This window comes from Otolemur garnettii, unplaced genomic scaffold, assembly GCF_000181295.1.
Source record: "Otolemur garnettii isolate 467f Iridium unplaced genomic scaffold, OtoGar3 scaffold00007, whole genome shotgun sequence".
NCBI lineage: Eukaryota > Metazoa > Chordata > Mammalia > Primates > Galagidae > Otolemur > Otolemur garnettii.
Window position 1 is genome coordinate 13,715,783 of NW_003852402.1, and position 71,723 is coordinate 13,787,505.

The window sequence follows — 71,723 nt, forward strand, 5'->3', positions numbered from 1 at the left end:
CATTTCAATGGCTAATGCTTTTATTTCCTAGAAGTTATATTTGTTGCTGCTTTAAAAAACAAACAAAACTCTAAGCAGCCTTTTTTAGTTTCCCCTTTATTAGAATTTCTATCTCTTATTACTTCATTCATTATAAATATTTGTGTAGCTCTTTTAGGTTTGTTGTATTAGTTCTAGCTTTATTCAGGTGGTAGGATTCTTCTTCTATCCCATCAGCTCAAGATGCTGAATTTCCTCATGTATTTTGTTATTTTGTAAAGTCATCTTTAGCAGAATTTATTCACAGTTCTTTTCTTTTTCTCTCTTTTTTTCGTTTTTGGATTGGGAGGAGAGGACTATGACCTCTGTGTGATGAAAATGTTCCTTCGGGTGGTTTTACATGTATTTCTCCTTGAACTCTGTGGTTTCAATCACGTTGGCCTGATTTTATTTTTAGATTTTCAACCTGCGTTTCTTACTATCCAGATAGTACAGTAGGTTTAATTCTTACATTCATGGGTGGCAAAGGTACGGGCTTTTGATATCTCCTGGATGACTTTATCCCCACCTCTTCTTGCCACTAAATTGCCTGGACAGATAGCAAGTTTCCTCACCAGTGACCTCTGAATTCTTAACACGCTCATGTAGTTGTGAGTTCTCCGTCAGTCGAGGGAGTTAGGCCAAGCTGCATAATCCCCATAAGGGTATGGTGGAAGGATTTGGTTAAGAGTTGGACTAGAAGACCATTATGATCCATCTTTAACCATCCATGAAGATCTCTGCCGTCTTATATTTGTAACATTTTCAAAGTTTGTCCACATCTGGTGTCTTACTTAACAATGAGATACCAGCGACACAACCGTCTTTAAGTTTCGAGCCTTACATCTCAGATTCCTGGTAAACAGTTAGAGAACATCTTCCTACAGCATGTTCAGAAGGCCCAGGGGACTTGCCTGAGTCTCTCTTTGCAATGCTTGGAACCGACTCCGTGTTTTCAGACCCCGGGTAACTGTCACATCTGCTTGATTTCCTTGGTCTCCCTGTAGCTTTGGGCTGAACTGGGCCTGGTGCTTTGGCACGGAGGAGCAGCAGCGTCACCAACACCTCAGTGAGTAATTATGATTCCTTGATCTCAACCACAGCGGGAGCTCAGAAATTGTCAAAGCTTGAGCTCAGTGTTTACAGCCTGCTGAGAAAATGTTTGAAATTCAGTCTGGCAGAAAGAACAGTGAAACTTGCAGGTTGAGGTGTAAGTTTTAGTAATAACCCAGGGGAAAATGTTGTTGGTTTGTTCACACTCCAACACTTTCCAAAGAAGATACTGAGAGGTTTTAGCAAGGAATACACCCTTCCCCCTACACACGAGTATGGGTCATAAGTAGAAATAGAACCTACAAATTCCTAAGGAAAAAGAAGCCTATGTGTCAGCGACTAAGGCAGTTATCACCTTTGGATGCAAAGAGTCGTAGCAGGTTGTCTTTTCAAAGGTGGTCCCAACATTGTCCCCCATCATTGTCCTGCGATGTGACCTCAACACATGCTCATCAAGAAGTGTATTTATGTCTCTACCATGTATTTGTTTTCCAAGGGCCACCGTAATAAATTACCACAAACTAGGAGACTTCAAACAAACAAACAAAGATTATTCTTTCACAGTTCTGGAGGCCAGAAATCAAGGTATTTGAGGGTTGGGTCCTCCTGGGGGATCTGAGGGAGGATCTGGTCCATGCCTCTCCCCGGCATCTGGTGGCTGCTGCCCATTCTTAAAATTCCTTGACTTACAGTTGCATCACTCTGATCTCTGCCTCTATCATCACACAGCTTTATTCCCTGAATTTCTCTCTGTGTATCTCCTCTGATATGTGGGTCATCATGAAAGTTTTGAGACATACAAGAATTAAGAAAGGTAAAATCGGGAAACAAATGAAGCCATCCCAACAACACTGGTAAGTGGATCAAGTTGAAACTTGCCTGGGTGGGTTAGAGAGGACACTGTGGACTGGGTTTCTTGGAAGTAAAATAGTGGAGCATAACACAGCCTGTCTTAAAGAACACCAGTCATTGGATTTAAGACCCATTCTAATTCACTATGACCACATCTTCATTTAAAGCAATTTCATCTTCAAAGGCTTTATTGACAGTGGTATTTGATGCACCACAGTCTCATTCTGCAAATATTCTCACTGTGCAAGCACCCATTACTGTGGAGGCTTCGTTAGCTGGGACCCTGAGTGACTACCATGAGTGGAGACTCCTGATAACACATACTAGACATGTATCATGAACAAGATTTTGTAGATTCATTTGCTGGACATGGGGGCTGCTCCTGCAACCTATCCTGAGTTGTTTACAATGGCCAAGGCTGGAGGCAATGTAATCCTGAATTATAAGGCAGAAATAATGTTCAAAATATTTAACAATCAGCATGACACAGGCACTCACCAACCTGAATGATGAAAGATGCAGCAAGGACACAGGCATTTACAGTCAAGGGGAGAAGTCTCAGAAGAAGACAACTTGCCAGCACCTTGAATTTGGACCTGTAGCTTCCAGAATTGTGAGATGATGAATACAGTTCTGTTAGTTCAGCCACCCAGTTTGTGGCACATTGTGACAGCAGCCCAAAGAAGCTAATACAATCATCGCTTAGGATGTCAAACTAATCAGGACCTCTTCTTAGGGACCCTTGCCAACATTCCAACTTGGGGTCCCCTCTCCCCTTACCCTGGTCTGGAAACTCTTCTCTCATCTTCCCAATCTTACCTCTAGCTCAGGAGACCTGAACGTGCATTCTCCATGGTCTGAAGCCAAAGACAGAGGATGGAGGAAGCTCAGTAAAAAGGAACAGGGTGGAGCCTTGAGGGAGGACCAGAGGAAGAACTTATAATGACACCTGTCACATATGGAGCCTTGGCAGGGAGTAAGTGTGCTGCAAGTGGTAGCTGCCATTATATTATCATCATCATCATCACTACCACCATGACGTATAGGCTGTTAACAACCTGGCTTAGACAGCTTCCTGACCTGAAGTTCCCCTTCCCACTCCATCATCCTAGTCTATCTCCTTAGCTCCTACTTGGAATTTCTCCTTGGTCCCTTGTATGCCTAAATGTCTGGACCTGCTTTAGAAAACAAGCTCTCAATAAGCCCTTAGAAAAATGAGAATTTGAATGAGCTGTAATAACTCAGAATTCGAAGCACATTCTACCTTTGAAGCTCTTTGGAGGTTTTGGGACCGTGAATCCCCCAGCCCAGATGATGAATGGTGCACAGAAATACCACAGGAGCCGCGAGTGCAGGCTGCTGCTCCCTGCTCCCAGAAAGGGAGTTATATTTGGTGTGCAGTCACTTTCTCATTTTTCTCCATCGTTTTGAAGCACAATCACCAAGTTCTAAAAGACTTAGGAGTGCATAAGTCAAGCGTCTTGCAAAAGGGCTGCTGTTACGGCCCCGTTTTTCACCCTGCCTTGGGACTAGGCTCCATTTATCTGAGGTTTCCCGTTCTGCGTGACTTTCTCCCCCCCCCCACCCCACTTTGCTGCTTTGCAGCTCTGTCAACCAGACTCCAGTGAGACCATTGATTAGGGATGCACTTCATCAAAATAATCAGGCCAAGAGCTGGAATGCTGGTGCCAAAGGGAGAGAGCTGAAGGTCAAGGCTTTCCCAGAAAGAGGAAGAAGGGACTTATCTTAAGCTAATCTCCAGTGCATCCTTTACCACATTCCATCCTTACGGAGGCTTTGTGTCTTTCATTCTTTTTGTTCCTTTTCTCCCAGCAGATGAGCAAGACAGAGCTCATTTTTGCCCTTAGTCCCCAGGCGACAGCCCTGGAGGTGTCGTTTGTGGGAACCATTATAAGTCAGTGGGTGCTCTCCACTCTGACGCCGATACAGTTCTGGGAACACAGGCATCTGCTGGGTGTAGAAAAAGCCATGGGCTTGTCCTTTTCTAAATCATTAAAACGCCACAGGCATTTTGACAAATTGGCACTGATCTTCAGGCTCAGCAACCGGGAGCAATCTGTTTTGTAGGCTGAGAGAAACAGCTGTAAAACTCTGGTGGAAATCTGTTCTGTGGTGTTTAAACATGAATCTGCAGAGAGGAAGCCTGGCAAAATGAGAAGACACAGTCTGGGGAACCAGGCTGGAATCCTGACTTTTCTGTGGTGACCAGATATATTCCCATCTGTAAAATGGGAACATAAATACAACTTGCAGGGTTATTGTAATGATAAGAGATAATAATTTTCAAGTGTCTGGCACGAGGCACCAAGCTGTAGCATCGTGCATGGTTCCTGTTAGTGAGGTTAGCACAGCAGCAGAATCTGTGGTGTGATTATAGCAATGGTATAAATAGCAATGATTATAGTATAGATAGTAACAGTAATCGTTTATAATAAAAGCAAACAACAAAGTGATGAAAGTGCTTCAGAGGAGCCAGGAGACTTGGATTATACCAGCGACAGATTAATGGTAGGCTGAAGATCAAGAGATGGAGTTTAGTCTTCCTTTTTTTTTTGTTTTGTAGAGACAAGGTCTCACTTTGTCGCCCTCGGTAGAGTGCCGTGGCATCAAACAGCTCACAGCAACCTCCAACTCCTGGGCTTAGGTGATTCTCTTGCCTCAGTCTCCTGAGTAGCTGGGACTACAGGCACTCGCCGCAATGCCCAGCTAAGAGTTTAGTCTTCTAACATTTTGTGAGACAGCATAGAATTATAGAAAATTGGAAGATTTTATGGTTTTCTCCAAATCTTCACTTAGATAACCTTCTGTTACATGGAAGTTGAATGGCAGATGTTTCTTCCTTGTTCTGTGTGATTTAAATTTATTAAATTAAAATATTAAATTTAATATTTTATTAAATATTGCTATTTAATGAACATAATAGCAATCCATGCTAACTTATGTTGAGCTTGTGCTAGATGGCAAACACATTTCAATTTTATACATATTGCTTCATTTAATTCTTACAAGTGCCCTGTGAATAATGTCATAATTTTATTTCTGCAGTTAGGTATTGAGGCACAAAGAAATGTAATATCACTCAAGATGATAGAGCTAGTTGTAGAATCAGAATTGGAACTCAGGAAACTTACGCCAGCTCCAAAGTTTGTGTCTAAACTCCTGCTCTGTGTTACACTATACTGCTCTAATGAGAGTTGTCATAACCTGGAGGTGAGGGCATATGGCTTGTGATAGGGAGGATTTTGGGTTTTTTTTGTTTGTTTTGTTTTTGGCTGGGGCTGGGTTTGTTTTTGGCCCACCACCCCCGTATATGGGGTCAGCACCCTACTCCTTGAGCCACAGGCACTGCCTGGATTTGTGTTTTTATATACAATCTGGTTTTGCGGAGTGGTTTAGCACTTTTGAGATGTCAAAATACAAGGAGATAAAGAGCTTTTGTTTATTAGAGCTGCCATCTAACCAACCAAAAACAGATGTATATCTAATATGCAGTTCTTAAGATGTTGCTTGTTTTCAAAGGGTGGTGAATACTCCAATTTTTTGAGGAGAGAGTTAATTTTGGGACTAGAGAAAGATTTTATTGGAGAAGTTATGACAGGGAATGATGGTGAAAGGCCTAGAATGTGAATCTAACCCTAAATTATAGACAATGAGGAATTAGGTGCCTTCTCTGGGGATGGGCATAGAAGTGTCTGTGGATGGTCTGGGTGCATCCACCCTTTATAGTGATTATGAACTTACCTGTTTCCTTCTGTGTCTTGTAAGCTCCTTGAGATCTGTGACAACTTCTAAATTCTCCTGACCATTGCAGACAACTGTGTGTCCTGTGTCAGGAACCCTAAGATCTGTCCGATCACCTGTTCATAATATGAGCTCAGCTTATCTCTAAGAAGGAATTTGCTCATAAAGGTTGGAGGTTAAGAATCTAAGATCAGTCCAAACTTATCTTTCATGGGCTTCCTTTCTTTTTCCAGGAAGAAAAAGACACTTTTATTTTCTTTATGGAAATTCTAGGTCCATAAGTACTGGATTTCACTCTCATGTTCAGGGTGCTTTTAATTGGCTGTTTCATGAAGGCAAACTTGGACCTAATCACTCTAGGAAGCTCAAAAATGCCGTGTTTCACTACTGCTCTTGAATATAAGAGAGCTGGCATCGGATCCCAAGGTTTGTTTGTTTGTTCATTTTGAGACAGAGTCTCACTCTGTGCCCTGGGTAGAGTGCTGTGGTGTCATAGCTCGCAGCAACCTCAAATTCTTGGACTCAAGAGATCCTCTCACTTCAGCCTCTGGAGTAGCTGGGACTATCTGTGCCCACCACAACACCTGGTTAGTTTTTTCCATTTTTAGTAGAGATGAGGTCTCACTCTTGCTCAGGCTGGTCTCTAACTGAACTCCTGAGCTCGGCCTCCCAGAGTGCTAGGATGACAGGTGTGAGTCACTGCAGTCAGCCTGACTCCAGTTATTTTACTGAAGAACTTCGAAGCTCTCACTCCATAATTCTCTGGACTCTATTGTTTATAAACTCTGCTGTCAATCTAATCATAATTATTTTATGGTAATCTTTTTTTCTCTTGTTGTTTTTAAGGTTTTATTCTGTGTGTGTCATGTTAAGAAGTTTTACTGTGATGTGTCGAGATACAGGTTTGTTTTTATTTATTATTCTCAGGACTCAGTGTACCTCTTCAAGCCATATTTTTTTCCACTCAGAAAAATTCTCAGAAGTATTATCTCTTCAAATACTGTCACTCTTCCATCCTTTCTATTCTCTCCTGCTGGATCTTTTTAGTCCCATTTTCTGAAATTCTATTAACTGTATCCTTGCACTTTTTTCTGATGTCTGAATTTTCAGAGTAGTTTCTACAGTATCACTCTGATTTTGAGACACTAGTCAATACATAGCTCTGTTTTCCTGTGACACATTCTACTTTCTTTTCTTTTCCCTTTTTTTTTTTTTTTTACAGTTTTTGGCTAGGGCTGGGTTTGAACCCACCACCTCCAGCATATGGGACTGGTGCCCTACTCTTTTGAGCCACAGGCACCACCCCTACTTTATTTCCTTATGTTTATCTTCCAGTTTACCGATTCTCTTTTTAGCTCTATCTAATCTACTTAAATCCTCCGTTGTGTTTTACATTTTAGCGACTATTTTTTAATCTCAAAGTATCATTTAAATTTTCAAAAATATGCATATTATTTTTAAACTCCTGCTATGACTCTGTTTTATTTATCTCTTTAATTATTTTATACATTATTATTTTATATACAGTAGGACCTCCATAGTTGACCACCTCCTTAAACTGACCTAATTTTCATAGTAAAGTCCATGTACATATTGGTACAATAGGCCCACTTCCTTATACTGACCACCTCTGCATTTTGACCCATTTGTCACTGTCTCTTGGGTGGTCAACTTACAGAGCTTCTACTATATTTCAGCTTCTTTTATTTTTTTTCCTAGTTTGTGAGAAGCTCATTCTCCTCTTTATTATTTGCTGAATTTCCTTCATGATAAATTTTAAGCGATATTTTCTAGTATATCATTTTAAATGGGAACTCATGTTTGGGTAATGCTGTCTCTTCCATGGAAGGGCCATATGTCTTAGAAATATCCTTACATCGTGGTTTTGAATGTGTATTTTCTAAGATTCTTGTGGCCACATGAATTCCAAAATAGATTCCGTCTTCATTTCCAATTTGAGATTTTCTGAATTATAGCAGTGATGTGAACTCATATCACCTACCATGCATACTTCAGGCTTGGCATTTCTCTTTCTAAGAGTGTCTTTATTTTATTACCCATAGTTAAAGAGAGACTTCCTTGAGCTGAAGAATAAAATTTTATTTTATTTTCACAGATGGAACAGCACTGGGAGGCTCCCAGCCTTATGCAAAGGAGTTTTGTTACCACTCATCTCCTCTCATTCTCTTTCCCCTTTACTTTCTCATTGCCACACCCATTGTGTGGGTGTAAAACTCCCAGTCACTGGTTCATAAAGACCCGGATAGATCGGTGAAGCACTCTCTGTTACTTGATGCTCTTGCCTTAATTTCCCATGTTGTTTCTAGCACTTAGGTATTTTTTTTTCCTTTTGAGCTCCGTATAAAAATCCAAGGACAAAGCTGGTATTACAGAGAAAGATATATATTTAGAAGTCTATATATTACATCCCCCACCCAGCTTTCATTTAGCCAGTATTGAGGATACTAAGGAAGCCCTACATCATGAGCTCAGCCCGATATTGTCAGAGATGGCCTTCACTTAGTACCATGGATGTTTAATTTTCAGAGAGAGTAAACGTTGAAAGAATTTGCAATGTTAGCTACAGAGTAGCTTCTACAGCATCACTCTGATTTTGAGACACCAGTCAAGAAACAGAATCATGGTGCTGGGTAAATCTTTACTCCCATATGTTTGCCTAACAATGTAGCAGTCCTGTGAAGGTTGCACTTCTGTTTCAGTCATAATGGTTTAATTTGAATTACAACTATGCAACAATTATCTCTTTTCTTCATTTTCACTTTCCCAAGGTCAATTTTATGTTTATTTAGTTTTTTTTTCTTATTTTGGGTTATTATGAGGGTACACGTGATAAGGTTACACTGTTTGCTTTCATAAGGTAACATCTGCATGGCCTTTGCCCATGGACTCAGGGCTAAGTTGAAACAATTGTCTTTTATCTGTGTCACTGGTCTCCATTGTTATGGATGGCAAATAGTAACAACTATAATATTTGTTGAGCTCATATTATATATATATATATGGAGGGAGAGCTATTATAAATAATAGCAATAACAACTATAATATTTATTGAGCTCTTACATATAAATATATATAGAGAGAGCTATTATAAATAATAATAACTATAACATTTATTGAGCTCTCACCTATGTGTCAGGCACTGCTCTAAAAACAATACATATATAAATCTGTTTTATTTTCACGACAAAGAACTGAGACACAGAGAGGTTACATAACTTGCCGATGGTCACACAGCAGTAGAGCCGGTCATCCTGGTGCTAGGGTGTCATAAGAGAACAGCTTATGTAAGAGAACAGTTAAATAGATAGATATCTGTGGAATGAGTGAATAGGAGTATGTTGAGGATTTTATCATTATCATTGTTGTCATGGTTGTTGGAGGAGAAGAATACATTTAAAAGAGATCCTTGCTGACTGAGCAAATGAATGATGGATGGGCCAGAGAACCTCAAAGACAAAGTTCCATTAAGGAAACTGCGCAGGAATGCACCCAGCCCGAAGGTTTACATTTTCAATTAGAACTGTGGCAATTTGTTATTTTCTTTTACGCGTGGCCCCAAGCATGCTATTTGTTCAGCTGATCATTATGGGAAGTTTTCCTTTTAAATCTGTCTTTACTTCTTCTAAAATCTCCTGTTCTTAGAACAGCCGATAAAGGATTTAAAATAAAGCAAATTTTAAGATTATCTTGGATGGCACCCTGTAGACCCAGTGCTCTGAGTAGTGGAAAGTAGTGGACTTTTGAAAGTCAGACAAGTTTGGGGTCAAATTTAACCCTCATTGCTTCCGGTGGCTCAGTTTCCTCATTTGAAGAGAGAATGGTGGAGAGGGAAACTGGCAGTTGTTCTGAAGATGAACTTAGATAATGTGATTGCAGGAGGGAATATTTCTGAACCCTTAATGGTGGGAAGAGGGTCACGTCTGGCGGGATTTCCTCTCTAAGACCCGACCTTAAGCTTGGCCTTGTCTTTGGGACTGGTACTCCCTCTGTGTAGAAGGGAACCACTGAAAGCCAGTGTGGTCTAGCAGTTATGAGCACTGACCACAGAGACAAATGACCCAGGTCAAATCTTACCCTGCTACTCACTGGCTATGTGACTTTGGGCAAAGCTTGCTGTGCCTCGATGTCCCACTGTCAATTGGGGGTGGAAGTAGATACTATCTCTTATGATTATCATAAGGATTAAATGAGCTAATATTTAGATGGTGGCTGGCACTGAGTATATGTTACATAAGGATTTTAAATTAAAAATAATGTTGCCACTCAGAGGTAAAGATGAACTGTGAGTTTCAAATGCATATGGCTTTGACCTCCATTCGACCCATCTGTTTCATCACTTATAAGCTGTCTTCAATTTTATTTTTGTTGTATCCTCTTATGAGACCCACAGAATGAGCAGGGGCTGGAATTATACCAGTAGGACTTTAAAAAGAAGGTCCTTGTCTGGGTGGATGCATGAGGCCCACATCACGGCCTAAGGTCAGTGGCTGTAGGTCACAGGAACAGGAGGAACCTCCTGGAAGGCGGACAGGGAAGATGCATCTTAGAAGCAGCAATACCTGACATCCAGTCACGTGTATCATCCTCATTTCATTCTTATGCTTTGGTAAGACACATTGACCATGCACACCTTGTGTTAGCTGTGTACTGAGACTTCAGGGAGGATCCTGTGTCCATTTTGGTGGAGAGCTGGGGGTGGCAATGTACAAAGCATCCGTGAGATGCTGGTGGCCATGTGGGGACATGATTTTGAGGCAACCATTGTGAATGGGCTTAGACTCAGAAAGGCAGCTCAACAGGAGAGGTGACAGACAATAAATGGGCATTTGGAACATAAAGAAGTCTTTAATAATTCTCAGAAAGGCTTGGAAAGCAGCTGAGGCTTCCAAATTCCTACAGTACACTTATATTATATTATGTATGTATGTATGTATATATTTTGAGGCAGAGTCTCACTCTGTCATTTTGGGTAGAGTGTGTGGCATCATAGCTCACAGCAACCTCAAACTCTTGAGTGCAAGTGATTCTCCTGCCTCAGCCTCCTGAGTAGCTGGGACTACAGACACCCACCATGATATCTGGCTAGTTTTTCTATTTTTAATAGAGGTGGGGTCTCACTCTTGCTCAGCTTGGTTTCAAACTCCAAAGCTCAAGTGATCCTCCGTTCTCAGCCTCCCACAGTGCTGGGATTACAGGTGTGAGTCACTGCACCTGACTTGTTTGATTATTTTAAAATGAAGACTTCTCTGGCAATTTTGTAAACGATGGCATCCAGTGTTATCCCTAAAGCATAGCGCCCGGCATGTTGCAGATGCTTACTGATCATTTTCTTCCTTCCTATTATATGTTTTGATCACTAGACATTCTTTAGAACCTTCCCTTAGTTTTTGATCCTTTGTGAACCAAGGCACTTCCACAGCACCAGGGAGCTTGCTGGATCTTGGTCCAGCTTGTGGTGGACCCAGGAGCTAGGCTGATGCTTTCCGAAGTGATGTGTGCACAGCAGATACTACGGGACACGGCTTTCCGTGGTGCATCCGCTGGACACTTTGCCGTAATAGAAAGATAACTGGTTTTCATTTAGAATGTAAATCTTACATTGAAATTAGATTTTAAGTGCAAAACATTTAAGAACAAAGGAGAGTCCATTTGAAGAATAACAAGTAGATAATAGTGCTGGAGAATATGTCCATGGGAAAAGTCAGGAAGGTGATAAATGTATGAATTCATTTCATGCGCATTTGACTCAGGGAGGAGAGAGGCTGCACTGTCTACACGTATCGGGCATTCGTTCATTCATTCATTCAACAACTTTCTGAGCACTTTTTAGGCTGTTGCAGAGACGGCAGGTGGTGGTGTGCTGGGGAGCACACAAGTTGTTTTGGGATCTGGTGAGTGGGATTTAGCAAAAACAAGCTTCAGAGCCGTAGCAGCTTCTGAGAGCTTCTTCATAGCTCTAGGAAGTGTCTGGTCCCAGACCGAACCTGAGATGAAGCTAGAGGCTAGTCTGTGCAGAACTTGGACATTTTTTAGATAGACAAAACAAGCATGGTTTCTTGAGTCCAGACTAAATCACAGACAGGGCAAGGCTGATTCAGGAGGTGGCCTTCGATGGGCTGAATTGTATGAGGGAGGGAGAAACTTGGTGTATGGGCGTCCCCCTTTCCCTCTTATGATGTAAGACATCATTACTGACTTACTGTAGGCAGGTTGGGTACCCGTCAACCCTGGAGGGCGCCTTCCTCATCTCAGGCATTGTGATTGCACCTGACTTGGGGTGACTACAGGCAGATGACAGTAAACTCTCTGATTTCATCCCACTCAGTGTATTATCCACATTTTCCAATGGGTCGAAGTAAAGTATCTTGGTGAAGGGGCACCTTTGGTAAATGCACAGGCCAACTCCTGAAAGGCCCACGTGGCACCACACTGGGCATCTCACTCCTTCTTGTTTGGATTTTGCCCACGACTGAATTCTTGTCCCATTTTCTACTCCAGGCTCTGCCTTGCCCCCTTGATTGATTTTGAGGTTTTAGGAAGTGGATAAATAACAGTCTTTCTCCACCTGAGAGTCGGCCAAAGAGTCAGGCAGATTGAGATCAAATTATCACCATTATTACTGATGAAACAGAGTAAATTGGATCTGCCTCCTGGAAAGTGGTCTTGCTAATTAACCCCGAATAAGTCATATTTATTCATCCAGACATGGCTGCAAGTTCTTCCCACTCACAAGCTCCTCCACAGGGCAAGCCTCTTACAAGATGCCAAAGAGCAGGTGAACAAAGGTGGGTGGCTAAGCAGAGACAGGGAGGGTTTGAGTCCTGTTGCTTTCTCGGAGGAAGAAGGCCAGAATGGCTCTCAAGTTCAAGTCCTAGTTGTGAATTAGGTTCCCAGGGCTACTATGCCAAATTACCACAAACCAGGTGGCTAAAACCAAGAGAAATTTATTCTATCATAGTTCTGGAGTCTCAAAGTCTCAAATCAAATTGCAGACAAGACCACGCTCCCCTCAGAGGCTCTTCTCCTTGCCTTTTCTGGGTTCTTGTGGCTCTCGGGCAGTGTTTTTCAGCCTTTTATCTCACAGCACACTTGACCTTCTAGTTGAACTTCCATGGCACACTTAAATTATGTTGATCAGAAAAGAAGAGTTAAAAAAAAAAAGAATATACCTCGAACTTTTTTTGAAAATAATTTAATTAATGATCTTTTAAAATTTTCCAGGCCCACTTAAGATCCACAGCACATCCATTGAAAATCACTGCTTTAGGGGTTCCTGAGCTTGAGGTTACATCGCTCCACAATCTCTGCCTTCATCTTCACGTGACCTCTTCATGTGTGTGTGCGTCTGTGTGTGTGTGTGTGTGTGTGTACATGCGTGTGCCTCACCTTCTGTCCCTTACGTGAACACTTGTTATTAGACTTCGGGCACACCTAGACAATCTAGGATAATGCCATCCTGAGAGCCTTACCTACTTTGTAAATACATTTTTCCTAAAGATGGTCATGTTCACATGTTTTGGGTGTTAGGACGTGGACATATGTTTTGGGGGGGCCACCATTCGACATGTTGCAATATGAAAACATGAAGAGAGGAGGTTAAATGCCTCTCCCCCAAGGCCCTTCTTTCTCAGAAGTGCAGACTCCAGGCTCATGTTGGTGACCCTCCTCCCTGGACCCCTCACACCTAACCCCAGCCATCCCCCTCTTGGCAGCCCCCAGATCCAGCACCCTGAAGTCGCAAAAGGGCCCCGCTCAGTCTTCCTACATAATCAGTAGTGATCACCAACTGCTCTCCTCTCTGCTTTTTGCTTTTCCTTAAATTTATTTTAAGTATAATGTTGGAAATGATCTCCTTCCTTGCTGCTCATCTCACATGCTGGCTGGAACCAAGACTTGAGTGAAAATGGAGAGCAGTTATATTTTAAGGTCCCAGAAAGGGGTGGGGAGGAAAAGAAAGGGAGAGTGGAGGGAAAAGGTAGCAAAGAGGGACAAATTGCAAGACCAGTGGACATGTCAGGTTGACAGGGAGCCCATGGAGATTTGAAGAAGGGTGAGGACTCTGGTGTCCTTATTACTGCCGTGTAAATCTCCCCTCCCTCTCGACATCTTTAGTGAAGTCATCATTGTTCATGAATGATTGGCGGGGTCGGTTTTTATTTAACAGATAGAAGCTATTTGGCAGAGGGCTGGCAACCCCAACCCGGTTGGGTTTCATATCTGGGTCAGCCCAGTGTCCAGGAAAAAGACACTCAGTCCAGAATGCAGAGAACGGTGTGGAAATGGAAGATTCCGAGGATTTGCAGAAATACAGAAAAAGAGTTTCAAACTTTTACAGGCCATGGATTAGAGAGAGGTGTAAGCTGATTAGGAGTTCATCCTTCAGGGTAAGGAGATACCCATCTGATTCTTTGGGTGACATTTTTCTCGTCTTTTCCCCATCCACTATTGAAGTAAATGCAAACTTTCTTTGATGAATCAACACTTGCTTGGTATTTTTCTTCCAAAATAGTGACAGTGACAATGAATTTCCATCTTTCAACTATTTGCTTCCTTTTAATACAAAGAAGCAGCAAAATTTCGACTTCAATACTATGTCCCCATCTTCCCCTGGCAGATGGCCCCCTGCAGAAAAATATCAGGACTGGTGAAGGAGAGAGACACAGGGAGACCACCCGACCATTCCCCCCGGAGGTTTGCAATTGTGCTTGTGGGTGAGATAAAGAGCACAATACCCAGAACCGAGCTGTACAGTGGAGGTAGCCTTTCACCGAATTCCTTTGTGTGAAGGAATTCATAGCTCTCCGTGTTTAATGAGGACAAGGTGTTAAGTAGAAGGTGGGTCTTTATAATTTTAGTAAGTTCCTTAATGCTAGGAGGATGTGTGGGAAGGGATAGGAGTGGGAATGGAGGGGTCCGGTTTTCTTAAATAATTTCTCAGGGCCATCTTCCTCTGGAGGGGAGAGAGATGAGAATGGGGGAGATCAAAGCCCAGGATCCTTGCTTTAACCATGCAAGGCCAACTCTCTATCCCCTGAATAGCAAGGGATTACATGTGGCTGTTTGTCTAAGAGAGGAAGCATGAAGGATTCAGCAGAAAGCTTTTCCAGGAGTTGGCAGGGGAGGGAGGTGGGAAGCCAGCACGGGCCGATGCAAGGTCCAAGATCCAGAGATTGATTCTTTCCCCGTGTCTGCATCCTCCACTGAGCAGCGCCAGACTCCCAGTGGTCTGTGGACGGCCTCGGTGCTGTGCTCAGGCAATTTAAAACTTTCTGAGATGATCCCTCAATGCCTGTTTCAGGCTCAGAGGGAAGAAGTAACAAGGTCGCTGACAATCTTTATGGGTCAGGAAAGTGAAAAGCCCATGCCCAAGCTTTCCGCAAATGAAAAAGAGAAGGAGGCAGGACCTGCATTTTCTTTGCCCTCTCTACCCAGTTCTTTCACCCGTCTGCATTTCCTCTGCTCTTTTTCTCCTGTGCTGACTCTCTCTTTCCCTCCCTTTGCTTTATCGAGTCTTCTGATTCGATGTTTCTCCTTTGTGAATTTTCCCCCACAGTTTAAGCAACCACCAAAATAAAACAGACGCCAACGTTGACAAAAACAGCAAATGGACATCTTTTTATAACCTAACCTCTGAGCTTCTAACAACATTAGCATAATATCTCTCCTGGGAGAGATGGTCATTTGGAGGAAATGGCTCGAGCTGGCAGCAAACTCAGTATATTTCGTGCTGCCTGAGCTATGCGTGACCTCACAAATCCAGAGGTGGCCTGTCTTTCTTCTCTTCCATTAAGCCAGGTTAGTAGTTCTCCCCAGAGCCCTCTGCAGCGGAATTCAGGATTGAATCACATTCACCACCGCTTGTATGATCCCAGCAGTTATCAGCCCTCGTGGAAAGCTACAACAAAAATTGAGGTTATAGTGGACTTTTATTAGAAAGTACTTTTAAAGTTTTTTTTTTTTTTTTCTCTTTTCAGGACTAAAGTGACGTGAGGGGAGGATTCCAGCTCCTTGATGAAAGTGATGGTTGGGAACAAACTGTCCCTTGTGACAGTAGGGGAGTTTGACCTTCACCGCTGTGCTAAGCTTCAGACTAATTACCTCCTCTGTGGGTAGGCTGGACAATAAGTCCACCAGGCATGCAGTCTGAGTCCTGGCAGCTTGAAAGTGAGCCTCCAGAATTAAGAACAGTGGAGGTCCGTTTCTGACAATGGTTTAATGCCTTCCTAACTCCAGAAGGAATCCTGAACAGTGCTCTCCAATGGGGTTCAAGGAAACAGCACTAAATTTAGATTCCACAAGGTATGGAGGGTTTGGAGTCCCTTTCCAGACAAATGACCTATTGGCTCACACTCTCATTCCTCGGCTGATACTAAGCTGCTGAATCCCCTAGCTGTAAGTAAACCTCTATTAGGAAAGAGACAGTCTAGTTTAGAGACAAGCTTCTCAACATTTTGCATACACCTGTTCTCCTGCGGTGAGTGTTAACAATACAGATTTTTGTTACAGGACTGAAGATTTTAATTCAGACACCCTGGGGTGAGGTCCTATGCTTACATCTTTTTACAGGCATTAAACGTGGCACTTTGCGAGTGTTATGAGAGACTCTGGTTTAGTGACGACCAGTGCAGGCTTCAGTTCTCACTGACAGAGGTTCATATTTCACATTATTCTTTTCATCAAGACCAGAGCCTCTCAAGTAAGCTTTCATGGGTCCGAATCCTAGCCCATCTCTTATAGTGGTTGAATTAGTTCAGATAGTATCAACTGATTTCAGTGATGTAGTAAATTTGTTGCTCATGTATATTGTGGTTCTAGGTGGGTATCCCTGGTTGGTGCGTGTAGTCAGAGAGACTCCAGAGTCTTCCTTGTCCCGGGGCCTCCTGAGAGTCCTTTGCATCAAGCTGACAGGTAAAGGCAGAGGAGGTGGAAGGCACACCTGGATATTTTGCCTGGAAGTGACACCATCACTTCCTCTTGGATTCTATTGATGAGAATTAGCCTCATGTCCCACATGGATGCAAGGGGCTGGGAACAGTCACATTGGGTGCCTGCTTCCAAGCAATGACTCTATGTTACGGCAATAGGAAGATGAACTTCTGCAGACAGTAGCTATCTCTGCCCCACTGTATGAACTTGACTGGGTATCTTAACTTTTCCAAATCTCACTGTCCTTACCCATGAAGTGAAGTTAATAGTGCCTCCTTTGTGGGAAGGATCACATAAGTAAATGTAATACTCTATAGACCGTGTCTGCTGTACTCAAGGCACACAATGCATTTTAGCTACGATGAATTCTGTTGCCAAGAACAGGCATGTACAGACAGCACAGTAGTTCGATGTCAGCACCCAAAGAAAGGAGAAGCTAGAGTGTTAGGGGTATGTGGAAGAGGATGAGACTCCTTGCAAATACTAGAATCAAGGAAGCCTTCAAAAAGTTGACCTGCGAACTGGGTCTTACAGGATGGATAGGATGTGTACGTGCAAAGGTGTAAGGTAAGGGCATTCCAGGCAGAAGGAAGAGTGTGCACGGAGGCGTGGCAGATAGAAAGACTAAAACAGGTGGCGCCAACATTTAATACTGCTAGAGTAGAGGTGAGTGATGGTGGCTGGACTGCCAGACAAATGAAGTATTCAAGAAGTTAATCAAGAAGTTATGATTCGGCTCGGCACCTGTGGCTCAAGTGGTTAAGGTGCCAGCCACATACACCTAAGGTGGCGGGTTCGAATCCAGCCTGGGCCTGCCAAACAACAATGATGGCTGCAACCAAAAAATAGCTGGGCATTGTGGTGAGTGCCTGTGGTCCCAGCTAGTTGGGAGGCTGAGGCAGGAGACTCTCTTGAGCCCAGGAGTTGGAGGTTGCTGTGAGCTGAGATGCCACAGCACTCTACCCAGGGGGACAGCTTGAGGCTCTGTCTCAAAAAAAAAAAAAAAAGAAGTTATGATTCAAAGGAGAGCTGTTAAGAATGTTATGATTCAAGATAACCATTGGAGATCTGAACACTCCACTTTCAGCACTGGACAGATCTTCCAGACAGAAAATTATCAAAGAAACATTGGATTTAATCTGCACTATAGACCAAATGGTTCTAATTGGTATTTTTAGAACCTTTTATCCAACAGCTACAGAACACACACCCTTCTCCTTAGCTCATGATCAACCTCAAGGACAGGCCATATGTGAGGCCCCAAGATGAGTCTTAAAAAATGCAAAAACAAAAATCTTGAAATCCTACCATGTATTTCCACTGACCACAATGGAATAAAACTAGAAATCAATAACAAGAGGCACAGAGGAAAATATACAAACATGTGGAAATTCAACAATATGCTTCTGAATGACCAGTGGATCAACGAAAAGATTAAGAAGGAAATTTAAACATTTCTCAGAAAAAATAAAAATAAAAATGCAACATATTAAAATCTATGGGATATGGAAAAAGCAGGAATAAGAGAAAAACTTATTCTATATCATAAAAGTAGAAAAGCTTCAATAAGCAACGTAATGAACTAGAAGAATAAGAGCAAACCAAACTCACAAGTAGTAGAAGGAAAAAATAATAAAGATCAGATCAGAGATAAATGAAATTGGAGCCAAAAAGACACAGAAAAGAGCAACAAAATGAAAATTGGTTTTTCAAAAAGATAAGCAAAATTGACTCAACTGGGAGCCAGAAAAACGAAAAGGAAAACAGAGAAGACCCAAATCCATGGAATCAGAGACATAGCAGCTGATATTGCAAAACCCAAAGAATCATTAGAGACTACCGTGAGCAACTATATGCCCATAAATCGGAAAAACTAGATGAAATGGATACATTCATGGACACATACAAATTACCATGATTGAACTAGAAAGAAATCCAAAGCCAATATCAAGTCAAGAGATTGTAACAGTAGTAAAATTTGCCATTAAAGAAAAGCCCGGGCCCCAGTGGCTTCTCATGAATTCCATCAAGCATCCAAAGAATTAATATTAAGGCTACTTGAACTAAATTCCAAAGAAGTGAGGCAGACAGAGTACTCCCACACTCATGTAAGAAACCTGTATCATCCTGATACCAAAAACAGACGAAAACACAACAACAACAGGAAAAGAAAACTGTCGGCCAAGATATTGGATGAACATAGATGCGAAATTTCACTAACAAAAGGACTAGCAAACTGAATTCAACAACTTATTTATCTTATTTTTTGAGCTCGAGTCTCACTCTGTCACACTGTGGCATCATCATAGCTGTGGCATCATCGTAGCTCACAGCAACCTCCAACTCTTGGGGTCAGGCGATCCTCTTGCTTCAGCCTCCTGAGTAGCCAGGACTATAGGTGCCATGATCATGACGCCTGGCTAATTTTTCTATTTTTAGTAGAGATGGGATCTCACTCTTGGTCAGGCTAGTCTTGAATTCCTGAGCTCAAGCAATCTACCTACCTCAGCCTCCCAAAGTGCTAGGATTACAGGTGCGAGCCACCCCACCTGACCTCAGTGACTCATTTAAAAGATTATTTATCATAATCAAGGGGTACAAGGATGGTTTGACATATACACATCAATCACAAGGACATGGAGACAACCCAACTGCCCATCAACACGTGAATGGATTAATAAAATGGGGTACATGTATACCCCAGAATACTACTCAGCTTTGAAAAAGTCATGACCAAGTATCTTGTGTAACAACCTGGATAGAATTGGAGACCGTTCTCCTAAGTTAAATATCATGAGAATAGAAAAACATATACTCAATATTAAATTAGATATTAGTAATTAATCAATAATAGTTGATCAACACCTATGTGCTTTAGGGAAGCAAAACTCAATGAAATTCAAGTGAGGGGGGAGGAGAGGATGGGTAATTCTCACCCAGTGGGTCCACTGCACAAGTCATTGTACACTCTCTGGTTAAAGGCTACACCCAAATGTATGTACCCCTGTAATATTCTGAAATTAAAAAAACAAAGGAAAGGAAAAATAAAATGAAATTAGGACACTCCTTTCACTTGAACACTTAGGGGCCATGGTACGGTTGCCTAATTCCAATACGGTTGTTTCTCAGGGAATAGGGAGGCTCGAGGAGACGGGAAGAGATGGGTAATGCCGGTCAGTGGAGCAGTCAGAACACGAAAGACATTCATGGGTTAAGCTTATTTTATATGGGCACAGTTTGTCGTGCCCCCAGACAATTACAATGGCAGTACTAAATATCACAAGTTACAGATCCCCATAACAACAAAAAAGTCCGAAATATTTGAGAATTACCAACATGTGACACCGACACACCAAGAGATGCTGTTGGAAAAAATGGCACCAACAGGGTTGCTCCCTGCAGGGTCGCCACCGACCTTCACTTTGTGAACAGCATAGCCTCTGCGAAGCCATGAAACTGGGCGTGCCTGTGCGTTGTCACGGCAGCCGGATCATAGGCTCCCGATGCTCATGGGCAACGCCTCTCTCACATTTTGCTGGAGCAGCAGAGGTCCCGCGGTGTGAGATGCACAGTAGGCACGCAAGGGCCTGGTGGCAGGTGCGCCCCTGGTAACCAGAGCCTGAGCGCACTAGTGCGCCGAGGTGGCGACGGGGCGGAGACAGCGTGGTGTGGGAGGCCAGGCTTGAGGCAACATGCTGTCAGGACATGTCTGCCAGGGACACGAGGACTGCAAACAGCCACCACCGCGGGTCTGTCGGCAGGGCAGGCAAAACACCCCCACGGAGGCCACGATCAAGTTCAGCGAGATCCAAAACCTCTCTGTGAAGCCTTTAAAAGTGTAGTTCCGGCCCACGGTTTTCTTGGAGTGTTGTCGGGATAGGAAACTGTGGCGGAACCAATCCTAGGAGGCACAGAGACCAAGCAAGTTCTTGGGTGACTTTCTCTTGTCATTTTTTAATGAACAGGATCTAAAAAAAAAAAAAAAGCAACAAAAATTCATATATTTTTTTACCACTAGATGTCATCCTCGTGCTTCCCTCTTCCCTCTTCACCAGGCTCTGTTTGTAGGGGGCAAAGAGGACAAGGACAGGGGTCCCCAGAGGCCTGCGGGGGCCGGGCGGGGCGGGGCGGGGGGGACAGCCATCAAGGTCCTCTGTTTGCAGAATCAAGGCTATGGGGAGGCGGAGGGAGAGGGGAGGGGGGTATGGGTGGAGGGAGGAGATTCAAGGGTTCACTTCTGAGGTTTATCTTACAAGGGTACAAGTGAATCTTTCTGAGTAGAATATGAACGTTTTAACACAATAACAAAGAAAATGACATGAAGGCTATGTTAACCAGTTTGATGGAAGTGTTTCAGATTGTGTGTGAAAACACCACACTGTACCCCAGAAGTGCATTAATGTACACAGTTACCATTCAATAAAAAAAAAAAAAAAGAATCAAGGCTGAGGAGTTGGATGAAAGCTAAAGCCTCTGGATCCGGAGCAGATGCCTCTGGCTCACTCTGCAACAGTCTCTCTCAACTTAGGCTGCTTTCCAGAAACTTCCAGAAAGCTTTAAAAACCCTGGTGCCTTGAAGCTAGTCTTGAATTCATTTCCTTCCAGAAAGCTTTAAAAAACCTGGTCTCACCTTCAAGAACTTTTATGTGAACTGTTTGGGTGTGTGGCATGAGCACGGCAAGTTTTGAAAACTCTCCGGGTGGAGGCCAATGGTAGTGGCTCAGGCCTTGTAATCCCAGCACTCTGGGAAGCTGAGGGGGGTGGATGGAGCTCAGGAATTTGAGACCAGCATGATCGAGAGCAAGACCCCCCTGTCTACTAAAAACAGAAAAAATCGCTGAGTGTGGTGGTGCACATCTATAATCCCAGCTACTTGGGAGGGTGAGACAAGAGGCTCTCTTGAGTCCAAGAGTTAGAGGTTGCTGTGAGCTATGGTGATGCCATAGCACTCTAGCCTGGGCAACAGAGTGAGACTCTGGCACACACAAAGAAAGAAAGAAAAGAAAGGAAGGCAGACAGACAGGAAGAAAGAAAAGGAAGAAAGACAGAAAGAAAGAAAAAAAGGCAAAGAAAGAAAGAAAGAAAAGGAAGGAAGAAAGGAAAAGAAAAGAAAGACGGACTCCCCAGGTGGTTTTGATGTAGAGCCAAGATTAAGATCGAGAACCACTGCTGTAAGGCTATGACTGTGAATTTAGATACAGGGATTGTGGATAAGCAAATGTTTATCAGTTGAATTACAGTGGGAATGCACTCTAAGAGTTTGCTGTTATGAGCAAAATAGGATGGGGCAAAGTCAGTGGATTTGGGGAAGAGTTAACCCCACCACATCCCATTTTCCTATGTTTGAATTCAGTTTATCTACCAAGCACCCCGTTTATGTGACATCCCATGTGAGTCTCTGGTACACTATCTCTCTGAAGAAATTTAGTGATGGGGGCAAATTACTGTATATTCCACCTGCTGCCTAGGTAGTTGTCAGCTGGTTCTGAAGGATTAAGGTGATGGTAAAAAAAAAACTATAGAAAGAAAGAAAATGGAAGCTATAAAGGAAAGAGATTTTCAGGTACATTGTGGTCCTTTATGCCATAAATTCTCTTGCTATTATTTTTCAGAAGGATGCTCATAGTCCCCCAATGGCCATTTCCCCAGGAAAGCTTAGAATACAGTGACTGCAATGAATAACAATGTTCCCGCTTTAGGACATTGTGGCCATGTATTTATCTTGTTGACTATCAAGAAATCCAAGCCTCTTTGAGAGCTTGGATTGCTTAAAATCTAAAATATCCATGCAAGGTAAAGGGGAAAGACATATGTCTATTTTCTTGGAAGAGACAATAGCGGGAGATATTTCAGCCCATTTTAGGTGGGTCTGTAAAATTTTCCTGGATGTCATTTCCTTGACCTTCCATTGCTGAGATGCTCATCTTTTTTCTAGAGTGCCTGCGTCTAAACAGGTCTGAGAGGATGGTAAATGGGCTTGCGGCTGAGACTGGAAGCTGATGCCCTACAAGTGAGCACATTGAGCGCTGAGCATGATACATTGTAAAGCAAAAGCACCATTTTCCCCTCTAGGCTTGTAATGATGAGGCCACTGCATCCCAGGGAGGAACATCCATCCATCCCCTCGCCAGTCTGTGTAAAGAAAAGACTAGAAATCTGAAAATGATTGGCTGAAAGAGAACTTGTAAAACCATGGCGTCACTGCCTTTAGGGGAGAAAAGCTGTATTTTTCCTCTCCCCTCCATTCTTAATGGGGCCCATTCCCCACCCAACTCAAATTAGGGGGTGCCCTGCAAGGACTGTGCATGCCTATGAGATGGGAGCCTGGCATCCCTTTTCCCCCTGGATATCTGCTGGAGCAGGGGGTTTTCCCATCTTCCCTCTGTTTCTGTTTGAATGAAGGCAACAGAAAGCAAGTGAAGAGAGGAGCTGGTGGGACAGCTTGCAAACTCCTGGGGTGGGCGGCGGACAAGCGTCATGAGTTTTCAGAGTACCACATGGGAACTGAGAGCCAGTTTTTCTTTAAGTGTCCCTTCCACTCTCCTCCAAGGAACCTGCCAGCAGGGGAGGAATGCCATGGTGATAAGGGGCACTGGAGAGTATTACCAGGGACAGAAGGGAGAGGGAGGTCAAGTTAAAAGGCTTCTCCCATATTAGGGAAGCCAGGGACCTCTGGGCGCACTGAGGAGCCCCACACAGCCAGGGGAGGAGCTATAGGAGCAACTATAGCTGCTAAATAAAAATTCCTCAATCCCCACTTTCAGTTCCTGATCTGGGAGATATCCAAACCCTTAGGAGGAAGGGGAAGAGGCATGAAGGAGAGAGAGTCAAGGGTGTCTGCTTCCCAGCATGCAAGGCAGGTCTGAGCTGGTGGAGAGGGGAAATGCTTTGGGTAAGAACGAATTTCAAGTTAGACCAATGGGGCTGGTCATTTTAACACTACCTGTGAGCTCCACCCAATATGCCACCAAGGGGCAGGAAAGGAAGAGGAGCCAACAGCACATGTGTGAAGTCTTACAGGAGAAAATGTAATCGTTTTGTCTTCACACCCACCAAGTACGTGATTGTTCAATAAACTATGAGTTGTGACCAGGCACAGAATCCAACTTTGCACAAAGGGAATTATTATGAGGCAGCAGAGACCCATTGGACTGTCCCATACTTTCCTGTGGTTTCTTCTTGGCCCCAGGCATGCTGGCCCACACATGTGTCCTTGGGTGACTGGTCGTTTGTTCAAGACTTTTAGTAAGTGATCTGTCCCCCCAAAACTTGTGATCTAAAGCTTCAGTCCTAATACAGAAGGTCATTGAAAGCATAAACTATATTGGGAAAAAAAATTCTGAATTTGTAGGTATTTAAGGAAGAAAGGGAGAAAAAACTTGCAGAAGAAAGTGGAAATTAAAAGTCATCCAATTTAATCAGATTTCAGTGAACGTTTCTGCCTCTCTCGGAGCTAAACCTCTTTCACTGACCCTCTGCGTGTATCTTATGCTAAAGGCGAATCTTTCGATATTTTGCTAGTGCACCCTGGTTCTGGGGTCAGATGCAATGGAAATAGGTTTTAATGAAATTACATTGACCATGTGGTTCTGAAATCAGCAGCAGTAGATCACTTATGAGGCGGTTTTTCAGTGTGACTCTGGGAGACATTTCCAGAGACTTGACAGAAACTGTTTCTTTAGTGTTTCTGCTAAGTTTTTGGATGAAAAATGCTTAATCAATTCCCCTTTTTATTTTTTTTGAGGCAGCGTCTCACTCAGTTATTCTGAGTACAGTGCTGTGGCCTCATAGCTCACAACAGCCTCAAACTCTTGGGCTCAAGTGCTCCTTTGGCCTCAGTCTTCTGAGTAGCTGAGACTACAGGCACCCACCACAATGGCTGGCTATTTTTTAGAGATGAGGTTTTGCTCTTGCTCAGGCTGGTCTTGAGCTCAGATCCACCCTCCTCAGCCTCTCAGAATGCTAGGATTACAGGTGTAAGCCACTGTGCCTGGCATCCCTTTTGTGAAATTTAATTCTGCTGGCTACGAATGAGGATGCTGGGAGATACGAGGACCATTACATCACCCAGTTTTAGCTTCCTTACAGCACTGAAACGCTCTCTCTTTCTTTCTTTCTTTCTTTTTTTTTTTGTTTGTTTGTTTATTGTTGGGGATTCAGTGAGGGTATAAGAAACCAGGTTATACTGATTGCATTTGTTAGGTAAAGTTCCTCTTACAACTGTGTCTTCCCCCCAAAAGGTGTGTCACATACTGAGACCCCGACCCCCTTCCCTCTCTCTGCTCTTCCTTTCCCCCACCCCCTTCCCCCCTCTCTCTCTCCTCTTCCCCCACCCCCCACCGTGTACTAGGTCATTAATTGTCCTCATATCAAATTTGACTACATAGGATTCCTGCTTCTCCATTCTTGTGATGCTTTACTAAGAATAATGTGTTCCACTTCCATCCAGGTTAATGCAAAGGATGTAAAGTCTCTACCTTTTTGCTGGCTGAATAGTATTCCGGGTATACATATATCACAGCTTGTTAATCCATTCCTGTGCTGGTGGGCATTTAGGCTGTTTCCACATTTTGGTGATTGTAAATTGAGCTGTGATAAACAGTCTAGTACAAGTGTCCTTATGATAAAATGACTTTTTTCCTTCTGGGTAGATGTCCAGTAATGGGACTGCAGGATCAAACGGGAGGTCTGGCTTGAGTTCTTTGAGGTTTCTCCAAACTTTCTTCCAAAAAGGTGGTATTAATTTGCAGTTCCACCAGCAGTGTAAAAGTTGTAGTTTTTTGTTTGTTTTTTTGAGACAGAGTCTCACTATGTTGCCCTCTGTAGAGTGCTAGGGTGTCACAGCTCATAGCAACCTCTAACTCTTCAGTTTAAGCAATCCTCTTGCCTCAGCCTCCCAAGTAGCTGGGACTATAGGTGCCTGGGCTATTTTTTGGTTGTAGTTGTCATTGTTGTTTAACAGGCCAGGGCTGGGTTTGAACCCACCAGCCCCAGTGTATGTGGCCAGGCCCTAACTACTGATCTCTTTTTATAAGTTGATATGCTATTTAGTATCTTTCTCCATCTGCTGAAATATCCACGTCAAAAGAACAGAGACCTTTCCACTTTGTTTAATTCCATGTGTTTGCGTTTGGAACCATTCCTGGCACACAGCAGCCCCTCTCTTTTATTTAAATAATGATTTTTCATAAAATGTAGTAAGGGATGAGTTGTCGGGGGTGTTTGCCTGCAAACCCCGACCTGATTTGAATGCCAGCTGAGAAAACAACGCTGAAGATACGTGAGTTACAGCGAGTTTAAAACAAAGTCTGTAAGTGCCCTGAGAAGGCTTACTCAGGCCACCCAGTAAGACCGAGAAAATGCAGCCTCCCTCTGGCCTGTTCAGAGGCTTTTATTGATTTTTAACAAAGGTGCATATGCAAGAGATAGGGTGGAAAGAATCCCATGTTCCCAGGAAGACTGGATAGAGAGAGACAAGGTAAATGGCACGGGCTTTGGTGAACAGCCCATGGTGTATTTAACTAAAGGGGGAGGGAGAACTTAGTTCTATTCACATGGGGAAAGTACACCAGGTCTCCTATCTGCCTACATAGTCAGTCTTTAATCCCTCCCATCTGTTGACTCTCTAATGCCTAGGCCTGGTCCAGCAAGTCTGGCTGCCTCCAGGTTCTTTTCATTTTCAATTCATCTGAGGGTGTTCCCCCGGATTCCCCAGGATTGAAAGGGGTGCCCTGTTGAGAAGTCAGCCTGGCTACCTCCTGCAGTGAGTGTCCCGTGAGCATTGCCCAGAAGCAAAGGGGTGCAGGTTGATTAATTATAGACCGGAGATTGAAGGAGTCAGCAGGAGGTAAAAGGAGACAGATTTTAAAGAACGAGTATTATTTTGGTTGGAAATAATGGGAAAGGGGGAGGGTTGTGTTGGGGAAGTGGCCCGTAGATCCTCTTCTGGCCATGAACAGATTGGTGACGCTGTCCCTGACCCCAATATTTCCTTCATGCTTGCCCATTGAGATTATTTATTCATTGATTTCATAAACATGTTTTGAGCATTCTGTGGGTGCACTGAACCTACCAGTGGTTAAGTATTAAACGTGTTGACAGCAGGTCAATCTTCGCAGAGGCAATTTTGTACTATTTATTTAAGGCCTTGATTGGGTCAATAGGGACAGAGGTCCAAACCTTAGATGCCACAGAGAGGCATTTCAGAAAGAAATCTGGGAGAAGCTCACCCACAAAAAGGAGAAAGACTTTTGTCTTGAGAATGGCTGGTAGGAGACTGACCCAGCTTGTGGGAGGGGTGGATTCCTGGTTCAAATATTTGCAAGAGGATGGGTGGAGGGCAGCATTTTGTGAATTGGGATGTGCAGATCCTAGTGCCAAATTTTTTCTTTCTGACATTGTCTCCTGAGGTGACTAGCTTTTTCTTTTTTTTTTTTTTTTTGAGACAGAGTCTCATTTATGTTGCCCTCGGTAGAGTACTATGGCATCAACAGCTCACAGAAACCTCAAACTCTTGGGCTTAAGTGAGTCTTGTGCCTCAGCCTCTGGAGTAACTGAACTACAGGTGCCTGCCGGAATGCCCGGCTTTTTTTTGTTGCAGTTGTCATTCTTGTTTAGCAGGCCCAGGCCGGGTTCAACTTTGGTGTTTGTGGCTGGCGCTGGACTCACTGAGCTATGGGTGCCGAGTCAATGAGGCAACTATTCTTGAGGGGAGAATGCCATCCAGGCCAAGGCTGCTTCTTGTGGGTTGCCCTTAGGGAATAAGTGAGCAGGAACACAGGATAACAATCAATTAACTTATTTGTAACATTTAAGATGGAGAACTCTGATTCCTAACTCAGGAGACCTGGGAACAGAATCCTATCTCAAGCTGTAGCGAGAAATCTGGCTGGAAATAAACAGGACTACTTCTTTGGATCTCAGATTACTCATCTGTAAAATGAAACATGAAACTTGGGGGGTGCCCATAGCTCAGTTAGCAGGGCGCCAGCCACATCCACCAAGGGTGGTGGGTTCAAACAGGGCCCAGGCCTGCTAAACAACAATGACAACTGCAACCGAAATATAGCCAGGTGTTGTGATGGGCGCCTGTACTCCCAGCTGCTTGGGAGGCGGAGACAGGAGAATCTCTTAAGCCCAAGAGTTTGAGGTTGCTGTGAGTTGTTGACACCACAGCACTCTACCCAGGGCGACAGCTTGAGACCCTATCTCAAGAAAAAAAAAAAAAGAAAGAAAGAAAAAGAAACATGAACCTTACCTTGTGTGGAAATAAGGAGCGTTAAGTGAGAGGGTGTGCCTAGTACAACGTATTTTGCATAATAAGCATCTATATGTACTAGGCCCTAGTAAGAATAGAGCCTTAAGTAATTCAAGAAATATTATCAAGTCCTTGTACTGGTACAAAGATGAATGAAAATGAAGGCTGACAGGTCAGGGTGCAGAAACGTATTTAATTAAGTCATTGCTGGATAATAAGTGACAATGTGAGAGAATTAACCAGCTGCTGCCTGCAGTTTAGAAACTTTAACCAGCTTTCTTTCCTAGTAAGGATAGGGATGGTATCTCAGTTCCTGTGTCTGATCTGGAGCCTATACCTTTCCTAGACCAGGCCATAATTCTACTTATTGAATCTTCACATAAAAACAAACAAACAACAACACTTCTCCCTTTTTTCCTTAATCAGGTGTCTGCTTATTAGTACACATCATTCTAATGGCAGCTACTGTGCTGGAGGAGGGAGGATGTATCGGACCTCCAGGACTCCCAGGCCCTCCTGGCTATGTGGGATATCCTGGTATTCCAGGGCCTCCGGGTTTTAGGGGTAAGAAATGTATTTCTGCTGCCTTGTATTTTCTCTTCTCCTTTTACAATTTTAGTCGGAAAGCCACTAATGTCCATGGGCCCAGCAGCATGAGGCATTCAGGATGAAAAGAATCTAAAGAAAATAATCAGCTGTAGGATTGGGTCCCAAGGCAGGGTGGCTGGTTACCCCAATTACAGTAGTTGGAGAGACTTCCCTAGTTGTAATACTGGGGGGTCTGAAATCCATACATGTAAGGGATGGTGGGAGCAGGTGATAATTAGAGACAGAACCACAGATCTACTGACTGTCCAGTAAACAGCAAGACAGTGAGTGGGATTGTTAAGTTAGTACCATCCAGTGAACTGGGCTTTGTGAACCATCTGAAGAACTGCCTTTCCCTGGGCAGCTAAGGCCCCAGAACTAGTTATTATGAAGACGAGTCCAGCTGATGAGCACCAGGGTCTGGCATCAAGATTCTTCATAGATCCTGGCTTGGTTGGACCAAAAGGGGACTCAGGAAATCTCATAATTCTATGTAGGCTCTCGTCATGATCAGTGGCCATACCCAAGAGGGTTAGATTTGGCAATCCAAAGGTTTTCTGGCCCCAAGAATTAGATATCCAGGCCTTTTTATTTCTCATTCTCAGCAAGACTCTCATTAACAAGAATTAGTTCCACCTAAATCAGTACTGCGAAATCATTTTGTTCTGCCTTTACTGTTACCTTTTCCCTGAAAGAGCCCAGGAAGTAAAGAATCTTCTCAAGACCTGGAGGCCAAAGGAATGAATAACAGCTGACGTATGTTAAGTCTTGATGTTCACTAGGCATGCTAAGTCCTATAGATAAATTGTCTCATTAAAACATCATACGAGTCGTGTAAGAGGTAACTAACTTTATCCTCCTAGTTTATAATGAAATCCAGCCCTAAAAAGGTTAGATGACAATAGCAAAATGACATAGCTGGTCAATTTCAGAGATGTGGCTCATAACCATTTAAAGCATACACCAAAGATCAGTCTGTTAGCCAGGATGTTATAAAAAAAAAAAAAAAAGAAGCGGGCAGTTGCCCAGATAAACCTTCCTGGCTGCTATCTGCGTCTCAGCGGTGCTTCTCCACTCTTTCCACGGCTACCAGGTATCCCAGGAAGACCAGGATTTGCAGGAGCAGCGGTACAATGTCCCTGCAACAAGAAATCAGCCTTCACTGCGAAGCTCAGTGGCAAGCTGCCGTCATCTGCTGAGCCCGTCAACTTCACAGAGGTGCTGTACAATGATCAGAAAGACCTGAAGGAGGACACTGGGGTGTTCATCTGCAGGGTACCCGGAATTTACCATTTTCATCTCGATGTCGAACTTCAGCACTGCAAGATGACAGTTTGGCTGAAGACGAACCAAACTTCAGTCTTTGAAAAGCGTCAGGTCTCCACCCAGGAGGTCAGAAATCTTTCTGGCACTGTGACCCTGCCTCTGAGCACAGGTGACAAGGCGTGGCTAGAAGCAGCAGTGGAAACCGAGGAGCCTGACCGAGCCAGTGTTACAATCTATTTCTCAGGTTTCCTGGCATAGTTTTGGTCTCTGTATAAGAAAGATAAGCCCCTTGTGATTCTGCTGCCTACAACAAACCAACAAATAAATATTATGCACCATATCTTGGCTTGATTTACTTTCCTCAGCATGGTGGGATTTTATTTAGAATTTTGGTAGATTCTAAATATATAGGTAGGAACAGGTAGGTTTGGTCACAATGGAATTGTGCCTTAAAATTCTGCCTAAGAAATCAAGAAATTATTCCAATTAAATCTCCATTATTGGCTTTGCCATGTGTTAAGGTTCGAGTGTCCCCTCTAAAACTCATATGGAGACTTAATCCCTAATATGAGAAGCGGGGCCTTTAAGAGGAGAATGGATGGGTTAATCTGCTCATGGATTAATAAATGAATGAATGATCATGACAAGGGAACTTGCGGCTTTTCCAGACGAGGAAGAGAGCACATAAGCCACTCAACCCCCTGCCTAAGGGCTCTGCAGAGTCCCCACCCCCGAGAAGGCTCTCAGCAGATGTGGCCCCTCAGTCTTGAACTTCTCAGCCTCCATAACCATAGAATAGATGGCTGTTCCTTTTAAATTACCCAGTTTCAGATATTCTGTTACAAGCAATAGAAAATAGCCTGGGGTATCAAAATTACAAATTAAATGGGAAAATTATATAGTCACTTAAAAGGACAATTAAAAACAGTTGGTAAAATATCAAAACATTAAAACATATTCATGATTTTAAAAAAAACTCTCTAAAAATAAAGAATAGAATGGAATTTTCTTTCTTTTTTTTTAGGGAATTTTCTTAATCTGATAGAACTACTGCCTCAAAATTACCTGTAGAACACATCCCCCAGTAATGAAAGCTTTCATATTACAACCAGGACTAATATTCTCCTATCAAGTCTGTTTAACTTTATACTAGAGATCCCCACCCATGGAATAAGGAAGGAAAAAATGTAAGATATATAAAATTTAAAAGGAATAATCAAAGGTTTCTTATTACATCTGTGTGTGAATTCAAGCCAAAAATAATTTATTTATATATTCTTAATGAGAATTCATTATATATTTTGTATATAAATTCAACTTAGAAATCTAATTGTGTTTTTATTTAGCAGAATCTATTAACTAGAACATGATTCAAAACTATTATCATTTAAGTAGCATTAAAAAATAGCAAATGTATCTATGAATAAATCTAATAAGATTATGAAGGTTATTACAATTTTATTGGATTTCTTGTATTACCGAGGAAAATATGAAATTTTATTTGAATAATTCAAAAAAATAGTTGGGCATGGTGGCTCACATCTGTAACCTAGCATTCTGGGAGGCTGAGGCTGGTGGATAGCTTGAGCTCAGGAGTTTGAGACCAGCCTGAGCAAGAGAGAGACCTTGTCTTTAAAAATAGCTGGGCATTGTGGTGGGCACCTGTAGTTCCAGCTACTTGGGAGGCTGAGGCAAGAGGATCACTTGAGCTCAAGAGTTTGAGGTTGCTGTGAGCTATGACACCATGGCACTCTACCCAGGGTGACAAAGTGAGACTTTGTTTCAAAAAAAAAAAGGAAAACAATTGAAAAAATAAATGAAAAGAAATCCTATTCATGGATTTATTCAAAAATAAATAAGCTAAAGCTGATCTGAAACCTGTGAGCTCAGGCAATCCACCCGCCTCAGCCTCCCAGAGTGCTAAGATTACAGACGTGAGCCACCGTGCCCAGCCTGCCTTTGATTATTTTATCAGGATGTTTTCATGATATTAAAATCGAGAATTATAAATAGCTCTATAAACGTAGGTATGACTAATTGTACTACTATAGATAAACTACAAATGCCATAAAAGTCAGCGTGAAGAAGTTGAGGGTATCAGACTATTTTCTGGCAACACGTCTAAAAGCAGGACCTAGGATTGTGATTCGGAATGAACCTCGTCTGTTTTTGACAATGAGGCTTCGAGCAGTAACTCTAGGGAACAAGTGAGGTAAACTTGGCTGCCTATGGCACTAATGTATTTCTTCTGCCTTGTATTTTCTCCATAATTCCTGTGAATTTCTCCATAATTCCTGGTCCTATGCATGACCATAATTCCTGTGAGATAACTCATACATACATCTTTAATTGGATTTAAAGGAAATTTTATCAGATATCTGTGGCCTGGCCAACATTTCCACACTCTAAAACCATGCTGATGTTTAAACCAAAGATCACTCATTCTGAGCAACAGAGGTCTGATGCTTCTATCTACTCCTTTCTTTCTCTCCCACCATTGTTAGTAAGTGGAAATTAACAGTAGAGTTCTGTTTATTTCCCACGGACGGAGAATGCTATTCCTATCCTCACCTCTTGACCCCCACACACATACACACTCACTCTTAGAAGCCCAAAGTAGGTAGAGTCAGTTTTTTGTTTTATGTAATGTCGTTTCACCCCCATGTAGGGATAAAAGTGTCTTCTAAACATGGTTGAAATATTGAGTGGAGAAATACATACAGATAGGATCTTGGAAGGCATAATGTGCCATGCTAATGTTCTTTATCATTAGCAGAGATTTTTATAATCAGAAACACCTAAAATTTTTGAGAAAAGAAGAACCTCTTTGTTTCCTTAACATTTTTCAAAACAACTCAAAAATGTTGGCAAAACAATACATCTCTCTCTAAATATTTCTGGATATTGTGAATCTCTTTATTGAGAATAGAATGGCTTAAGCAAAGCGTTCAGTATGTTCAGTTTAATTTCCCCTCAATGTTCTCCATCTCATACCATAAATACGCTTACTAAATGAACGAAGGAATGGTTGATCAAGTGCTAAGTTCATAGCACAAGTTCAAATTGAAACTAAGTCAACTTCTAGTAACAACAACAAAATTATAAGCATAATTTTAGCAGTTTAAATAGTCAATGGGCTGGTGACTGTGCTAAGTATTCTTGGCTTTCATTGTTTCAAAAACTATTGAGTACCTAGAATGTGGTAGACCACTGGGAGGTTTCAGAGTTACAATAAAAACCAAAATAAAAGATATAGTTCTTGCTATCATAAAAACATTTAACAGAAGAGGCAGATATTAATCTAAGAATTATAAAAAATATAAAAATAAAGCTATGGACATTTCTATAAAGAGGTAGGGAGATCATGATTTAAGAATGCATAAAAGGGGCTCATGGCCAGTTATTTCTCCCTTAAGAAAGCATTTCTGATTCTGACTGGGCACAAAACCGATGAGGTGTGTGGGGAGAAGTGTTCCAGGCAAAATCAGAGAAATGAATGAGCACAACGGCTTCATAGAAATGGGAACCATAGGATACTTGAAAGACCAAAAATTCAGTGGAGCTGGAACCCAGCAATAAGGAAGGCAGTGGTATTCAAAGATAGAGAAGTGTACAGTAAATAATGTTAATACGTTAATTTTATGGTAAGAAAAATTTGGCATCATAAAATGATTTTAATCAGGCATTAACATGATTAAATTTTCTTTTGTACAATGAGCACTGGGTGCGTAATCTAATCAGAAGAGGCATAGAATGGAGACTTGGCTCATGCGTTAGCACAGATAACAGATGAAAATGATGATATTGCTTGTGGGAATGTAGAAATGTGAATTGATTTTCTGGTGACAGATTTAGGGAGGTGGCAAGGAGGCGATAGGTTGCAAAAGCCGTGGACAATATGCTGCTTATGGGAAAAGAAAGCAATGGAAATGAATGAAGTGTTGGAAGAGGAAGCAGCCAAGCTCAGTGTGGAGTTCAGTGAGAAACCAACCCTGTGGAAGCCTCTGGGTCTGTCACTAATTTCTGAGCTCCTTTTGCAATATATTGCTGAGCTGTGACGAGCTCTCAGGTCTGAGTATGAACTAGATTAGGACTGTCAAGGTTAGAAATTGTTTCTTAGCTCATTGTAGATGTTTGATAGATGCAAAGAGAACAGAGGAAAAAGAAATGAGAGTAGATGGAAGAAGAAGCATCTAGAGAAGAAAGAAAAACAGGTATATTAGGGTTGCATTGGGCTGCATGCAACAGAAACCAGATTGCAGTGGCTTAATAAAATCAGCAGTGATTATTCTCAGATATAGGGCTGGAGTATCTGTGCAAGGATGTTATTAAGAGCTGGTCTGCTTCTATCCTTCTCTCTCAGGCGGCTTAGTGCCCCTGTCCTTGGTCCATATTTGAAAAATGGCTGCTTCCACCCCAGGCTTCTTCCGGAGGGTTGCTGGGGGTGGGGTGGGGTGGAAAATGGAGAAAGAAGAGCAGAGGAAAAAATTCAAAAAATACCAGTCACTTGAGATTTTGCCTTTTAAAGACTCAACTGGGAAGCTCCACCTGACTACATTGCATTCTCCAGAAAGTGTCACATGTCCCTCTGCCCCCCAACCCACCCTGGTCGACAGAGAACCTGAAGATTGTGTGCCTTAACTGGGTCAACTGACAACTCGAAGTTAGAATGTTGTTTGAAATACCCTGAAACATGGACTGGGCAAATGACTCCTGGGAGGGCAACTAGCAGTGTCTGATGATTAGTAAGCAATAGAAATTGTTCCCCCCATATGTGTCCTTTGCTCAAACAATGGTCAAAATATGCATTGGATAGTATGTATTCACAACTTAGCGCCTTTAAGGTAATTTTCTGTCTCTCAGAAATATTTGCTTTCCTAGCAGTATTATACATTGCAGAATTAAAGTGATATTGGGGGCTATGATCAAGATTTTTTTAAATCTTTATTTTTTAATAAAGTCAAATGCACACAGATCATGAATACATTTATGCATATGTAGGGTACAATGTGGTGTTGTTTTTTTTTTTGTTTGTTTATACAATCTGATATGGTTACATCAAACCAATCAACATAGCTTTTGCTTCACTCTGGAGAAAACTGTTCAGATCTAATGAAGACAAAGAATGAGAACTTGGTTTTTTCAGCTTCAAGCAGCAGAAAGCTTCCAATCAGATCTGATTTCCTGACAGATCTTCCCCCAGAAGTTCCTAGGATACAGCAGATACTGGAAATTTGATGGGCTTTTAATACGAAATTGTTGATGAGTTAATGGATTATTAATTTTTGCTGCTTTTAGAGTTATATTCATATTGAAAAAATGGGGATATTCTTAAGTTTATTCAGTGAGATTAAAGAAAAATATAATGTAGGGGGAGTTATGCTCTAAAATTTAAGTCCCCTTGAGGATTTTAAGTGTGCTGTTACTCCTCAGCCAGTATAATTTCCATAAAGCAAATACCCAAAGAACACACTTTGAATCGATCCTTTCTCATTCTCTTCTGTGCCTAGCTTGGATTCTAGCCAAACCCTGTCGCCTGCCGTCAGCTGCAAGATGACAGTTCCAGAAACATGCCTGTACACGTCTTCAGCTCCAGCTTCCTTCTCCAGGACCTGAATGCCATTCTTCATTAGCCCTAACTTTACAGCGTGCTGAAACAGCTCAATATCAAAGCCGAAGTGGTATACACCAGGGATGACACAGGTAAACACCCCCATGGTAAGATTGAAGTGGCTCTGATGGTTATGCAGAACTTCCTTGAAGACAATGGGCTGGAACGGGGCTGAGAAGACATCCCTCAGCTTCACTGCGAAGGCTGATTTGAGTGGGGAAGGACAATTTTTAATATGTCCTGGAGCTCCAGGTGACCCTGGTGGTCCTGGAACACCTGGGCGTCCTAAACACCAAGGTAAACAGAAAGAGAAGAGAGGAAACATGAAGTTCATGCATTTCACAATTTGTGAATTTCTTTGCACTCTAATTCTTCTTACTAACATTCATCTTAAGCATTATTTTTCTCAGGAAGTCTTTTTTTTTTTTTTTTTTAGAGACAGAGTCTCACTTTGTCACCCTTGGTAGAGTACTGTGGTGTCACAGCTTACAGCAACTTCCAGCTCTTGGGCTTAGGTGATTCTCTTGCCTCAGCCTCCTGAGTAGCTGGGACTACAGGTGCCCGCCACAATGCCCGGCTATTTTTTTGCAGTTTGGCCAGGCTGGGTTCAAACCCACCACCCTTGGTATATGGGACTGGTATCCTACTCACTGAGCCACAGGCACTGCCCTCTCTGAGGAAGTCTTTCTTCCCCCTATGCCATCATAATAGCAGAATCCAGTGTTTGGTCTGACCATAGCGGTTATCATACTGAGTAGTAATCTCTCCCCTAAGTACCTGTTTTGTTTCCATAAATAGAAAGTGAGCAGATACTTTTATTCATTTTATTCCTAAGGTGCCACCACACAATGTCCAGCCTAGAGTGGTACTCATGATGTATTCATGTTCTAGAGCAATGACCATGCACTTACTTAAACTGCTTTCGTAAGTTAATTTCCTGTATTCTCGTATGATTTTATTATCATATGAGAATATGATAACATCAAAGAAGGACTATTCTTAAGAAACGTCAACCCAGGGAAGTCTAAGAATTGCATTATGTCCAAGATAGAAGGATTGTTAGAGCATGTTTGATCACTGGACGGTGTTAGAATCAGCTGCAGAGCATGTGAATAATCCAGAGTCCTGACTAATAATTCTGTGACCTTCTAAATCAGAAATTTGGGGGGTTGACTTCAGGAACCTACATATTTATAAAAAAAGTCTGCAGATGACTTTGGTGCACATCCAGATTTTCAAATCACAGATGAAGGATCAAATGGTAAGTAGTTCCAGAGCAATTTTTCAGAGCCACGGAAGATCTCTTAATATTGTATGCTCAGCTGATTTTGGTAAATGTCATTCCCTGGATTGGTAGGAAAGGTACAAGCATTCCAGTGTTAATAGTGGATGAGCACACAAATCAATAAATGGGATTCACCACCTAAACGGAAGCAATAATAAAGACCATATATAGAATCATCTCCATAGATGCAGAAAAAACATTAAATAAAATTCAGCACACTTCCATGATAAAAAACACTCAACAAACTAGGCATAGAAGGAACATACTTCAAAATTATAAAAGCTATATATGACAAACCCATAGCCAAGATCATACTGAATGGGGAAAAGTTGAAAAAAATTCCCCCTAAGAACTGGAAGAAAATAAGGGTACCTATTGTCGCCTCTTCTATTCAACATAATACTAGAAGTCCTACTCAAAGCAATCAGGCAAGAGAAAGAAAGGGCATCCAACTCCGGGAAGAGGTGGTCAAATCCTCCCTGCTTGCCAACAATATAATCTTGTATGGAGAACACCCTGAAGACTCCAACAAAAGGCCCTTAGACTTGATAAATAAGTTCAGCAAAGTCTCAGGTTATAAAGTCAATGTACACAAATTAGTAGCATTTCTACATACTAACAACAGTGAAATTGAGAGTCAAACCAAGAACTCAACATTGTTTATAATAGCTACAAAGAAAATAAAATTCATGGTAACATATTTAACTAAGGAAATGAAATATTTCTACCAGCAGAATTGCAAAACACGAAATAAATTACAGATGACACACACAAATGGAAAAATATGCTCTGGCCCGGCACCTGTGGCTCAAGCGGCTAAGGCGCCAGCCACATACACCTAAGGTGGCGGGTTTGAATCCCCAGCCCGGGCCCGCCAAAACAACAATGATGGCTGCAACCAAAAATGGCCGGGCATTGTGGCGGGCACCTGTAGTCCCAGCTACTTGGGAGGCTGAGGCAGGAGACTCACTTGAGCCCAGGAGTTGGAGGTTGCTGTGAGCTGTAATGCCATGGCACTCTACCCAGGGGGACAGCTTGAGGCTCTGTCTCAAAAAGAAAAATATGCTCAAGATTGGTAGATTCACCATCATTAAAATGTCCATATTGCCCAAAGTGGTTTACAAATTCAATGCAATTCCCATGAAAATACCAGTGTCGTATTTCACAAATCTAGAAAAAAATCACCCTCGACTGTGTTTGGAACCCCCAAAGAGCCAGAATAGCCAAAGCAATATAAGTAAAAAGAACAAATCTGGAAGAATCACATTACCTGACTTCAAATTATACTACAAGGCTATCGTTATGAAAACAACCTGGGAGTGGCATAAAAATAGAGAGAGAGAGCAATGGAGCTGCATAGAGAACCCAGATAAAACAATAGGGTTATGACCAACTGATCTTCCACCAAAGCAACCGAGAACGTACAGTGGAGAAAGAATGCCTCATTCAACAAGTAGTGTTGAGAAAATTGGATGGCGACATGTACAATTCAACAGGATCCCTGTCTCTTGCCATGCACAAAAATTATTTCAAGATGGATTAAGGACTTACATGCAAGCCATGAAACCTTAAAGATTCTAGAAGAATACATAGGAAAATTATTCTAGACATAGGCTGAGGTAAAGAATTTAAGACCCTAAAGGTAAATATAGCAACAATAAAAATAAATGAATGAGACTTAAACTATAAAGCTTCTGCATAGCAAAAGAAATAACCAACAGAGTAAACAGACAACTTACAGGATGGGAGAAAGGAGTCAAACTATACATCCAACTAAGGGCTGATATCCAGAATCTACGAAGAACTCACACAAATCAGAGAGAAAGAAACTAAACAACTAGACAGACCACCCCATTACCAAGTGGGCAAAAGGCATGAAAAGAATATTTTCAAAAGAAGATAAACAAGTGGCCAAGAAACATATATTCAGCCTCACTAATCATCAGGGCAATGCGTATTAAAACCACAATAAGATCTACCTTACCCCTGTCAGAATGGACATTAGTAAAAGGTCCAAAAAACGTGAGACGCTGGCATGGACGCAGAGAACAAGGGACACTTAAGTGCTGTGGGTGGAACTGAAAATTAGTAGAAAACTGTGGAATACAGTATGGAAATGCCTCAGAGAAACACATGTAGACTTAGCATTTGACCCAACAATCCCACTCCTGGGTGTCTACCCCGAGGAAGCAGACAGCTGCACTCTGATGTTTAGCGTGGCACAATTCACAGGTGCAAAGACACGGAATCCGATTCGTGTGCAGATAAAGGAAATGTGAACGTGTGGCATCTATCACCAGCACTGCCTGGCCGTGGAAGAGAGTGAAATAATGTCGTTTGTAGCAACCTGGCTGGAACTGGAGGCCATTATCCTAAGTGAAGTAGCTCAGGCTAGGGAAACACATGCCACATCTTCTCGCTCCTAAGTGAGAGCTAAACGGTGGGGACAGTTGACCACAAAGAGGTGTGAATGACATTGGAAACTGAGAATGGGAGAGAGTTAGGAATAAAAACTTAGCTATTGGGCTCAAGAAACACTACCTGGTGATGGGCACGCTAAAAGCTCTCACTTCAGCATTGTACAATGAATCCTTGTAATGAAAGCATCTGTACCCTCTTAATAGTGTGACATTTAAAAAAAACAAGTAATATATCTTGTACTTTAAAAAATGGATTCTTCCTAAATGTAGAATATAAATGTCTTAACACAGTAACTAAGAAAATGCCACGAAGGCTATGTTAACCAGTTTGATGAAAATATTTCTAATCGTATATAAAAGCAGCACGCTGTACCCCATGACTGTATTAATGTACACAGCTAGGATTCAATCAAACAAAAAAAGGAAAAGAAAATGGATGCGTACAGAGCAACTCTGCCACTTTGTTTTTGTTTTTTATTTCAGATTAATTGGAGGGTATACCTCTTTGGGGCGGGACAGAACTACAATAGGGACTAGATCTAACAAATGGAAATGCTGCCACCTAACTCTGCCACTTTGATGGGTATGCCGATTTAAATGCTAGCTCAGCTATCACAGATTAGTTAGATTAGTTATAGAGTCATCAAATGGTGGCTTCTTCAGGACCCATCCCTGACGTTCTTCTGGGATAAAATCTCAGCACATATTTTAAGGTCCTAGGCTCTTATGTAGCGTTCCACCCAAGAATTCTCATCCGAGTCACTACTGACTATCAGCAACACCTGGATATTTTTTACTGAGTTTATGGATATTTCAAAGAAGGAAGAATGATCAATGACATTTGAAAACAAACGTTCTCTCACCTCTGGCGCCAGCTACCCCTGGAAAACCTGGGGGCCCTGGCATTCCTGGGAGTCCACGAGAATCACAGGGCCTTGACCCTTCTGAAGAGCTGGCATCAGCCACAGCTGTGACAATGGTCAGAGATAAAATCCAGACATCTACAACAGGAGATCAATGGATAAAAACTGACATTAACTGCAAGAGAGGGGAGCCCTTTTTGAAGGATTATGTTCTCAACACTGGCAGAGAGAAGCAAGTTCTTGCAATCCCGAGAAGTAAGTGTGCGTCCAGTCATGGCCATGCCCTCCCCCACCTTCCTTTCTCATGGGGCACAGAGCCGACCAAGGCCATCTGTAGTCCCCTTGTGTTTGATGTTACTTGCTAAAACCTGAACTTCTGCTGACCTAGGGGTTTTCTTGAGGACACCCTGCCTCCTGACTCTTTAACTATTGTAAGTGGCATTATCCTTATAATCCCTAGGCACCTGTAGCCCACACAATTAAGCATGGAGTTTCCTCGAAAAACAAGCCAGTTGGGCATCTCACCTACTACTCACCACTTACTAAATTCTTCCCTCCTATGTTCAGAGGAATTTCTTTTCATTCTTAAAAAACAGAGATGGTCCAGTATAAGAAACCCTCAAACTTCTTCCCAGGGCGCCCTGCACACTCTCCGCTGCCTCATCTCTCCATCTGCTTCTCACGCTGCGTTTTTTACACTGGAGCATGATAAAACCACACGCTGTCCGTGTCTGTTCCCTTAAAAGGAACGATGAGCCACTTGAGGGGACAGGGTGGTTATGAAACCCATGCCGTAGTCTATAATGTGTAAAGTTTGATTCTCGTATTTCTGAGTGGCTGGAAAGAGAACCTGTTATGTGAATGTGCCTATGAAAACAAATTCATGTTAAACCACGGAATGGCTTTCAATTGTTTTTGAGCAAAAGACCTTCCCTTCAGTCTGAAATATTGTTACACAAATATGGTCACTGCAAATGTTGAAAATGATGGCTTTGACGTGGGGGGTGGGCGTTGGTTGTTTTTTCTTCCCCTATAGTAGTAAAAGCATATTATACTTCATCTTTAAATGCCACGCAGGGTTGTGGAAAATACATTCTGCACTCCAGTGACAACTTGGTATATAGGCTGTATGCTGTAGTGAAAAGCGCCAGACCTGGAGCATCTTCCTTAGTTTCTCTAAGAGTCCATTTCCAACCTGTTATGGGGCATGATGACAGCTATCCAAGAGGGTTGTGGGAGCAATTCATAATTTACCTAAAACATCGAGTGCCATGCTGAACATCAGAGAGACTCTCAGTAATTGAAAGGATGCATTTTCAAGAATTTCACATTTACCGAGCAACGTAATTATAACACAGATGTGAGAGGAGAATCTGGGAAGGCAGTACCTCTATGTATGGGTTACCGGCACATTCAGGCGCTGTAGGAACTTGTCCCCGAGGACTGCAATCCATCCTGACATTAATGAAAGAACTTTGGCAGGCATACATGCCCACGTGCTAATCTTTTAATTGGCAACAATATCTTTTTGATGAAAAAGCATGAAGCTATACTTTGTACGTCATAAAAATGTTGTCACTTTAAATAATGTTTAGTAAATTTAGTGATTCTCAGTAAACTTTCAGAGTTGCACACCCACCCCTGCAATGCAATTGTAGAATATTTCTGTCACCCCAAGCAACCTCACAGGCCAATGTGCAGTCTTCCCTGGCTCCCAGTTACAGCTGCAGGTGGTCCTACTCTCTTCTGCAGGTGAGCCGACCATTCATAACTTTCTGGGCAGCAAAGTTGATCCTGATTTATGATTTTTCTGGTGCTTTATGTAAAGGCCAAGAGGAGGAATCACTCTTTTTTTTAAACATGTTTTCCAGAATTAGGCAGAGAGTGGGAAGTTCAAATCCTAGTTCTGCTGCTTTCTTCCTGGGAGATTAGGCCCAGGCCTCCTGCCCTGCACTTTGCATCCTGGCTAGAGGGGTGCAGTAAAGGCTGGGAGGCTGTGTGAGCCTTAACGAAGTGATGTCTGGAAAGGGTCTGGCACTGTGTCCAGACATGCGGAGGTTTCTAAGTGTATGTTACTGCCCCTCCCGGCCCCCTTAGCGACTAGGCATGTGGTCCTGCTGGTTTCTGAACGGGAAAGTCTTCCTACCAACATGTTCCTGATCTCACATGTCTGTCAATGTCATTTTAAGGTGGGTCTAAAAAGTGTCTGGTTTCGGGACATTTTTTCTTCATGTCTGACTTTGATGACCACTCTGTAGAGAAGAACTTGGTATTGTATTCTTCATTATAGAGAAAGGGAGACAGAAAGCTGGCAAGGGACAGTGGGTGGACTCCCCCAAGGTCAGCCTACTACTTGAGGGACCAAGTATGAAACTTACTTTCTGGATTTTTAGCTGTTTTTTTTTCTTTTCTCTAATAATATTGGAGGGTCTGAGACTGAGTGGAGATGTAGTATAGACTCATGAACTCTCCCTCCTGTTAACTGTCCCCAGCATGAGCCCACAAAGTCCACATACAATATGTCATTTGAGATACGTTCCCACTAAACCACGACAGACACCATTCGATTTTGTTCAGCACGAACATTAAGCTCAGCATATTCTTTGGGGCCACAGCAACTATAACATAAAGCCTCACACCGAATCTGTTGTATTTGTTGAGGGAAGTGGATTGCGCCACTTAACATCCTCTATGTAAAAACTTTTGGCGTAGACTTCCCTCTGATGTAAGGTCAAGTTTCTCAAGGATTTGCTGTATCTTTCTTTGATGCGGAATGTTAATTACATGAGTTGCTCCATTTCCCCTTTGTGACTTAAGTGTTTTTCACCACTAAGAATCTCAGATCCAAATTTTTAGGTAAAATTTTAAATTGACCTAGGTACCAAGCAGCACCAAACTCCATTTTAACCTATCAGTCCATTCATAGGTACTTCTGTTGCTTTCTCGTTTTATTTTTTTTTCCACTTGTAATGTTTACCTAGTAGTATTTTTCTAATTTATTTTATGATTGCACATTAGGGACCTTGAATACTGCATAGAAAAAGGTGAGAGGGAGAAAGAGAGAGTGATGACAGATAGTAAGCACACACGGGAGTGAAAAATGTACTGATATTTTGCTTTTGTTGTGAAGACTGAAAACTTCACACTGAAATTAGTATGTACAGTGAGCACTGCAGAAGTTAGATTTTAATTCCATGTAATTAGATAAATACCATGTTTCCCTGAAAATAAGACCTACCTAAAAAATAAGCCCTAGCAGGATTTCTATGCATTTGTTAAATATAAGCCCTACCCCGATAATAAGACCTAGTGATGGGCATGGCCATGCATTTCGGCGTAGAGAATAAGACATCCCCTGAAAATAAGCCCCAGTGTGTCTTCTTGAGAAAAAATAAATATAAGACAGTGTCTTATTTTAGGGGAACCATGGTAGTGAAAGAAGTCAGAGAATTTTCAGAGGAGAATTAAAGCATGTGGGGCAAAGACAGAAGAGACAGAAGGAATCAGAGAGGAGGAAGTGACGGAGAAAAAATGACAGGGACACCCAGAAGGGCAGAGAGAGAGAAAAAGAGGGGCCCACACAGAGATGAGGGCAAAGAAGGGACAGATTTTGCCAGTGTTGGGAGATTTGACTGCAAGGATCAGAATATTAACATCGGTTTATATATCAGAGCACAAACACAAGATACACGTTCTATCGTCCAACGTGTGAAAGTTTTGCATCCTCTGCCTTTTTGTTTTTTTAAATGTCCTCATTCCTCTGTACTCATTTGCATACAATGAAATGGGTTACATATTGGCAACATAAGGTTCTGCCCACCTTGAATTTCTATTTTCACTTCCCCCTATCGGCCACATAGGATTGAAGAGGCTGAAATGAAGTCTATCATTGTGTGCAGTGTTACAGGAACACTGTATGCCAAGATTGTAGTGATAATAAAACGAATGTCAAGCGACGGCAGGGGAAAGCACGGTGGGCAGTTCTCCGTATCCAATGTGGAGTCCATTTCTTTGCCATCAGTGCTGATCACACTTACCTATCATTCCCATGGCGAGACCTCTTTCTCCTGCCTACGCCTCCTGATACATAGATGGGAGTTTTGTAAGAAGATGCCTCCAGTTGTTCTGTTCTTCTCTCACCTCTTGTCTTTCAAAGCCATAGAGAGAAGTTATACTAGATCAATTTCTTTTAACATTTAATTTTTTGCTCTTGTCTGAGGCCAGTGACCTTAGTTGGTGTTTAACTAGGGTGAAGTTGTGCCAGTGGTTGTTCGAACATAAGCTCTATTTGTTATTTCTCCTTTTCTCCCCTTGATGATCTTCTTTTGCTCTATTGGCTTATAATGTAGGTGGGTCCCACCTGTGACCTTAGGGAAACTTGTGGCCCTCCTGGTCTTCAAGTGCTGCCTTTTGACTGAATCCAAATTTTACATAACACATTCTTTCACTAAAAGGGGTACAGCAGAGAAAGATGACGTGTTTCTTGCTTTTTGGTGCCAAAAAAGAAAGAATAATCTTAAAATAAGAAGGCCTCAGGTTCCCCACCCTTATATCACATTACATTGTTATTTTTCTTGTTTGTAATAACTATCTTTTAAAACAAAGTGATATTGTTCTGGCCAGGTACAGTGGCCCACACCTATAATATTAGCACTCTGGGAAGCTGAGGTGGGAGGATCCTTTGACTTTAGGAGTTCGAGATTAGCCTGAGCAAGAGCAAGACTCTGTCTCTACTTAAATAAAAGAAAAATGAAAAATTATCCAGACATTATGGTGGGTGCCTGTCATCCCAGTTACGCAGGGGAGTGAGGCAGGATGATTGCTTAAACTCAGGAGTCTGAGGTTGCTGTGAGCTAGGTTGATGCCACGGCACTCTAGCCTGGGTGACAGAGTAAGACCATCTCGGAAAAAAAAAAAAAAAAAGAACTATTGTCCCATAAATTTACTATTTCTGATATTCTTAACTGCTTCATGTTTCCTTTTCGAGCTGATTTTTCAAGATTATTTTTACTGAACATACAAATCTAGGTGGGCAGTTAACCTCGTTTTAATCCAAATACTATGAGAAAATGTCTGTGCCCATTTCACTAATTTTAAATATAAACATGTGTATATACTCAGTGGCCCTGAAATTTCACTCTGAAGCATATACTAGAAAAAAATGAGCATATTTATGTTATCAAAGACATATACGATAATGTGCGCAGCAGCCTCATTCAGAGTAACCCACGCCTGAAGGCCCCTCAGCCACCAACAGAAGAGAGGATAAACTAAGATGATTTAATCACACCATGAAATGCTCCACGTTTCTATGGAAAGAAATACTACACGGTGAATTTCACAAACATTATGAAGAGTGGGGAAAAGAGCAAAGATTTGATATTTGATTATGTCATTCATGTAAAGTTCAAGAGGAGGCAGAAGTAACTGAGAGTGCTGAAAATCTACATAATAGATTAAATGCCACGGATGTGGTTATAGCCTGAAAGGGCACAGGGAAGCTTCTGGAGTGACAGAAATGTTCTATGATTAATCTGGGACCATGCCTGTGTCCATGGACAAAAATGAATCAAGCTATTCACTTTAGATTTGAGCATTGAATGGATTTAATTTATAACAATGGATTTAATTTAAACAATAATCTAGTCCTAAGTAGGATAAGGCTGGCAAGGTGCTCTCAGAAGTCTGAAAGGACTTTGGTCACTTCTGACCTCTTGCTTCATCATGGAATATGTGGCTTTTTTTTTTTATTTTGACTTTATTCAAATTAATACAAAGGTACAATATTTAGGTTACATTGTTCTAACTTGCAGGGTAAAGTTCCATTTCTAGAAGAGCCCCTCACCCAGGGGACGTGTGATACACCCTCACAATGTGCACATTAGGTGAGATCCTGCTTCATGCCCTCCCTCCTTCTGCCAAACGTCCTCCCCCTCTCCGTTCCTCCTCCCCGTTCCCCCTCCCACTTCCCTCTACCACCGAACTGGATCACAATAGTGTTTTATTGTTCTTATGAGCATGTAACTCTTTATATATTGATTTCATATTAGTATGGAGTACATTGATATTTATTTTTCCATTCTTGAGATACTTTACTAAGAAGAATGTATTTCAAATGCATCCAGGTAAATGTAAAAAGTGTAATGTCTCCATCTTTTTTAATTTAATACATATACCCCAGTTGGTTGATCCATTCATGAGTTGATGGGCACTTAGGTTGCTTGCACAACTTGGCAATTATGAACTGCACTGCAATAAATATTCCAGTGCAAATGTATTTGTGGTAAAATGTTTTTTGTTTTTCTGGGTAGATACCTAGTAGTGGGATTGCAGGGTCAAATGGAAGATCTCCTTTTAGATCTTCACGAATTCTCCATACTTCTCTCCAAATAGGCTGTATTAGTTTGCAATCCCACCAGCAGTGAAGAAGTGGAGTATGTGGCTTTGGTTTGAGGCCTGCAAGATGTATGTTGTAGCTCCCAGAAATGTATCTGCATTCTTCAAAGGAAGAAATGCAGAGAGAAAAAGGCAGAGGCCAGAGGCCAAAGACACAGCCGGTTGAGTCTTTCCCCTCTGCACAAGTATCTGGAAAGCACTAGGAACTTAACTGCGCTGGAATGCTGGTGTTTCTGATGGCCACTCCGAATGTCAGAGAGGCCAGTGTAATCTCAACTGGGCTCACTGAGCCAACTCAAACAAATTAGCTAGACTAGAAATAGAAGAATAGAAATGAGGTTGGAGAAAGGGAGCATGGGTATTGGGTCGGTAACTAGTGGTCTGAAGTAAATTAAGAATCTAAAAACTATGAAGCCGTAGAAATTCTCTCACTTCTGTCTCTGGACCTGTGCCCATGTGTACCGCCAGCTACCCAATTAATTGCTTTAGGGAAATCATCCAGTAGAAACCCTTTCATTTAGTCTTTGTCCCAGGATATTTACTTTTATGTCCTTATACTTAATTCCCAAGGCAGGTTAGGGAGGGGATGTTTGAGCAAGACTTTTGTCCCTAAAAGAGGAAAAAGAAAAGGCTTAATAAAGGGACTGAATGCGAGTCTGCAAGGTGTTGTGAACAGCAAACTGTCTGGGCAGCTTGCTATCTTCATTCTGCTTTATTGTTAGTTTTGGTTTTTCACCACACTTTTACCACCCAGCTTCTTACATTTTGAGAATGACAGATAAGGAATTGTTGACACATTAATCAGCAGTCTTCATTGGTTTTAGTAATTGCTAATACAGTCATTATGCCCAGTTCTCAGCCCTTGCCAACCTTGTGAGCTGGAGATACTGAGAGGAATGGAAACTCTTCTCTTCTATTCAGTGGTGCTTGACGATAAGGGGTGTGCTATTGGTTCTAGCTTCTAAATTTCCACTGAGCAAATGCCCGTAGAACATGGTTGGTGTATTCCCTTTCTCAGACTCTGCTTCATCCAGCTTGGACTCCAGCCAGACCTTATCCCCTTTCTCCAGCTGCAAGATGCAACTTCCTGAAACGTGCTCGTGGCCGTCCCGGGCCTCCCCTCGTTTGTCCCTGACCTGGATGCCGTTCCTCATGAGACCCACTTTCACGGCATTCTGAAACAGTGCAATGTCAAAACCGAAGTGGTATGTACCAGGCACGGTGCAGGTGAACACTCCTGTGGCCAGGTCAAAGTGGCCCTGATGGTTGTAAAAAGCCTCCTGGAAGAGAAGGGGCTGGGAGGGGCCTGGGAAAGGCCCAGCCCTCTTTACGGAAAAGGCAGATTGTGGTAGGGGTGGGCACTTCTTAACAACTCCAGGTGGCCCATGTAGTCCTGGCAGTCCTGGTAAACCTGAGAGTCCTAGATTACAAAATAAACAGAAAATAAATAGAATCATTTAATTTCAAGTTCTTCTGTATTTCATGGCACATGGATTGGTCCCTCCTTCCTGCCCTTCTCCCCCTTCTCATTGACTTTCCCTTCACCTGTCAGGGCCCAAGTGAAGCATCACTGCCTCCGAGAAGCCCTTCTTTTCTACTCCAAACTTGGAAACATTTTATTTCTTTGCCATGGAATACCACATCTTGTGCTTACTGTCACTGTAGCTACAAAGAATTACCACAAAGAATTGTAATCTCTCTCTCATGGCTACATGGGGAGCCGAGGTCTTATTCAGTTTTGTTTCCAAGTGTCATTCTCAGGATCGACTTTAAAATGAGCATTCGATGTCTATTCAGCGAAGGAATAATCAAATGAATCAACATATGAATTGATCTTCAGGCATCCTCCTCCTTATCTTGTCTTTCTGTAAAGCTGAGCTGTCACTATTGAGAAGAAGTTACCTAGTCAAATCCAGGCAGAAGGCCATGGGAGTTTTAAGCAGTGGTGTCGAACTTGCCACCATGTTGATTAAAACCATTTGGGGATCCCCCATCTCTATCCTGCCACCTAGTTTCTCAGAGCCAGGCTATGCTGTGGCTCTTTAGAATCTGAATCTCTGAAAATGGAAATTAGGAACCAACACGTTTAACCAGTCCATAGGTGATTCTGCCACCAGATGTGAAAATCATTGCCTTAGAGGTTCAATGGAAGTTCAGAGCTGATGGGATCTGAGCAGAGCCCAGCACATGTCTCACCAGGATGACAAGAGAACGAGAGGCCAACGTGCCTGCTGACCCCAGATGCCTGCAGTACCGTCACCACGTGCACCTGCACTTACATCTGACCGTGTGACAGATAGGAGCATGCTTTACCTTGACGCAGAGCTGCAGGCTCAAGCCTGTCCGCACTACACGTCAAATGTGTCCCAAAACCTCTTCTAATATACAGATTATATTGGGACTCCACAGCTGTAATAGTAGATGAATAGTAGGATTCAGGGGGTTGAGAAAAAGAGACCGTGGTCATTTGCTACCAAGAAATGGCTTATCTCAGTGATCCATGTTCTCATCAGGTCACCTGGAAGATTTCACTAAGTCTACGAACATTTCAACCAAAGAGAAATTATGAAAGGCTAATGGAGGAAATGGGTTTTATTTTTCACCTGGTGCACCAGGTATCCCTGGAGGACCCCTAGGCCCTGGAGGTCCTGGGGGTCCTTGAGGTCCACATGGCTCAGGATCTTCCAAAGACTTGACATCAGCCACAAGTGGGGGGACAAATACGGCCAAAATCCAGAAAGCTGAAGTGGAAGGAAATGGATAACATTACGATTAGGTTAGAGATGGATTGGTTTCCAGCTTTGCCAAGTAGCAGCACATTTTTACAACTCTAAAAAAATCAATGTTATTCTAATCTGTGGTTCGTAAAATACCACATGTATAAGCTAAAAGTATTAGTGCTATAACTTGTGCAGAGAAGGTTATAAGGCACTTTGAGGTGAGATGCTTTCATACTGGGCACAAAAATATTCAAGAAAATCAACTAATCCTGGTTTGGCGCCCAAGCACAGTGGTTAAGACGCCAGCCAGATATACTGAGGGTGGCTGGTTCGAACTCAGCCTGGGCCAACTAAACAGCAATGACAACTGCAACAAAAAATACCCAGGCGTTGTGATGGGTGCCTCTAGTCCCAGCTACTTAGGAGGCTGAAGCAAGAGAATCGCTTAAGCCCAGGAGTTTGAGGTTGCTGTGAGCTGTGACGCTATGGCACTCTACCCAGGGTGACATAGTGAGACTGTCTCAAAAGGAAAAATAAAATCAACTAATCCATCCTGCTTGAAAACAATGCTGATTTCTCCAACTCATGCCAATTCTAGAGGTTGTTTTATGGGACACCTGCTATCTGTTTATAAGTTATCTTTAAATAATTGGTTTGAGAAAGCTGGTTCCTATGATTCTTAACACCTGCTTTGCCCATGTCTCACTCTGTCTGTGTGACGATGTCAGATAGATGATGTCAGAATGCAGATAGAACATGTGTATCGTGTGTGTCATATTTCTTTGATCTTGATGGTCAATGAAGCAATAAATACCAAACACTGAACCATCCAGCTACTCTTTTCTGCTACCCTTAGGGTTATATTTAGCACAGTGGCCCTCATTTCACTCTGAGGTGTCAAGCCAGTAAGAAGAATATACGTACATATGTGCACTTCATGTACTTGTTATATTGGACCCTTTGCAGGATAAAAGATCCTTGAGGATGGCACTCTCTAAGCCTTCAATAATCGACCATTTACAGATTACAAATACAGGCAACAAGTAGAGAAATTTGTCTCAAGAAACACAAATCCTCTTCAACATGATCAGTTACACACTTGAAAGTAAAGTGCTTTTATGAGCCAGTAATCGTATTTTGTAGAACATGCCCTCAAATTCAAGTAAGCCATCAATCACTTTCTTGGGCATAAAATCTGGCCTCGATTTCTGATTCATCTGATATCCTTTCAAAGCTGAAGGGACGTTAAGAAAGGGAAGTTGAAAGATGATGGACAGGGATATTGAGAAGAACATAGAGAAAGAGTGAATAGACAGAAAACCAAATCAACGGGAGTAAACAGTCAACACAGGGATAGTCTGTGAAACATCTGGGGATTAAATCAGGACAAAGTTAAGCAGAAGCAGAGCCAGACACCCAGAAGAGAAACTTAACTTGTAGAGAAATGTAGTGTAGTACGGGTTCACTTTGACTACCAGCATCTTCATTTTGAATTTCAATATATCATTGAAATAAAAATAGCAGGTTTTATTACACGTACTTTATTTGTAATGACCCTGATTTAATTTTAATGACTTGGCATTAATTCTGTATGGAAGGCAAGGGGGTTTTGGCCCCCAGGTTGGCCCCTACTCCTTCTAATTCCTCCTATTGGCAATATCCAGCTGGCCAAGTCCAACAGGGATCTTTCTTTTTGTCCACAGTATGAGTAATTGCTTTCCAGGGTTGTTCTAACAAAAAAGAGAAAGAAATCACTTCCAGGGAGAATAAAGTGCTTTGGAGAGTGCTCTGTACTAAGGCAGGGGATTCATTTTATGACAACAGACATGAGTAAGAAAACTTACCTGCAATGAGCATGGAGAGGGCTCTTCCTCCTTCCCTGGGCATTGAAGCTCCTTCAGTGACCACCTTCTCACCTGTCCTATTCCTGACTTATCTGCTTGATGTTTGAAACATGGCAATAGATGGTTTAATAAATTGATTTCTCTCAATATTTGATGTTCTGGCCTCTTGAGGCTGAAGTCAGGGTTACTTTTTAATCCACATAGTTAAATATTCCAGCATGGAACGCTGGCAAGGTGACATACCACCCACTTCCTGTAGCCACTTCCTGGGCCCCTTGGGCCTATGAACTTTGTTTTGGCTGTTTCTTCTCTCCTCATCATTTCATCAGCATACCCCTGTGAGTTCTATAAACAGGAGAGGTGGACTATCCTTCATTGCACATACCAATTCCATTGCATCAGATACCTGTAATCTGAATGTATAATTCTGTAGGCTGGGAAAAGGAGGCCCAGGGAGAGGAAGCGACTTAATTGAGCAAATCAGGACAATAAAGGTTTTCCTCCTACTTTACAGCCCAGGAATGCTTCTCCTCTGCCTCTCCCTTGCTGCTACGTTCTGCCAACTTGCTGCTTCGCTATAACAATCCCTCTGCTGACATCCTTGTACGTGCCAGCCAGGTTCTCTGAGCTTGCCAAGGTGAACCTCAGCTAATCAAAATGGAATTCATTGAGGGTGAGGCTTTGCAAATGGTTGAATAAAAAAGCAACCATAAAACTGGGCAAAAAGGCCCCCCCAAAAAATATTTAAAACTTTGGAAAATGACCAAAGCAGATAAAAAGTTGAGTATTTATTCCAAAGCACCTACTGAATCTCAGTAAGGGTGAAGATTACGGTTTCCCACTATGGGGTTATTCTCGGTTTGTTCTGCAGCGCAGAAACTCTACTGGGGCGGGGCAGGCAGAGGGGACTGACAGCAGAGGGGACTGATTTTATTTTGAGCAATAAAGGGAAAGTCCATGCCCAGGGGCAAAGTATGACCTTTACCCTGGGCAATAGATAGCGGTCAATAGAAAACAGTCTCTAATGGGGCTTAGTTACGTAATAGACTTAGCAGGCAAAACTCAAAGAAGCTGATACATGTAGGTTCTCAAAAACTGAACATGTTATATATGCCACACATGTGTCCTGGTGCTCCCACAATGCATCTTATTTATTTATTTATTTTTTTGCATTTTTTGGCCAGGACTGAGTTTGAACCCACCACCTCTGGTATATGGGGCCAGCGCCCTACTCCTTTGAGCCACAGGCGCTGCCCCCCATGATGCATCTTACATTGTATATAGACAAAGGGCTTGTCCTAGATGGCTTGGAACAGTCCAGCTTATGTACCTGTGCCAATAAAATTTCACATTGCACCAGGAGCAGTTATAACAACTGTCCCTTTTAGTCCCCAGATTGACCCTTTGGATGACAATCTATCTATCTATCTTTCTATCTGTCTATCATCTATCTACACACACATAATTTTCTATATAGAATTATATCAAATTTTACTATATAGATTATATTACCTATAATTAATACATATTATATGTATTTTGTACATATATATCTGTAACCATAAAAGACAAATTAAAAGAGAAAAAATCATTTTGAATACAGCAGGCAGAGAAAATTATATATTGTCTTCGTATTTTCCAGATTTTTCTTTAAGCATGAACACCTCTCTTTAATGATATGTAATTTGCACAAATTCTACAGGGAACTTTAAAGTTGCTAACCCCTTCACAAGCAGTCATGAAAGCCAACTTTTGGCAAGCCATTCTTTTTGTCACATTTGGAGGATGAACTGCTCTGTGAATGTCAAACTGTCATGCGAGGATATGTGTGTGATCCTGAGGATGGCTTTACTCTTTTCATGGTTGAAATTATTTTCTCCATATTATCTTCCATTTGTTAATGTTTGTGGGGGGATAAGAGTGGGAGGAGATGCCTTCCAGGATGGTGGCATGAGGAATTTTGCTGACCCCTTCCCCAACAACCATAACTGGTAAAAATTATTTTTAAAAGACAATTTAAAATCTCTAGAAATTTTCCTAAATGCAAGAAGTAAGGGAAGAAATAATTTTTCTTTTTATTTAATTTTTTAAAATTTCTTATAGCATAACTATGTACATTAATGCAATCATGGGGTACAGTGTGCTGTTTTCATATACATTTTGAAATACTCTCATCAAACTGGTTAACATAACCTTCATGTCATTCTCTTAGTCATTAAGTTAGGATATTCATACTCTGCTTTTAGAAAGATTCACTTGTACCCTTATAAGATAAATCAAGAAATAATTTTTCAAGAAAATCTGCTAAATTGTGGTGGAAAGAACAGGAGTTTTGAGCCATAATTCATCCCCTTCTCTCCCACTCCGTGCCCTGCTCAGTGGGCTGGAAGCTGGGCTCAGTGGATGTGGCCAGTTACATGGGTCCCTCTTCCTCCCAGTCAAGGCCCACAGCCCTCTCTGTACCCCCACCAGATCCATGTTCCAGAGGTTAACTTCCATGGCAGAACAACCAACAGTTTATTCACCAAGCCCCTACCGATGGGAATCTCTACCTTTGGCATAGCAGGCTGAGAATAATGGGGACCAAGTCATCCTCACTCTAACTCACTCATAGGGCAGAGAGAGGTCCCAGTTCTGGAGAGGTGAGCCAGGAACAGCAGAAGCCAACCTCCAGCCCAGCAACCTAGTCATGACACAGGAGTCACTCCAAGAGAAGCAGACCCCTTCTACCCCCCCAACTCTGAAATGGCTCAGAGACAAACTTGCAAAATGGAGAGGGGGGAGGGAGAACTCTGTCGCTTTCCCTGAAGGAACTAACTTAATTACAGAAGAACATAGGGAAAGTCAAGTCTAAGGGTGATGTGAAAACAGTGTAGATTTTGATAGCACAGGGGAGCACAGAACAGGGTAGAATTCTGCCAGCACCCATAGAGGGAGCATTCAGACCAGCCCAGCCAGAGAGAAACCCTTCACCCCCAAACCCAATTACCAGCCAGCATCCCACGAGCTGATAAAAAACAGCCCAGGGTCTGGGCAGTCGGGCTACAAAGGCTGCAGTTCTTGGCAATTTCGGTGGCTGTGCTATTGTGGAGTCAGTAGACCTGTGGCATATGTGACCTAGTGAGACACCAGCACTGGTGACTAAGCCAGGGCCTGTGTCACCCCTCCACCAATGACAGGTGGTGTAGCTCAGGGAGTCCTCTTCCACCCGTAGAAAGGAAAAGGACAAGTTCAGAGGACTTTGATTTGGAACTTGGTACCAGCTCAGCCACGGTGAAATAAAGTACCACGCAGACTTTGCAGGCCCCTGATTTATTTTTGGCTTTTTATTACATTGATGGTGGAATTTGGGGGCCCAAATACATTTAGGAAAGGCATAAGATTTCCCAATATTGAGGGCCCTGAGCATGACTTCTGTCTTCTTTTCTCTTTAAAAACAAACAAACAAACAAAAGACACAAATGAGTAACCAAGCTTGATAAATTGGAAAGTGACAAATGGTAAAAGTGGTTTCTGTATCTTCCTATCCAGCTTACATTCAAAATTTAAACTTAAGAAAAAAAATTAAAGCAGGTGGCGCCTGTGGCTCAAAGGAGTGGGGCGCTGGCCCCATATGCTGGAGGTGGCAGGTTCAAACCTAACCCCGGCCAAAAAAAAAAAAAAAAAATTAAAGTTTATCCTCAAGTTTGTCTTGGGAATTCTCCAAAACCATTTTAGCTTCTCAAATCCTGTAAGGTATGTATGTGTTTACATTTATAGACCCTTGTCTCTTACCCATCTCCTCCTCTTTTTTGTAACAGGAAAGCTGTCCTTTAAGTTTGTTAGACACAGGAATGACGTGGAAATTTAAGAGTTGGGTGTATGAGAAAGAGCTAGAGGTTAAATATTCAGAGAGAAAAATCTGTTCTCTCAAGTGGGACAAATCCCTCTGTTGTCCCTAGAGGGCGCTCAGCACCCGCTGATCCAGACCCAGGCAGCTTCAGGACCTAAAGCAAAGAAAAGGGATGAGCCTGGGAAGGGATGGTGCAAAGGCAGGGCACACAGAGCTGCCCTGGAAAAGCTGAATACAGAGGGAACTCCCCTGCCTTTGGGGAAACAGTCAGTGACCACGGATTCTCTGACGTGGCCCACAGCGTAGCAACCAGCATTTGGCCTTCATCCAGCAAGTGTCTGTGGGGACAGAACCCATCTGTGTGTTCCACGGTGTCAGGTGCCCAAAGGGCAGCAATATTCAAGAGGGAAGCAGATAGGTTATGACTCTCATTAAGTGTCCACCCGTCTCCTGTGTACTCTGCTCAAGGAGCTTTACTCACACTTTCTGTCTTACCCGCCAGTGAAGCAACGGGGTAAGGAAAGTTTTATTACATTCATTTTATAGACGTGGAAGGTGACTTACAGAGGTGAATAGCTTGCCCCAGAGAAACACAGCCTTTGTGTGTGTGTTGGGACAAACTTTAAATCCACAGTTTCTCCTACACACGATCCATCCCCTTTCTCAGCCTCTGCAGAAGGCTGTGAAAGAATTAAGTGTTGATTTCTACATGTAAAGCAAAATAGCTATGCATGATACAAAATTTTACATGCAAAGTATGGAAGTGCAAAAGATAACAGAATTACAGGGCCAAATATAACCTTCGCGGCCTTCAATCCAAAACACGAATCAACGGTGATTCTTTATTGCATGCTGCAAAGAACCTCTCCAGCTTCTGCTTGAATCTTTCAATCCCAGGGAATTTCCTACTTTGTAAATATATCCTTTCACTGATAAACTGCTGTCAGAAAGATTGTCCTTGTGTGACCCCACGTCTGCTGCCCTGACACTGACATTTATAATCCTAAAAACATCTTCTTGCAGCCACTAGTATGTGCTATTACTCTTTTTTTTTTTTTTTTGAGACAGAATCCTATGGTGTTGCCCTGGGTAGAACGCTGCGGCATCATCATAACTCACAGCAACCTCCAACTCTTTGGCTCAAGCCATCCTCTTGGCTCAGCTTTTCTATTGTTAAAAGATATGGGGGTCTCACTCTGGCTTAGGTCTCGAACTCCTAAACTCAAGCAGTCCACCAGCCTCAGCCTCCCAGAGTGCTAGGATTACAGGCATGAACCACTGTGCCTGGCCACTCTGGAAACCACTTCTGTGTCTATTCGTGGCATGTAACATTTCTAGACTGTGATTATTTGTTCATATTTGTTCTTTAACAAGAATTTGAAGGCAGGAAGTATATTGATCTTCGCAGCCTCCGTACGGTGCCTGAGACATACGTGGGGTACTCAGTAAATGTTCCGACTCCCTCATGTCAGAGATTTTGCCCATTTCATTCACTTATTTATGTCCAGCAGTTTTCAAGAAATATAGTGTTTGTTGAATGAATGCATGAATGAGTATTGTTCTAGAAAAAAACGTTAATTCAGACATTATTTTACATAGTATCTGTTGAGCTTATACTATGGGCCTGGAATTATGCTATTCAGAGCAATTCTACAAATGCAATCCAAAGCATCTTTTCATTATTTTGACAGTTCAATATGATCCAACAGTGACCTTTGTTCAAAGAGTCTGCTATTGGGCGGCACCTGTGGCTCAAAGGAGTAGGGTGCTGGCCCCATATGCCAGAGGCGGCGGGTTCAAACCCAGCCCTGGCCAAAAACTGCAAAAAAAAAAAAAAAAGAGTCTGCTATTATACCATCCCTCTCACCTCCCCTTTCTATACTGTTCGGGGGTCTAGAGGTGTTTAAGATTCATTTCTAGCACAATCCAACTTGTTCTTTCTGCCTTTCATGAAATCCTGATTCTGATCGGTGAATCCTGATTCTATTAAACAATCCATTTGTTCTTCCCGTCCAGCTTGTTGCAGCCTCAGATTTGATTAGGAAGCCATCCATGCTGTCACATGAAACAGCAATAAAAATACTGGACTGGACAAGACCAAAGCCAGAACCCTTTACTAAACACCCCCTTGATGAGTCAACATTCTCAGGGCACAGCCCTGCGATTATAATTCCACCTAGCAGTCATGCCGTCAATAGTCTGCCATTTGTTACAAAGACATAAAGCTATTTTGGTAAATGTCACATTAAAATCCACGTGCCCTATGTCTTTACTAATCCTTTTAGTCATCATAGAAATAGGCAAACAAATAAGGTGCTTTGGGAGATGTGCCCTTTGTAAACCTCGGATGCCTCTGTGCGAGCATTTTTCTTTCCTTGTATACTTGGTTTTCTCATCTAGAAACTCTCCAAGAATGTCCATCAAGCTTACCAACCTTCCAGTTTCTTTCTCTCTTTGAGAATGAAAATATTTTCCTGTATCCTGACCTTCCCTTCTCCCCTCCATGTCTCCAAGACCCCCGAAGCTGTTCAAATGGATTAAGTTTCCTTGGAACTTTTCCATGTTAAAGATATACAGTGATCACCTGAAAGAAATATTTACAGATCTGTGACCCAGGGTTGTTTGTCAAGCATCCTTAGCTGAGGGTTTGCACCAGATTATGTGTTGGCAACTCAAGGCCACCCTCCCTTCTATGCTCTTTGTTGTATCATAGGAGCCAGAGACCTGTGAACGTGAAGCACGTACCTTGGAGTCCCTAACAACTGGAGCCTGCCAATGCGAGGAATTCACACAAGCTTGGAAGACCAGAATTAGGTAGGAAGGAAGGCAAGTGGGTGGATAGACTAATGGTAGAGATAATTGCTGACCTTTGGGAACAGTAGGCAAATAAGTGAACTTTGAGAGGCCTCTGGGCATTTTCCTGTGTGTCACCCCCCATAGGCCTGAAGCTATCTGTCACTGCCAGCAGTTTCCTGAGGGCCTCCACCTTCCTGGTTCTTGAACACGGGCGGCATACTGGATGCTCCTTGCCATCTTCCTCAATTTTTTGTGCTCCGTCTCTGGCTATAGTTTTGTATGCATCTAATGCTGTACATTAACTCCCTTACTACTTGTAAAACGTGGAGTGTTATTCTCCTAAGCTCAGACTGGTGCAGGCATTCCCCCACCCCCAAGTCCCATTCCGTGTGAACCTCACAGGGCTAAACATCACAGCGCCTTTTATTTCATCCCGGAGCGTGGGTCTCATCCTCCCGGACAGTGAGTAGTCTGGAAATGATCATGGAAACCCATTGGAAAAAAGCCAAAGAGTGTCTTCAGTTTTGGACTTAGGGCACTGGGAAACAGCAAAATGGACTTTTAGGGATGTGAGGGTTGGTGTACCAGGGACCATCTAACCTGCTACAATGACAAAAGCTTCTACGGGGAGGTAAACAACACAGGAAGAAAGCGGTTCTAGAATATAGGGAGAAAGTCAGGGTCCTGACATTCAGTTCCTAGATGCAAATGATTCTGAAGTCCGATGTGGCCTTGGACTTCCAGGATACATTGCCAAGGTCCTCCAGACCAAGACTGCCGGGAACGCACCTGTAACTGAACCAGCTGGATTTACTGCCCGCTGCACTGAGGACCAAGGCACAGGTCGGGCGTCTGAGGAACAGGCTGTTAGAAAACACTCATTCCAGGGTGTCTTGGTTGGATACTTTGGAGGAGGGCTTAAGTTTGGGGCTTAGCTAAAAATCCTAAAAAATCATGGATTACTTTATTCCGTATAGGTTAAATCTCATCTGTAGAGAGGGAAGAGTGGACCGAGGCTAGAGCTGTCATGAATATTAGTCATGATGTTGGTTGTGTTGGTGGTATTGCTAGTATACTGTTTTGCTGTGGTTACAGAGTAACTTTGTCTGCTACAGCTTTCTTTGAAACATTTTATGTTCCACAGCTCATGGCAACACCAAGACGGAGCTGACGGAGCTGACAGCGCCAGGCCAGCACCTGCACATAAAGGACTGCTCTGCTCTTTCTCCACACGCCCTCCACAGTGTTTGTTAAACACCTACTCTATGCCAGGTATTTCCAAGAGATTTGCATTCTTTAAGAGAGACAGAGAATAAGTCTGCTGTTAAAATGAAAAACATAATTGCGGATCTGGGTAAGTGAATAAAGAAAGGAATTAGCCAGCACAGCCTGCGATTAGAGTACCTTTGGGTGAGGTAGGTGGGTAGAGAAAAAAAACTCACCGAGGAGGTGACACGTGGAATGAGACCCGGAGGACGGGAATGAGACGGGCAGAGGGAAGATCAGGTGCACAGACCCTGAAATGGGCGATGGGCTGGAGAGAACTCAGGAGCAGAAAGGAGATTCCTGTGCTCAGAGAAGGGGGAACAGGCAGGGGGGTGGGGGCGAGAGGAAGATGGAGAAAGAGCCACACAAGGCCTTGCAGATTCTTAGCAGGCAGTTCCTCCCCACAGCTCCTCCTGCCTCTGTGTGGAGGGACTCGGCTGGAGGAATGGAGGTCAGCCCCCCTCATCCACAGAGTCAACCAACCACAGATGCAAAATAGGGGAAAAAAAGAATACAAATTTTAAAACGATACAGTGTAACAATCATTGGCATAGCATTTACATTGTATTTGGCATCATGAGCCATCTAGAGACGATTTAGAGCACATGGGAGGGGTGTGTAGGTTACATGCAAACACACTGTTTTGTGTAAGGGGCTTGAACATCCAGAAACTTTGGCATCCATGGGGTGTGAGGGGGGGCCTGGAACCAATCCCCTTGGCTGTATTTCTGGGCTCTCTTCATCTCTCAGCTGCTAGTCCCTAGGAGGAGGAATGACTTTTAGAAAATACACTGTGCCCTGGCCATCCCTCTCCTCTCCCTAACCGTTCCCCGTCCCTCCTTGTTACCGACCATGCATGGCAGGCTGGCAGAGGAAGCCTGGGTGGCCGACCTTGCCGGTGATCTGGACAATAAGATTTCTCGGGCACCATCTTAGCACACCTACTACATTAGTTTTCTAGGGCTGACGTAACAAAATACCAGAGATTGTTTTCACAGTTCTGGGGCTGGACGGTCAAGACCAAGGTGCCAGTAGGTTGGTTCTCCTGGAGACTCTCCTCGTGGCTTACAGAAGGCCACCTTCTCCCTGTGTCCTTGCTGGGTTTTTCTCTGCATTTGCATCCTTGGTGTCTTCTCTCTTTTTTTAGATCATATTGATCATATTGAATTAGGGCCTCACTTTTATGGCCTTATAGAGTCTTAGTAGGGAAATTGACACACCCAGTCTTCACATCTCTCTATGCTGGGACTGCAATGGCAATTATATTTCTGGGCTCTTTAAAGACCCTGTCTCTCTCCAAGTACAGTCACATGGTTGGGCAGGCACAGTCCAGCCCATAGTACCTACTCATCCATACTTTCCCATGGATTTAAATTACATGCTTTGAACAGACTTAGCAGACATCCTTCCCTCTATCTCCCTCAGTTCGGAACTCAGGTAGGAAGTGCACAGAACCTTTTTCCAGTCTACCAAAAGCCCTCCCCAAAACCGAGGTAAGGCATATGAATTTAATTCCAAAGACAGTGGGGAAATTGCAGAGAGTTTGAGGAGGAATGCAGCCTAATCTAATCTATACGGATTATTCTGGCTACTGTATGCAATATCCATTTCAACCACTGTCATCTTCAAACCTACGTGACAAGCTTCTGTTCTAAGGGCCTTCCAACCCTGCATGTTGTCTTCACTATGAGATTGACGTTATCCCCATTTTTCAGGTAACAAAACTAAGATTGAGGCAATTTAAGTTACCCCCCCCCAGGGTTTCACAGCTACCATGGACCAAAGCCTGAATTCCTACCCACCATGTTTAATTCACAGTTTACAGTGAATATTGCCGAGAAACATGTTCATGTAGCCTTTGGAAAAGTATAGAAGCACACACAAGACGCTATGAACGATCGCCACCTCTGGATGTGAAACTTTGTTAGGAGCAGTGTGAACGATGTAGTGTGAAGAAGTGACAGATAGCCGTTAAGAGCTTGTGCTCTCAAGTGTATAGCTAATGATGGTTGAACACAAGCAGCTATTCTCTGGACAGAAACACCGACTATTTTCCAAGCACTGTTCTGAGTGTGTCACAGACGTTAGCTCCCTTAACCCTCAGAAGGCATCTGTCATTCTTTTTCCTCTAGTGAACCTTGCCGGGATAAGTTATGTTATCCGAGCAAAACAGGTTGGAAACAGTACTGTGATTGATAATATTAGTATCAGCTAAAATAGCAACAATATACTAAGGACTATTCTAAGCCTTTGACTGGGATTAGCCGCTTTAATCTGCACAACGGCCATATATACTATTAAGATCCTCATTTTGGAGAAGAGGAACTGAGGCACCCGGCTATGGGACTTGCCCAAAGGCATCGTCAGGAAGTGGTAAAACAAGGTTTTGCACCAGAATGTAGCTCCAGTGTCTGACCATGCCTCAGTCTCCTGAGAGAGGGGATTTGAAAATGGAATCAGCCAGGCCAGTTGCGTTATTACCCTTTATAAACCGTTGGGGAAAAGTGAGTCTTGATTTTTAGATAAGTAACTTATCCAAACTAGCAAATCATAGAACTAGCTGTTTGACCCTGGATAAGGCGTTTACTCCTGTCTCGGCCTCAGCTTTACTGGCTGTACAATGGGTCAATGGTACGACTACCAACACAATTAAGTTTGGTAAGTTTGGGTGAGAATTAAATGACATCCAAAATGCTATGCCTAGTTTCTGCCACACAGTCAGTGCTCAATATAGTCCCTGTGGAAAGTTTGAGAGTTTTATAATGAGCATCCATTCCTACAAAGGAATGGATTGTGCCAACCCAACAAAAACGTTCCTGTTTTGAAGTGAAGCCTCACACACCATTTGTCTGAGCAATGAACTTGAACGCGTTTACTAGAGCAACATAGTCTCTCCCTGTATTTTCCTCTCTGGGATTTTTGTTTCCTCTGACCAGTTTCAACTCCTACCCCCCAACATGGTGATTAATTTTCTTGGCAGGGAAAATAGGCAAAGAGAACTAGGGTGGGAGGTTGTAGCTCTTCTGCAACCTTCATGTAACAAATCAAAATAGCCTTTCCACAACCCTGGACAGCTTACAAGCTTTTGTTTCCCTGATCCTCTTCTGAGAGTTCCAGCCTGCTTACCCGCCTGTCCACTGCGTGGACACGTCCCCTTCATGTCCTAACTCACAGAGCTCACCCAGAGGACACACTGACCTCCTTGGGCCACAACCCTCCTTCCTTCTCTCCCCATCCTCCCTCACCAGGACTATCTGCCTACTCTTTTAACCAGGATTTTATTCTTGAAAAGGACATGTTCTTGTACTCACTGTCCAGTCGTTTGTTTCATTCATTCGAGCAGCATTTCCCGAAGGCGTCCTGTGATATGGCCGAGGCCACTCCTTCCTCTACTAACAGGGGTAACAGTCACCTCCACCTGGCCAGACCTAGTGCGCGGCAGATGCTGTCCTGTGCTCCCTGTGGGCATCACCTTGTCTAGTCGTCTGTCAACTCTAGGTTCCAACCCTATTTCTATCCTTCATATGTAATTGAGAAAAAAATCTGAGACTTATCTCAGTAAAGGTTAAGTGCTTGACTGAGGTTAAGTGACTTCAACACAGCCATAGCATTAGCAAGGGGCATGGTCACCCACTTTTGTCTGTACCCACCTTCATCTCTCATGCAGGCTACGCTCCCTCCCCTGGACTAGCTCCCTGGGCCCCTAACTGGGCTGCCTGTCTCCGGCCTTGACCCTCTGCAGACTGTTCCATATACAGGAGGGTGAAGTTTTAAAAGCATGAATGCTTATTCCCTTGCTGAAACCCATCAGTGGGTCCTGAGGCTTTCTCCTCTGGCAGCGCAGTCAGTCCTTATGTGCCTTTGAACTACGTGGATCACTCTGCACTCCCCAGCCTTCCTTGACTTCCCGTAGTCTATATCCCAGCTCTGTTGGACGTCGTCCGTCTCTAAGCCATGTGCTGAGTGTTGCCTTGGCTAAAACATTCTTCCCTGCCCTTCACTCTCATCCCTGGGAGAAAAGGGCATCTTTCTTGCTTCTCTGCCTTGTGTTTTCTCCAAAAGCACATGAATTCCTAGGTAATTCCATGTAAGGTTTCTGTTGCATCATTTAGTTCATCCCAACCCCCTACAGAAGAGGAAGCTGGCCTCAAGCAACCTGCTCAAAGTCAGAGTTCTAGGGAGCAGCAGAGCTGGGATACAAAAGCTTGTCTGTTATCCAGACGCTGATCAGTCCTCTGAGCTTTGTCGCCATGATGTTTTTTTTGAAGTTAAAAACAAAAGCAGGTACACAGGGCTGGAGGAAGGGATTGTGGGTGAGACTGGAGTTAATCCAAAGAGCCAGGGTGGTCGGGAGCATCTTAACCTCTGTCTTTGGGGGTGGGAAGGTCAGGAATTCCACTAACACTGAAGAGAGGTTTCTGCTTTCTGAATCAGGGTCCTTTCCTTTACCTTTGTGTGGCTATAATCATAGCAGCTGTTTTATAATGCTCTTGGCAAAGCCCAGCAAGATGATATGTCCTTAGCAACAAAGGTATAGCTGGGGTCAGTTCTAGGGGGACACAGGCTGAGAAGGGATACTTCTGAGGCTCAGGAGAGCAGGAGGAAATCCCCTAAGGGCCCAGTGATCCCAAGGGCCCAAGGATCCAGAAACAGACATCAAACAGTTCTCACCCTCCCCCCCTCCCTTCTTAACTCAGCCCTTACCCACTGGCTCAGGGAGATCAGGGAGGTTTGAGAATAAACACAGCCGGCTCCTCCTATTTAACTATCAGGTCTCAAAATTCTCAAAATGCCTGGTGCCCAGTGGCGTGATGACGGGCTCAGTACCTTGCTCTGTCTTTGGCCATTCCTAGCTTGGCATCCTTTAAAGCTTGCCAAACACTCATCATACAGCCTGATCTTTACATAAGCCTTCTAAAAGCAGGGCTTGTCTGTTTACCTCCGCCTCACATGGAATTTTCCCCTTTGTTGTTTTTATTATCTAAGCAATACATATTTATTATGAAAGAAATAGGCCAACAGCAAAACAATGACTCAAACCACCATCAGCTTGGCATTGTGACTGATGACCAAATCTGCCACTGTAGCAGAATGCCAAAGCCTCCCGCCAGATGGTAATCAACTTGAATAGAAAGACCATGTTTGCAGCCACCGAGCATGGTAGAAAGGCAGGAATTGGGGAGTTGCCCCAGTTAGAACTTGAACTTGGACCCAAGCTTCTTCCCTTGTTGGCTGTGCAGAAAACTGTACTCAACTGCTTGGAGCAATAAGGACATTGCTTAAGGCCCATGTAGCCAGAGACTTCAGGACCATCCAGTGGTCCCTGTGACTTTCTTGGTTGCGCCCATTTCTTCCCCAGGGTCATGCTCAGGGAACAGTGAGACGGTGGCTACAGCATCCCCAGATCTCAAGCCCACACACAACAATGTCGAAGGATGGGACTGTGCCCTGCTGATGCTTTCTCTAGAAAGTGAGGAGAATATTTTCAGGAGCCCCAGATAATCGCCCCCTGTGCCTTCCTAGTTCCCACATATGCTCATTTCTGAGCTAATCTCCATAGCCAGCAGAATGCTTTGTACTAACTGGCGTAGGCCTGGGTTCTCCCACTGAACTCGGATGCCATTTCCGTGATTAGCTCAGCCCCTCAGACGAGGTGGAGCAGACACTGGAAAGTCAATAGCAATTATGTCATCATGGACACATCCCTCAGCTCCTCAGAGCATCAGCGTCCCCACTTAAGAAATGGGAATCATCATACACATTTAGTGGAGGAGTGTACCTGAGATCATGTACGTGAAATGACGATTACTATGCTTGATATTTCATAGGGGCTCAGTAAGTGAATAAATTCTACATAAACTCACTAATTCATAGATCAGTTTCCTTCAGGAAACAATGACTAAAGAGATTAATATATATTTTTTCATTCCCTTCTGGCTGGAGTTTGGGGGAGGATGATTTAAGAAAGTCCTTGAAATTTTAAGCGTGTTGAAAGTTGATAGCAGAGAAAAACTCACACTTGAGTAACAAAACCTGGCTTGGTTCACAATGAAGAGATTGAGCTCTGCAGGGAGGCTTCGTGGGTTTGAATCCGGAATGTGCTACTTACTGGCTGTGTGACATTTGAAACATGACCTCCTCTCCCCGAGCCTCAGCTTCCTCCTCCATGAAATGGGTCACTAACCGACTGCACTCATTAAACACCATGTACTGGACAGGTGTTATTTTAAACATAGACAGAAGTGGCACTTCCAGCAGCCCATTTAAAAGATAAGAAAATGGAGGCATGGAAAAGTTACTTGCCTAAAAGTACACATTTAGTAAGTGTGGGGTCGAGACTTCATCAACGTAATCTAGCCGCAGAGAATGCATTCATAATTCTACTGGCTCTCAGTAAAAATAGCAGATACTAAAAGGGTGTTTGTGATGATTAAATGGCGTGATGCATGGACAGGGCTTTGAGGGAGGGAGGTCAGGAATTCCACTACAGGCTTTATAAACATCAGCAATTATTATTATCGTCACATGTAGTAATGAAGGATATTACTACATAAGCTCAATACTTCCACCCTACTATGAGAAAAATCTTCCCCCTAAATTTGATGCGCTTATATGATTTTGCTCGGAAAGAAAAAAAACCCAAATCCTTCCCTGGCCCGCACCCCATCCCCCCACATCCCTCCCTCCTCTCTGTGTGCCGGGACAAGCCTGCTCACCAAGTCCCCATGCTTCTGTCTCTGTTATTCCTTGTGGTGGAGCAACACAGTGCGCCAGGCTGACTGCAAAACTCCTTCTCCCTTTTCAGACGGATCACTCCTTCCTCTGGAGTCACTGTGCAGAGCTCTCTGCTAACCTGAACTGTAATCCATTTTGGATACACGAGTTTATCTCCTTCATGGCTCTGGATGGGGTACTGCGTCACGTCCATCTTTCTTTATCCAGTGCTCGATACATAACTGGAACATAATACAAATTCAGTGGATGTTTGTTGACTGAATCAGTGACTCACAACTAGGATGAGCACCTATTGAGCACTGACTGTATACCAGATACCACTCTAGATGCTTCATGTGCTGTATGTGTGTATTATAGTTATGGTTACAAATGACAAACACAGATGAGATGAACTTACTGAAAAAGGGGCGAATCTATAGGACTGTATAACCGGGTTGGTGGTTATACAGTATTTACTCTATGTATGTGTGTACACTGTGCATAACACATTTCATTCTGTCCTCTATTTATATATGTTTTATTTATCTTCTATTATGTATGGTGTTTCGAATTTTGCTGCTTTTATTTTATTTTTGAAGCTTCCACCCCCAAAGTTGAAAGCAACAAAAATAAACTCACTGGGGAAATTATAAAATGAAATGAAGGTTTTCAAATGATATTTGAAATTACGTATGAAATTAACTCTTCACATTTACTTTAAATATGGCTTAAAGTGCAACTATTATAAATAAATATTTTTAAATGTTTGAAAGACATTTTGGACGTGCTGAGGGTGCGAGGAACGGTGTACTTGAGACAGAACCTGAACTCTTTAGGGATTATTCAATCTCTTCCTTTTTGTACAGAAAGGTTTTTTTGGTTAGTGGCCCCTATCATGGTGCCTGAATGATCCTTCTCTCAAGTATGGGGAGACTCTGGAATAATAACCAGTTCTGAATTATTCTTGCTGTCTAGGAAAACTCCATAGATATTACAATGTTAGATCACCTGAAGAAAATGAATTTTGACCCCGTTTTATACTTACCTCTTTCTTCTTTTTTTAATGCTGGGGATTCATTAAGGATACAAAGAACCAGGCTACCTAGATTCCATTTGTTAGGTAAAGTCCCTCTTATAATTGTGACCTGCTCCCAAGAGGTGAGTCACACACCGTGACCCCTCCCACCACCCCCAACTTACCTCTTTCTTAATAAAAGTTTTGACTGAACTGGGGAAAAATCTAGTAACAGATCTGAATTCCCCGCTGAATCCCACTCCCACCTGGACTCTCCTGAGTTGTTCTTTCTGAGCTGCGTTCCCAGATCATTTACTCAGAGAAAAGAGTTGGTGTGTTGGTCATCCTTCTGCCCTCCGTTTTTTGTTTGTTTTTTAATTTTAGAGATGGGATCTTGCTCTGTTGATCACAGCTCACTGCAGCCTCAAGCTCCTAGGATCAAGCAATCTTTCTTGAGTAGCTGGAACTACAGGCACACACACTTCGTGAACTTTTTTTAAAGATGGAGTCCTGCTATGTTGCCCAGTTTGGTTTCAAACTCCTGAGCTCAAGCAATTCTCCTGCCTCAGCCTCCTGAGTAGCTGGAATTATAGGCAGGAGCCATAGTGCCCAGTCTGTTGTCTATGTTTTTTTTTTTGGGGGGGGTGGGGGTTGAGATAGAGTTTTGATCTGTTGCCTGGGCTAGAGTGCCATAGCCTTGGCTTAGTTCCCAGCAACCTCAAACTCTTGGGCTTAAGCAATCCTCCTGCCCCAGCCTCCCGAGTAGCTGGGACTACAGGCATGTGCTGCCCCAGTTGGCTAATTTTTCTCTTTTTAGTAGAGATGGGGATATCACTCTTTCTCAGGCTGGTCTTGAACTCTTGCACTCAAGGGATCCTTGGCCTAGGCTCCCAGAACGCTGGGATTACAGGCAAGAGCCACTGTGACTGCTTCTCTAGTCCATGTTTTTTATTCCCACCCTCACCTGCTGGACAGTGAGTTCCTGAAGTGACCTTCTTTTTCACCTCTGTATCCCCAGCCACTTCCCAGGTAGCTGGCACAGAAGAGGTGCCTAGGTAGGGGCAGCCTGGACCTGACTCAGCTGAGCAACAGCTGCCATAGGCCACATCCAAAGTCCTTTTTCTACCTTAGACATTTCTCATCACCCAGGGAGGGCCTCAGAGTGAGCGTGGGAACCCACGCTTTGGGGAGCTGCTCAGACAAACCAAAAGAAAGCCAAGGCCAGAGAGAAACTTGCAAATCCTCTGGGTTTACGTTTTCATTTTGCAGCTGAGTTAAAGCACACCTTATTTGACACACCTGGTAAGCAATGACGTGGGGACTTGGCCTCACATCACCTGGCTTCCAGCCCCGGCTCCTTCTCCCTCGTCACCAGCCTTCCCCTGCTCAGAGCCATGCGTGCCACTCCTTTCATCCTGGTACGGAATGTTTGCAAGCTGCTGAGCACCGTGCCATCCCCGGGAAGGAGAGCCTTCTCCCAGCCTGTCTTAGGAGAGCTCATTTGTCACTTACAGCTCTTGGCATAAACAACTCAGGCTCTACAGGGATGTTTCTTACAAGGAGCAGCCGCGCAGTGATTGCTCCACTCTGAGGGCTCTGACTCAGCCCTTCCTCAGCTTCTGGGCTTATTTTAGCCCCAGATTTCTGGAGGAGGAAATGAGAACATGATCAAGGATCCCCGTGGGAAGAGCCTGGGGCCCTCCAATTCTCTCAGGGAGCCTTGGAAAGCTCCTGGCAGTTCCAGCTGCCTTAGAAATCTGCAGAAATCTGGCTCCTGCAGAACTGGGCTGCTGGCCTTGCAGCTGTGCCCCACTTTAAGGAAACCTGCCATTTGGAAAGGAGAACTAGGGCCCAAGGATGACTTTGAGGTGGATTTCGACCTAGCAAAGAGTTTCTCTGCTGAATGTGGAAGAGCAGGAACAGCAAGTCCTTTGAAGTCCCAGCTCCTATTTACCAGTCATGAAATGTTGGGTTTGGGATTAACCTTTCTGAGATTGGGAAGTAGGGGGGCGTGTGGGCCATCAGCCTCGAGCTGGGTCTTCAAGGACAAGTCAGGAGGGTGGCAAGGGAGTTACAGACACAAGAAGGGGCATATGCAAATTCCTGGAGAAGTGAAAGTACATGACATGTTCCAGGAGTTGTTGGGACGTCTGGAATGGCTACAGCAAAGTCGGAGGGGATGACAGGCAGAGCTGGCAGCAGCCTCCTCACTCCTCCTGTAGCACATTGCATATTTCTGCTCCCACTCCTGTCCTTACACCTCTCCCCTTCCCCAGAGGCTTTCCTTATTTTCTATGGCTACCAGATCCTCCCATGGTCACCGGCACGTGCTCTCTCTCCTCAGTGCAGCATTTCCCGCTGCCCCAGGCCGTAGGTCCCCTGCACTGGCTTCATCAGCATTTACCATCAGGGCTGCCCATTTAGCCCGTAGCCTCTGCTCTGTGTGACTCAGAATATTTTCATCCACGACAGAAACCAATTATTCATGTGTGAGCTCTCATCCTTTACTCGCCCTCTGTGTTGGTTTTCTGTTGCTAGATAATAATTACCGCAAACTCAAGAGGCCCCAAACAACACCTGTTTATTAGTTCACAGTTCTGGAGCCCAGATGTCCATCCCTGGCAGGGCTGGGTTCTTGTCTCAGGGTTTCATGAGGCTGAAATCAAGGGGCTGCATTTCTTTTTGGTTACTCTGGAGAGGAATCCCCTTCCAAACTCATTGAGACTGTGGTGGAGGTCCTCAGGGCTTGTCTGGCCTCCTGAGGACACCCACATTCCTTGCCACGGGGCCCCCTCAGGCCGTTCACAACATAGTCCTCACTGCTTCTTGCAGGCACATCTCTCTGACTTGTTCCCCCGGGACTAACCGGAGAAAAACTTCTGCTTTTAAGGGCTCATTTGATTTGGTAAAACTGACCTCGAATGATCTCCCTTTCTTAAAAGGAACGTATCATCTGACATAACCTACCCTCAGAAGTCACATCCATTGTGTTCCCAGTCCCAGGGATCATGTAGTCCCCTAGTTCACAGCACAGAATAGATATATGAGAAAATGAGTTTTGCAACCAAACCTATTTGATTCGTAGTAGTAAATATAATAGCTAATATTTGTGGGCACTTACGAAATATTTGTACACTAGGGGATGAGGATCCTAAGGGTCATCTCAGAATTCCACCTGCCGCACCCTCCAAGCTTCTTTCTGCCAAAGAAGGATTTCTGTTTTCAGGGTCACTTTTTGACTCTCCCTTCTTATCTGGGAAATGGGCAGATTTCCACCCATATGTGGTCAGAGTTGGAGACAGACCTTTCCTCACAGGAGCTGACAAAATTTGGAAAAGGCCAGGAAAATGGGCTTTTATAAAGAAAAGGAACTAGGCCTGTGAGCAGCAGGGCTGGAGGAAAAGGGAGGATCAGGAAAAGCTTAGGAGGGAGGGAAGGGCAAACAAGAGAGGCAAGGCCTGAGGCCACCAGGTGAGTGGGAAATGAATCACAGCCCTGATTTTGGGCAAAGACTTAGTATGAAAAAGAATGAAAAAGGAAATTGAAAGGAATATGGACAAAAGACTTTAGGAAGCACTGCTTTGAGTAATAAATCACATACTCTGGGACACGCTTTGAATTGACACAGTAAAAACTCACATTTACTTTGGTTAGTGTTGGCTGATGGACTGTCTCTCCTTGAATGTGGCACTGCGCAGACCGAGGCCGGTGACTTAGTTTCCAATTGCACGTGTAGGTAGGTACCTTATCTTACCAGTCAAGCCATAGCAGGATTGCCCTGACATCAGCGGAAATACCGAACAGCAAGCAAGTTAATAGAGAAACATGGATCTTCACGGAAATGTGCAACATCCAACATCCCAAGACATCTTTTTTACTTATTACACAAAAGACACAGTATCTCATTCCCAGAGACGTATGCCAAGGCCAGACACCTGGAATGCTACCTGGGAGCTCTTAAAGGTCAGGGACTGTGTCTTAATCACATCTATGTCCCTGGGTTCCTACCACGGAATAGATACGTGAGAAAATGAACCTTGCAGCCAAACCTATTTGATTAATATTAATACACATAATAGCTGACATTCATGGAGCACTCGCAAAATTCCAGCTAACATTCTAAGATAGTATTCAATTCCTTGTTTTGATGATGCAAACGGAGGCACAAAGAGGTTAAGTTCAAGTTCCTGCAGCTAGTTAATTCTAAAGCCAGGAATGTAATACGGGCCTTTCAGGTCCTTAGTCCAGGTACTTGTCCATAAGCTATGACTTTCCAGTAAGGAACAGTGGGGCTGACATTCTAGAGGTCTTCTACCTTGAAGGGATAAATAATTCCCCGGATGGATATGGAAGAAGTTAACGTAAAAGCTCCCTGGGCACTGTTCATTTTCTATAGGCACAGAGAACAGTCCCCTCTGCAATCACCGCTGAGCACACTGTGACCTCTGTGCCCTTGCTACTAAAGGATGGAGGGGAACCAGTAGCACTGGGTCACCGGAGAGCTTATTAGAAATGCAGAGTCTCAGGCACTACTCCCAGACGTTAATGAATCAAAATCTTTCAGTCGGATCCATGGGGAATTCGCGCACACATTAAAGTTTGAACAGCACCATTCTAAGCCGTATTACGGAGGCCAACGTGGTTTAATAAAACTTTCCACAGTGATGGAATGTCCTAAATCTGCACCGTCCAACACAGTCACCACTCGTCACACGCAGATCTTAGCCACGTATGGCTATGAAGTACATGTGGCCAGTATGACAAACAGTGATTTTTAAACTTTTATGTTATTTTGATAAATTTAGATTTAAACAGCCTCGTGAGGCTAGTGGCTACCATTTTGGACAGCACAGATTCCAGGTTTATTCTTTGCCTGTGTTTATTTACTTGCGATCCAATGATCTTCTGTGAAGTTTTGTGAAAAGAGTCCAGGGTTGAAACAGCTGTGTTATGGGAATACAGTGGAGGGCTTCGCCTCTCCTCCTGACTAGGGCCGGATGCCAGAGCATCAGAGGAGGTGTGGACCACAGGACAGAAGGCATTCCTGCCCGGAACACCTACACGCTCCTTCAGCAGTCTGCTTGCTTTCCTGGGCTCACATAGGTAGTTCTCATCTTCTGGTTACTCAACCGAATTCATTGCCAACTGCAGCCTCTCCAAGCCAACAATCTAGCCTTATTAGGCAGCTTAATATTACCTCCAGGATGCCCCCAGCTCT

General features: G+C 43.2%; 3 protein-coding genes across 3 annotated transcripts; 1 reads left to right on the top strand and 2 right to left on the bottom strand.

Moving 5' to 3' along the window:
• Positions 1-26,771: 26,771 nt before the first annotated feature.
• On the top strand, positions 26,772-30,083 carry LOC100957066 (protein HP-20 homolog). The gene is made up of 3 exons (XM_012814205.2): positions 26,772-26,900; positions 28,316-28,453; positions 29,571-30,083. Exons 1-3 carry the CDS (start codon positions 26,894-26,896, stop codon positions 29,999-30,001), a joined length of 576 nt encoding a protein of 191 aa, XP_012669659.1. The 5' UTR covers positions 26,772-26,893; the 3' UTR covers positions 30,002-30,083.
• Positions 30,084-35,048: 4,965 nt separating this feature from the next.
• Positions 35,049-44,094, bottom strand: LOC100957377 (protein HP-25 homolog 2-like). Its single transcript, XM_012801279.2, has 3 exons — positions 43,960-44,094; positions 39,923-40,060; positions 35,049-35,639 (listed from the first exon to the last, which is right to left on the bottom strand). Exons 1-3 carry the CDS (start codon positions 43,970-43,972, stop codon positions 35,173-35,175), a joined length of 618 nt encoding a protein of 205 aa, XP_012656733.1. The 5' UTR covers positions 43,973-44,094; the 3' UTR covers positions 35,049-35,172.
• A 2,883-nt stretch (positions 44,095-46,977) lies between these two features.
• Positions 46,978-51,023, bottom strand: LOC100957683 (protein HP-25 homolog 1-like). Its single transcript, XM_003783463.3, has 3 exons — positions 50,883-51,023; positions 48,922-49,059; positions 46,978-47,738 (listed from the first exon to the last, which is right to left on the bottom strand). Exons 1-3 carry the CDS (start codon positions 50,923-50,925, stop codon positions 47,236-47,238), a joined length of 684 nt encoding a protein of 227 aa, XP_003783511.1. The 5' UTR covers positions 50,926-51,023; the 3' UTR covers positions 46,978-47,235.
• Positions 51,024-71,723: the final 20,700 nt, after the last annotated feature.

Excerpts from the sequence above, each read along its gene's own strand:
- LOC100957066 (XM_012814205.2), top strand. Across the intron at positions 28,454-29,570 it reads AGGGCCTCCGGGTTTTAGGG|GTATCCCAGGAAGACCAGGA; the intron begins GTAAGAAATGTA and ends CACGGCTACCAG.
- LOC100957377 (XM_012801279.2), bottom strand. Across the intron at positions 35,640-39,922 it reads AGGGGTAGCTGGCGCCAGAG|GACGCCCAGGTGTTCCAGGA; the intron begins GTGAGAGAACGT and ends CTTGGTGTTTAG.
- LOC100957683 (XM_003783463.3), bottom strand. The coding sequence starts at position 50,925 with ATGCCCAGGGAAGGAGGAAGAGCCCTCTCCATGCTCATTGCAG. Across the intron at positions 49,060-50,882 it reads CCTCTCCATGCTCATTGCAG|CTTTCTGGATTTTGGCCGTA; the intron begins GTAAGTTTTCTT and ends CTTCCACTTCAG. Across the intron at positions 47,739-48,921 it reads AGGGATACCTGGTGCACCAG|GACTCTCAGGTTTACCAGGA; the intron begins GTGAAAAATAAA and ends TTTGTAATCTAG.